Below are 72,089 nucleotides of genomic sequence, written 5' to 3'. Positions count from 1 at the left end.
CACACTCAATTCCCTTATATAACTAAAGCATTTCTAGACTCGACTTCAACCAGTTTGGCTTGGTAATCCTACAGGAAATCAGGCTCTGATACCAAAGCTGTCAGGACCCCGATTCCATGTCACATCGATCTAGCCGGTAACACCTCATATCACTTTGCGGCCTCACGCATGGTATTCCCACGGGTGTCGCCTTACCATGGCCTGGGACCGTTTGCGCCTTTTGGCTCACGTATATGATAGTGTCGCTAGCATCCATATGATAGAGAACCCGGGCCGACATGACTAGTCGTGAACCCAAAGTGGCACTAACTTACGGGGACATGCATACATGAATCAACATCGAGCATGTCGGTCAGCAGCGTGTGAATCCGGACTGTAGCACTAGGCTAATAGGACTCCGGGAACCCGGGCTGTAGTAGGCTAGGCAGGACTCCGGATGTCACCGCGTGACATTTCCTCGAAGGGACAGACATAGGAACGAAGTGAATCACATGCCGGCTAGTCAAGTGTTCCGGAGCAGTAGTGCTGGGCTAGCAGGACACGGGTGAACCGGGCCGTAGCGGACTACTATGGATCATGGAAGCACAAGACTACATTTCCCCATAAGAGAGGCTACCAAGGATAAACAACTAGGTTGTCGGATCCCACACATACCAAGCATTTCAATCATACACACAATATGCTCGATATGTGTAACTACAACATGGCATCACAACAAGACTCTACGACTGAAAGTATTTATTCATTAGGCTCCGAGGAGCGGGATATTACAAACATGGGTCTCATGACCCAACAATCATAGCATACAAATCAAAGCACATGCGGAAGCTTAACATGTCTGAGTACAGACATCTACAAATGAAAAATGCTAAGAAGCCTGACTATCTACCAGATCCTGCCGAGGGCACAAGATCGTAGCTGAGGTATCAAGCTAAAATTCTAAGTCCACATGGAGCTACTAGCGAAACTGAAGTCTTTCTGCAAAATATAAATTTAGCAAAGGTGAGTACAAATGTACTCAGCAAGACATACATCAGAACTAACTACATATGCATCGGTATCAACAAAGGGGTAGTGGAGTTTAACTGCAGCAAGCCAGCTTTGACTCAGTGGCTAACCTGAACTACGACTGCAAGCAACTCTTTGAGGTGGCGCACACGAGTCCAAATATTCACCATATCAATACACCACTATGGATCCGCTCCCGCCTCCCTACGAGAACGCCATCCATAGCACTCACGCTTCTCTTGCCAATTTAAAGTATCCACTTTCACTTGTCTATGAACTATATAGGCAACCAAGCAGTCCTTTACCGCGGACATGGCTATTCTAATAGAGGATGTTAACCCTGCAGGGGTGTACTTCTTCACACACGCTCTCACCACTTACCGTCGTTTACACGACATGTACTCAGCAACCTTCAAGCGGAAGCCCAACGAGGGTGTCGGCCACGGCCTACCTAAACACTCAAGTCTCTAGTCCAGGTTTATCGCCTATCCAGGTTCCATCCGCAGGGAGTCCGGCCGAGGTTTCCACATACGGCCCCGAACGATGTGAACAGGGTTCCCGAGACACCAAACGGGGGACTCTATACACCGTGCCACAGTGTATCTACCGCATCATAGCCCACCCCTAGGGTCAGCACTACGCACGGCCGCCAACACTTAACCTACAAACACCAGAAACTAGTTGCAACTCCTGGACAGAGTACTAGGGTGATTAAGAAGCCGAGAGGGTCCATTGGTTTCAGGCCCAATGTATGGTAGTAACTGATTCTTGAATCACACATACAGATCTCAGTTCTTAAGGACGGCCTCAAAGAAACAACCCACCATTTACTCCTACATGGCCTCTCATCGATAACTTCACCAAATCGTGTTCAACACACTTAGCTCACACATAGAAGGACATGTTCACAACTTTCCAATTCATCCCCGATGAATCAGACCTGACACAACTCTAAGCAATAGCAGGCATGACAAGCAAACATGAATGAGTAGGCACATCAGGGCTCAAACAACTCCTACTCATGCTAGTGGGTTTCATCTATTTACCGTGGCAACGACAGGTCATGCAGAGGAAAGGGGTTAAACTACCGCTGCATGTAACAGTTGAATCATTGTTGTCCTAATGCAGTAAAAGAGAGCAGGAGCGAGAGAGTGGGATTGTATCAGAATGAACAAGGGGGTTTTGCTTGCCTCGCACTTCTGAAGATAGTATAGCTCTTCATCGGTGTCATCGAACTCATCGTCGAAACCACTTCTATCGAGAGGGGACAACTTCCGGCAATAAAGAAGGAAACACAATCAATGTAATGCAACAATATGATGCATGCTCATGACATGGCAATATGCTGTTGATTGAACTAATGCAACTAGCAACCATATTAAATGAAGTTGGTTTGAACCCTAGGTTCAAATTCAAACCCCATATGTTCTTTCTTAAATGCCATTTAATTGAATTGTCCTAAACAGGGGATATAAGTTGCTCTAACATGCATGCAAATGCCATAAACAGATTCTTCGGATTTTTTTGGATCATTTTCCATATATAATTTATTTCATTGTGAGCTACGGTTGATTTTCTATGAATTTTTGAAGTTTTAAACATTTTCTGGAATTTTATGAATTATTTTAAATCCAGAAAATGTTTAACTGCGTCAGTGTTGTGCAAGCATGACGTCAGCGAGTCAACTGATGCTGACCAGGTCAAACCTGACGACCGGGTCCCACATGTCATTGGCTCACTGTTAACTGGGAGTTAATCCCGTGTTGACTGGGATTTGACCCGCTGCAGGGCCCGCCTGTCAGTGTCTCTTAGGGAGGGATCAGTGGTGATTAGCGACTAACTAATCGACCACGTCAGCCCGCCGGAGATCGACCGGTGGCGACCTCAACTACGGCGGAAGCTCGCCGGAAACATGCTAGGGGCTGCGGTTTCTCGCTCGGGAGGCACCGGGCATGAGCTCTTGCTCTCGCGCATCTGATGGACCAGACGAGAGGTCACGGGGCGGCCGGAATCTCGCCGGCGACGAGGTTCAACGGCTACAGAGCCACGGCGTTGTGCGGGACGAGTCTATGGTGCACCATTTTCACCACTAGGCAGTGCTACGGACTCCTGCGAGCTCAACTAGCACGGCTGCAAGCTCAAAAGCGGGCGGAGGCGGCTGTGGCCAGGACAACGAGATGGCAGGGCAGCGGCGAGCTTCGGGCACGGCGGTGCTAGCGCTAGAGGATGTGCGGGGCAACAGGGATAGGGGCGAAATGAAGAGGGGCTCACCCCGCGTAGTTTGGAGACGTCAGCGAGCTCGGGGGAGGCCGGCCGGTGACTAATCGACTTCGGCGATCCAGGGCGGCGGAGGAGGAAGATGGTGATGTTGCCGGCGATGCAGGGCGTCTGGGCTCGCGTGGTTCGGTCGTGAAGATGAGGGGGACGATGGCGGAGCTCTTGAGCCAGTCAGGGAAGCGAGGGGGAGGCGGTGGGCGCGGTGGTGCAGGTCAGCCGCGGGCGCGTTCGGGTGGTGAGAGAGAGAGAGCCAGGGGAGGGGAGAGGTTGCGGGTGAGAGAGAGAGATGTCAGGGGGCCTCTGGGGGGTGTCATGGCGCTCGTAGCAGCATCGGGGAGGCAGCAGGCTGGCAGGAGGTGGCGGTGCGCGTGCGTGCTGAAAGTGCGTTATATCGACTTGAGGGGGGGTGAATAGGCGATTTTTAAGAAAGTCTTCAAAACGTGGAAGTTATGAAGACAAACGATAGAATTAAACCTATTACCCTGCAGCGGAAGGTAGACTACACCAGGCAAGCCATAGTCAAGTATTCAATAGTGAAAGCACAATGACTAATAGAAGCAATATAGTAAGGATCAGGTAGGAAGATATTGTGAAGCCACACAGAACATGCAGTCACTCAGTGAAGACAAAAGATAGTGCGAACATACAATGACTTCACAAGGAGTAACAGTAAGTAAAGGGAAGGGAAGATGGAACCAGTTACTCGCTGAAGACAATGATTTGTTGGACCAGTTCCAGTTGCTATGACAACTGTACGTCTGGTTAGGGGCGGCTAGGTATTTAAACCTTAGGACACACAGTCCCGGACACCCAGTCCTGAACACGCAGCTCAGGACACCCAGTCCTCACCATATTCCCCTTGAGCTAAGGTCACACAGACCTCGCCCAATCACTCTGGTAAGTCTTCAAGGTAGACTCCCAAACCTTCACAGACTTCGTTCACCGGCAATCCACAATGTCTCTTGGATGCTCAGAACGCAACGCCTAACTGGCTGGAGGATGCACAGTCCTCAAGTGTAATAAGTCTTCAGATCACACAGACAAGAAGACTTAAGTGATGCCTAATTCTCTTTGGCTCTAGGTGGTTAGGGATTTATCCTCGCAAGGAATTCTCTCTCAAAGGCTTCGAGGTGGGTTACTCTCAAACGACAAAAGCCGTTTTCTCAATCTGAGCAGCCAACCGTTTATGGTTGTAGGGGGTGGGCTATTTATAGCCACTTGGCAACCCGACCTGATTTGTCCGAAATGACCCTGGGTCACTAAGGAACTGACACGTGTTCCAACGATCAGATTTCAAACTCACACGACAACTTTACTTGGGCTGGAAGCAAAGCTGACTTGTCCGACTCTGGACAAGATTCGCTCTCATAGTCTTCACTCGAAGACATAGGATTTGGTTAGGCATCACTATAGTCATTCTGACTGGTTCTCTTGGACCCCACTTAACAGTACGGTGGTTCCTATGACTCAACACAAAAGAAAGAGAACTACAAAAGATCTAAGTCTTCGAGCTCCATAGGCTTCATGTGGTGTCTTCTCTTGTCATAGTCTTCAATGTGAATATCTTCATATACCACCTTTGACTTCAATGTCTTCATACATTTTTAGGGGTCATCTCTGGTAGGAAAACCGAATCAATGAGGGACTTCTACCTGTGTTATCCTGCAATTCTCACAAACACATTAGTCCCTCAACTAGGTTTGTCGTCAATACTCCAAAACCAACTAGGGGTGGCACTAGATGCACTTACAATCTCCCCCTTTTTGGTGATTGATGACAAACTAGTTGAAGTTTTCAACGGGGAATATAATCTGTGAACTTGTAAAGGATAAGGAATTGTCTTCATAAGTTGCAAGGGCTCCCCCTGAAGATGTGCATATAAGTAATTTGCTTTTGGAATGCAAATGCACATGGCAGGTTGTACTTGTGGAGATCCACTTCAACTTATGATGACAATCCACTATGCATGTGAAGATCATGACCCGCTTGAAGACTATCAACCTCATATCCTTCTCCCCCTTTTGTCAATAAGGACCAAAAAGGTTTGAAGACATAGAGCATCTACTCGTTCCCATGAGGAGTAGGTGAAGCAGCAGGGTCGTTGGTGGTGTTTGGCGGTGCTGAAGAGCTTGGAGCAGAGTCGAAGCATGCTGAAGGAGGTGGCGGTGAAGTAGCATCATCTTCATCCTCAATAACTCTGGCAGTCACAGTTGCAGCAGAGGAAGAGAACTCAGAGTCTTCAGGGGATGGATTTCGTAGCAGCAAAGCCCTACGAGGAGGTGTGGAGTCAAACTTGAAACGCTCAGTGAAGCCATCCTCTTGAAGATGATCTTCAGAACACATCATCGTTAGCCCTTTCCATGTGCGGCGACAGGTATCATGGGCAACGAAAGCATTCTTGGTGGCAAGATTGCGAATGCGATTAACATCCACCAAGAGGCTTTGCATCTGACGCTTCAGCCAGTCATGATGCCTATCATGTTTCTGATGAAGCGCCACAAGAAGCTCTCGATCGTTGAGAACACGAGTGCGCTTCTTGGGTCGTGGAGCAGTTGTACTATCAGTGGCTTCAGTGGAAGCAGGGTGTGCTGCACGTGTAGTGCCAGCCAAAGGATACACACGTGTGACTGCTTCAACTCCTTCAGTGTTCTGAGAGAAACTCTTATGCTCTGCATTCTGAAGACTTAGAGGTTCCTTGGCAGGCTCGGGATAGATGGCTTCAATAGAGATATCCACATCAGGCAGAAAAATCCGATGATTAAGAGCAGATGGCTGATATGAGATAGCGGAGTGAAGTTTGATTAGCCGCATTACCCATGGGGCGTAGAACTTCAAGCCAAACAGATCAGAGCCTGATGCAGCAAGTTGCCGAATGAAGAAGTCCTGTGCATTGAAGCATTTTCCATGAAGAATATAGAAGATCAAAGTCTTCATTGCACCCTCAAGCTTGGCATCTGGAGAGTGCCCTTTGATGGGCCAGAGAGTTCGCCTGATGATGTGATAAATGGTTCTTGGCAGATACTCAAGGTCTTCAACAAAGAACTCCATGGGATAAGCAGCATCTTGGGGCAATGGCTTCATCATGCTGAGCATCTGACTCATATTAGCTTCAGGCTTCTGAAAGATGCTCTCAATAGCTTCACTATGCAGCTGACAACCATGCTCGTAGAGATCGCCAGGAGTGGGTAAACCAGTGAGCTCAATGATGTCAAAGGCTTTGGCTTCGTGATGAACGTTTCCAGTCATCCACTCCAGGACCCAAGTCTTCGGATCTCTGCTATACCCGCGGATGTGAAGTGTGGCATAGAATTGGAGCAGCAACTCTTCATTCCAATGCTCTTGGTCAGTAATGAACGGCAGCAGTCCAACTTCCTTGAAGCAATCCAAAGCTTCTTCCAGACAGGGCAGACCAGCTATAGCTTCAATGTCAAGGCGCTTGTGTGGGAAGATGCGACCTTGGTTGTAAAGAATGCATGAGTAATAGCTTCGCTACGGATAGCCCCAGAACCGATCACATGATATCCTTTCCCTTGAGTAGGGGTTCCTGGAGCTATCGAAGAATGTGTTGTCTGCTCTGAAGCCATTGATGTTGAAGGAGCCAGGTGCTGATGCAGGACCTGGGAACCTTGGCAATCTTGGGATTGGCTTCTGTACCTGAGGCATGTGCTCAACATGATAGTCGAACTGGGGACCGGCAGCAGACTCAGGAACAGAAGTGGCAGGATCAGTGGCTTCGCTGTCTTCTGATGCTTTTGTTGGGGAGGGCTCCACATTAGCTTCATTGGCGGTTGTGGCAGCCGCTAGATTTTCAAGCACGTTCTCCTTGAGAACTGCTTCTTGGTGGGACAGGGGAGTGGCAACTTGGGGGACTTCTTCTTCCGCGGCTGATGCAGCCGGAATGTCTTCAGCAGAGACTTGAGGCCTTGGACCTTTGCGAAGCCTGCGCAACGCAGGCGACGCCTGTGGAGTTGGAGTTGGCTGGGCCTCAAGGTCTTCTTCCTCTTGTGGGCGATCCGGCCATGAAGCATCCTGTGCAATTGGCGTCAGTGGATGACCAATGCTGATGAGTTCGCTGTTCTTGAGCTGAGGAAGGACTGCACCATCTTCTACATGGTCATGTTGACCAATGTCTTCAGCAGCGATGGGATCAGCTGCTAGAAAGTCTTCAGCTTCATGAGCCTCTGTGGAAGCAGGCTCATGGATTGTCAGTTGGCGTTCAGCTTCAGGATAGACCATAGAAATGGGTTCAACTATCAAAGGCTTTGTGGGAGCATCCCGATCTTTCTTGGTCTTCCTCTTCTTCTTGGAGGGGGTAGTAGGAGAGGCTTCAGGATGTTTCCTCTTCCTGGCTTCAGCCTCAGCAGTCCTTGTCTTCTTGAGCTCTGAAGCGGTTGACCGGCTTTTTGGCTTCGAGCCAGTCAGTCTAGTTGGGAAGACAATCGGAACTGCTTCCTGCCTTGGTGCATCGGGTTCAGCCATAGCAGGCTTCTTCTTCTTCTTTGCGGCCATCTTGGGGTTGATGCCAGGACGCCCAAGGGCCTTGCGCTTCTCAGCCTCATTGTAGGCTTGCACACATCTGTCAGCCAGAGCCTTCATGCGCTCACGCGAACCCTGAGGTTCTGCACGTTTCTTCAGAAAGGCTTCTTTAGCTCGTGTATCATGATCTTGAAGTTCTTCACTTCTTGCACGCTGAGCTTGGCCATATGCTTCTTGAACTAAGCCTTTTCATAGTCAATCTTTTGCTTCAGTTCAACAATGCGCTGGGCGACAGCTAGCTCTGAAGCAATGGCGCCTTGGAAGGCGACACTGAGGCCAATGGGTAGCTGCAGATCTTCGAAGCTGATGTTTGGCATGTCAAACCACTCATCAATGAAGTTGTGGATGATGGTTACATCAAAGAGAGGCAGATCATTGAAGATTTCTGCTTCTTCTTTGCTCATGATGAGTTGCTCAAGAGCATCATCTGCAAGATCTTCATCACTTGACAGATCGATGGCGTCATTGTGCAGAATGGCAGCAGCAGTTAGCTCTTGGCCGGTGTGAGGCAGAGGCATTTTGACCTTCTGGGGCTTGGAGATGCGTGATAAGTCTTCGGACTGCACACTGTCTTCAGTAGGTGCAGTTTCCAGTGGCTTCGCCCGTGAGATTTTTGGTGAAGGGGCAGGCTTTGAAACTTTAGGCTTCTTCAGCTTCTTTGTCTTCGGCGCTGCAGGCGCTTCATCTGATTCAGCGTCAGTTGCAGGCTCATTCACTGCAGTCCCTTGAACCAAGATGTGGGTGATGAGGCCTTCAAGGTTGTAGAAAGGACCGATGACATTGGGTTCTGCATCTCGTGTGCCATCAGCCCTTGGAGCTGAGGGACCAGGGTTGAAGTCTAGTCCCAATGTCTTCTTTTTTTGCTTCGCTGAGTTCTGGGCAAACTGGAAGTTGCGCTTGAACAGATTATCGTCACGACACCATAGTAGTGACGATGGGTGTGAATCAGCAGGCTGTGGCCCACGGACCATGCAGGGATAGAGGCCCTGTTCAATGGCTTCATCTCTGGACCTGGGTAGAAGATTCTTGTATAGGATGTCTCCCCACGGTCTCTTGATGGTGTTTTTCTCGGCATATTCCTGGGTTACAAATCGGTATTTGAACCATTGTTCTACCCAATATCTTTGAATCCATTGGATTCGGGTCTTGCGCTGATTGTAGTCCTCTTCAGGATCTGTCTTGTACAGTTCTGAGAGGTCATCTGGCAGATCTCTGGATGTTTCTCCACGACGCTTTCTGCCACCCTTCCTTGTTGTTTTCTCTGAAGCCATATACTTTAAACTGAAAGGCTTCAACACATTCAAAGGCTTCAAAGGTTTTCGCTTGCTGGCCAAAAAGGAACTGGCTTCGGGAGAATTTATGTGATGCTGTAAGAATTCTGCAAATGAATGCAGACTATGAGAACCAAAGTATTCTCCCACAGACATGTACCTGTGACAGCATTAAGGTGCGAGGGAAGGGGAAGAGGTCATATGCATTCTCAGAAGATTTTGAAGGTAAATCAGTTTAGAAGACATTGACCTCATCGTGCGAAGACATTCACTCATAGATAAGGAGTTGGTTCCAGATTTGTACGAATCCACAGATCAGTACAAGTGAGGAATCTAACTACTCTGTGAAGCACAAGTGAATATACTAGGCATGTTATGAGATGCAGTATGAGAGAGATCTAATTTGGGTGAATAGAAACTGCTTGTGGTAGAAAGTGACAAAGCCATAGGATCAACGGTGCTGTAAAAAGGAAGTTTTATTTACCACACTAAGAACTGCTAGACGAAGTGGAAGATGAGGCCGAGCAGTTCGATCTTCCGTGCCCTAACTTGGCGACGGAGGACACCTACGGCGACGGTGGAGAGGACGATGTCCGCGGTCGACGTGAAGACGGCATCGGAGAGGTTGCGACAGCTAAGCGCTTCGTCGCCGGCGTCGTCGAGGGCTAGCGGTGGCGCTAGGGTTCGTGCAAGAGTGGAAGAAGAGATAATGACCGCTGTGAAGTGTGTATTTATTGGCACAGGGGCGGCACTGCGTTGTTACACAGGTGCCCCTGGCGATTCGCATCTGAGGAACACGTGGCCATTATGCGGAATTTTGGGGTTTGTTCCACGTCCCACGCACGCCAAGATTGTCGGGTGGTCGTTCCTACTTCTCCGGGTTTCATGTGGAGGAATGAGCATTGAAAACGGACTTAATGGTTGTCTCTGTATCTTCTGCTGACAAGGACGCAGAGAAGACATTCGACAGTTTCAATAGAATGCATATGATTTGGAGAGACAGAATTGGAGATAGAAAGCATAGAGAGGTTAGGGTCCGATCACATTCACTTAGTTCAAAAGATTCAACAAGAAGACATAGCTATAACTGAATGCTGTAGAGGACGGAACACTAGTAGATATATATATATATATCTATATAATCAACATAGTGAAGATAATCATGAAGATATGTTGAGATTGAAGCCAAGCTAAATGTGAAGACATAGCAAATGTAACGCCATGAGTGAAACACTTCAAAATAGAACATTTGGTGGTGGCGTTAGCCACCGTATAGGAAGTATTAGACCCAGACACGGCGCACAATTATCGTGGCGCTCCGAAGTCAAATTCCACATTAATGTATTCACACTTAGAATGTATGTCTTCATTGATTGAAGATATACTTTACTTCGTGTGTTGCACATCTAAGTCATCAATATGCATAAGGGTTAGGATGTGTGCCTGATCACAGGACATTTGAGGATTCCAGGATATTTAGCTCACACCTTAACTTGCAAAATCTCTTCTCATCCAAGGGCTTGGTGAAGATATCTGCCAATTGCTCTACAGTGTTGACGTGTATGATATCAATATCTTCCTTCACAACATGATCTCTGAGAAAGTGATGACGAATTTCAATGTGCTTTGTCTTCGAGTGCTGAACTGGGTTGTTGGCAATCCTGATGGCGCTTTCATTGTCGCAGTAAAGTGGCACTTGCTTCAGATGAATGCCATAGTCCTTGAGTGTTTGCTTTATCCACAGAAGCTGAGCGCAGCAAGATCCAGCAGCAATGTATTCAGATTCAACAGTGGAGAGAGATACACAGTTCTGCATCTTTGAAGACCAACATACAAGTGATCGTCCCAGAAAGTGACATGTGCCTGATGTAGACTTGCGATCAACTTTGTCACCAGCATAATCAGCATCTGAGAATCCAACCAGATCAAACTCTGAGCCCTTTGGATACCATAATCCTAGAGTTGGGGTGTGAGCCAAATATTGAAGAATTTGCTTCACAGCTAAGTGATGCGACTCCTTTGGTGCCGCTTGAAATCGAGCACACATGCAAACACTAAGCATAATATCTGGCCTAGATGCACATAGATAAAGTAAAGAACCAATCATGGAGCAGTATACCTTTTGATCGAACTCTTTACCATTGTCTCGGGACCCAGATGATGTTTGGCTGGCATTGGTGTCGTGAAGCCTTTGCAGTCTTGCATACCGAACTTCTTCAGGCAATCTTTGAGATACTTCTCTTGAGATATGAAGATGCCGTTGCGTTGTTGTCGTATTTGAAGACCGAGGAAGAACTTCAGCTCTCCCATCATAGACATCTGATATTGCTCTTGCATCATATATCCAAACTCTTCACTATACTTCTGATTGGTGCAGCCGAAGATAATGTCGTCCACATATATTTGGCACACAAATAGTTCACCATCATATGTCTTCGTGAAGAGAGTGGGGTCTAGGGAACCAGGTATGAAGCCTTTGCTCTTCAGGAAGTATTTGAGTGTGTCATACCAGGCCCGAGGGGCTTGTTTGAGGCCATACAGTGCCATGTTGAGCTTGTAAACCATGTCAGGATGTTTTGGATCTTCAAAGCCAGGCGGTTGTGCAACATACACCTCTTCTTCAATCTTGCCATTAAGAAAAGCACTCTTCACATCCATTTGATATAGAAGTATGTTATGATGATTTGCATATGCTAGCAGTATGCGTATGGCTTCAAGTCTAGCCACAGGAGCAAATGTTTCATCGAAGTCAATGCCTTCCACTTGAGTATATCCTTGAGCAACGAGACAAGCTTTGTTTCTGACAACTTGACCATGCTCATCTTGCTTGTTGCGGTATATCCATTTGGTGCCTATTATATTGTGCTTCCGTGGATCAGGACGCTTAACCAGTTCCCATACATTATTCAGCTCAAACTAATGAAGCTCTTCTTGCATAGCTTGAATCCATTTTGGTTCCATGAAGGCTTCTTCAACTTTCTTGGGTTCTGTTATTGAGACGAATGCGAAGTGCCCACAGAAATTTTCTAGCTTAGTTGCCCTTGAACGAGTGAGTGGACCGGGTGCATTGATGCTATCAATTATTCTTTCAATCTGCACTTCATTGGCAACGCGAGGATGTACAGGGCGAAGATTTTGCTCTTGCTGGTCATTGTCATTGTTAGAAGGAATGTCTTCAGGCTGAGCATTGTATTCATGTTGATCAGGTGCTGAGATGATGAGTTCTTCTTCAGGATGAGCTTCAGAAGGTATAATTTCTCCAGTTCCCATTAGCTTGTTGATTCACTGGATGGAACTTCATCTAGCACATTTGGCAGTTGCTCTCTTTGTGAACCATTGGTCTCATCGAACTGCACATCCACTATTTCAACCACTTTGTAATGAAAGAGATTGAAGACTCTGTAGGAGTGCGAATCCTTTCCATATCCAAGAATAAAACCCTCATGTGCTTTTGGTGCAAACTTTGAGGTGTGATGTGGGTCCTTGATCCAGCACCTTGCGCCAAATACTCTGAAGTAACTGACATTTGGCTTCTTGTCAGTGAGGAGCTCATAAGATGTCTTGTTCAGAAGCTTGTGAAGATAAACACGATTGATTGTATGGCATGCAGTATCAATGGCTTCAGGCCATAATTTTCTTGGAGTCTTGTATTAATCTAGCATCGTTCTGGCCATCTCAATGAGTGTTCTGTTCTTGCGTTCGACGACGCCATTCTGCTGTGGCGTGTACGGAGCCGAGAATTCATGTGTGATGCCCAAGGTATCAAGATATGTATCAAGGCCAGTGTTCTTGAATTCAGTGCCATTGTCACTTCTGATGTGCTTTATCTTGGCACCATAATTGTTCATAGCTCGATATGCGAAGCGTCTGAAGACATCTTGCACTTCAGTCTTGTAAAGGATTATGTGCACCCAAGTATATCTAGAATAATCATCAACAATGACAAAGCCATAGAGACAAGCAGTAGTAGTAAGAGTTGAGTAATGAGTGGGACCGAAAAGATCCATGTGAAGCAGTTCGAAGGGTCGAGTAGTGGTCATGATTGTCTTCGAGGGATGTTTGGCCCTCGTCATCTTCCCTACTTCACAGGCACTGCACAAGTGATCTTTCTTGAACTTGACGCCCTCGATGCCTATGATATGCTTCTTCTTTGCAAGGGTGTGGAGGTTCCTCATGCCATCATGCCCTAGCCTCCGATGCCAGAGCCAGCATTCTGAAGCTTTTGCTAGAAGACATACGGCAAGCTGTGGTCCTGCTAAGAAATCTACCACGTACAAATCATCTTTTCGATACCCTTCAAATACTAGAGACTTGTCAGATTCCATTAGTACAAGGCAACGATATTTTCCAAATATTACGATCATGTTCAAATCGCAAAGCATTGAGACAGACATTAAGTTGAAGCCAAGGGATTCAACAAGCATGACTTTATCCATGTGTTGATCCCTTGAGATTGCAACTCTACCTAGACCCAATACCTTACTTTTACCAGTGTCAGCAAATGTGATGTGGCTCTTGTCGGATGGACGTAAGGTTGAGTCCATTAGAAGGCTTCTTTTGCCAGTCATGTGATTTGTACACCCACTATCAATAATCCATTCTGAAGACGCTGGTGTCGTACCCTACAGTGCAGTTAGGGGGATAGGCTTCACCAAGAGCATTGTGAAGCAAAAACATTTGACGAACCAGTGGGTTATGAAAGCTTAGATCCAGATTAGGACTAATAGGGAGAGTAGCAAGCGATTCAGGAACGAAGTACATAGTAAGACCATTCGGGCATTTGATCTTGCGCCCTACAAGATGTTTAAGGTCCCCAGCAATAGCGTCATATGATTTTGGTTTTCTGCTGGAGACCTTTCCTTGCAAAAGAGAGTTAAGCTTTCTTAGCCACCCACATCTTCAAGGGTGGCTTAGAAGCAATAAGTCTAAGTGCAGCATCTGAGAATTTTGGCTTTGGAGCCCTAGCAAACAGTCTTGCAGGCGGACAATAGTACTCATAAGAATAAGCAGAATAGTTCTTGGTCTTATGAACATGACGGTTTGACGAACCGCTCTCATATTCATATGCCTGAGTATGGTTTCCCTTCAAAACATTTGCGTTAGTGCGACTCAGATGAGTCCTCTGTCTGTATGAAGCCTTTGGACCGTATGAAGCCTTTGGTCTGAGGTTTGTCTTCTTCACGTGAGGTGTCATGATGACATTCACAGGAAGATTCTCCAGACACCTCTTCGGAACCCAGATCTTCTTCATAGGCGGTCCATTCCTGCAGTTAGTACCAATGTACCTGGCAAACACTTCACCATTCTGATTCTTAAACAGTATATAGTTTGCATCAAAGGATTCATCAATGATAATGGGGTTAGCACAAGTGAAGCCAGATAGATTGGATGGATCTGCTGAAGGTTCCTTTGCAGCAACCCACATGGTTTTGGGGTACTGCTCAGGTTTCCAGTAAGAGCCATCAGCATTCATTTTCCTTACGAACCCAACACCCTCTTTCCTCGGGTTTCGGTTCAGAATCTGCTTTTTGAGGACATCACATAGTGTCTGATGCCCTTTAAGACTTTTGTACATCCCTGTTTCAAGCAATGTCTTCAACCTAGCATTCTCATCAGCAATAGCGGTGGTATCCTCAGCAGAGGGGTTAGTTACCACATCAACAGTTGAAGATATTGCAACAGCAGTAGCAGTAGAACATTCAGCAACAGAAGTAGCATTATCACGCTCAATGCATTTAAGACATGGTGGTTCAAATCCTTCCTAAGCGGTACTGATCTGTTTGGTGCAAAGTGACTCGCTTTCCTTTTGAAGATCTTCATGAGCCGCTCTCAATTTCTCAAGATCTTGCTTCCTTTGAAGACAATCATAGGAAAGCTTTTCATGAGTTGTTGAGAGAGTTTCATGACGACTTTCAAGTTCCTGATACTTAACGTGAAGATTTTTTATGTCTTCAATTAAGGATTCAGATCGAGTCATTTCAGCACCTAATAGATCATCGCTTCTGTCTAACAGTTTTTGAATATGTTCCATAGCTTTCTGTTGTTCAGTTGCAATTTTAGCAAGTGTTTTGTAGCTGGGTTTTGAACCACAATCAGACTCATTGTCACTAGATGTTTGATAGTGAGTAGTGCGTGTGTGTACCTTGGCATCGCGTGCCATGAAGCAGTAGGTAGAAGCGGAGTAGTCCTTGTCATTTGCATCGGTGTCTGTGATGAAGTCATTGTGTTCAGTGTTGAAGATGGACTTGGCAACGTATGTTGAAGCCAGACTTGCGACGCCTGAATCGGACTCCTCCTCAGACTCCACCTCCGCCTCCTCAGAAGCAGACTCCTCCTCTGAATCCATTTCCTTGCCAACAAACGCACGTGCCTTGCCAGATGAGCTCTTCTTGTGTGATGAAGACTTTGAGGAAGACTTGGAAGAAGACTTTGAGTATTTCTTCTTCTTCTTGTCGTCAAAGTCATATTCCTTGCTCTTCTTCTTCTTTTTGTTCTCATTGTCCCACTGTGGACACTCAAAAATGAAGTGGCCAAGTTTCTTGCACTTGTGACATGTTTTCTTCTTGTAGTCATGAGCAGAAGCTTCATCATTCCTTGATCTTGATCGGGAAGACTTTCTGAAGCCTTTCTTCTTGGTGAATTTTTGGAACTTCTTGACAAGCATAGCAAGTTCCCTTCCAATGTCTTCAGGATCATCAGAACTGCTGTCAGATTCTTCTTCAGATGAGGAGACAGTTTTTGCCTTCAAGGCACGAGTTCGCCCATAGTTTGGACCGTAGATATCTCTTTTCTCAGAAAGCTGAAACTCATGTGTGTTGAGCCTCTCAAGTATGTCAGATGGATCGAGTATCTTGAAATCAGGACGTTCTTGAATCATCGGGGCTAGGGTGTCAAACGAACTATCAAGTGATCTCAGTAGTGTCTTGAAGACTTCATGTTTGGTGATCTCAGTAGCGCCGAGGGCTTGAAGCTCATTCGTGATGTCAGTGAGTCGGTCAAATGTGAGCTGGACATTCTCATTGTCATTTCGCTTGAAGCGGTTGAAGAGGTTGCGAAGGACATTGATTCTCTGATCTATCTGGGTTGAGACGCCTTCATTGACCTTGGAGAGCCAGTCCCAGACCAGCTTAGATGTCTTCAAAGCACTCACACGGCCATACTGTCCTTTGGTCAGATGACCACAGATGATATTTTTGGCAGTAGAGTCCAGTTGAACGAATTTCTTGACATCAGCAGCAGTGACACCTTCTCCAGCCTTGGGAACGCCGTTCTCGACGATATACCTTAGGTCGACGTCAATGGCTTCAAGATGCATGCGCATCTTATTCTTCCAGTAGGGATATTCAGTTCCATCGAAGACGGGGCACGCAGCGGAGACTTTAATTATCCCTGCAGTCGACATAGCTAAAACTCCAGGTGGTTAAACCGAATCACACAGAACAAGGGAGCACCTTGCTCTAATACCAATTGAAAGTGCGTTATATCGACTACAGGGGGGGTGAATAGGTGATTTTTAAGAAAGTCTTCAAAATGTGGAAGTTATGAAGACAAACGATAGAATTAAACCTATTACCCTGCAGCGGAAGGTAGACTACACTAGGCAAGCCATAGGCAAGTATTCAATAGTGAAAGCACAACGACTAATAGCAGCAGTGTAGTAAGGATCAGGTAGGAAGATATTGTGAAGCCACACAAAACATGCAGTCACTCAGTGAAGACAAAAGATAGTGCGAACATAAAATGACTTCACAAGGAGTAACAGTAAGTAAAGGGAAGGGAAGATGGAACCAGTTACTCGCTGAAGACAATGATTTGTTGGACCAGTTCCAGTTGCTATGACAATTGTACGTCTGGTTAGGGGCGGCTAGGTATTTAAACCTTAGGACACACAGTCCCGGACACCCAGTCCTGAACACGCAGCTCAGGACACCCAGTCCTCACCATATTCCCCTTGAGCTAAGGTCACACAGACCTCGCCCAATCACTCTGGTAAGTCTTCAAGGTAGACTCCCAAACCTTCACAGACTTCGTTCACCGGCAATCCACAATGTCTCTTGGATGCTCAGAACGCAACGCCTAACTGGCTGGAGGATGCACAGTCCTCAAGTGTAATAAGTCTTCAGACCACACAGACAGGAAGACTTAAGTGATGCCTAATTCTCTTTGGCTCTGGGTGGTTAGGGATTTATCCTCGCAAGGAATTCTCTCTCAAAGGCTTCGAGGTGGGTTACTCTCAAACGACAAAAGCCGTTTTCTCAATCTGAGCAGCCAACCGTTTATGGTTGTAGGGGGTGGGCTATTTATAGCCACTTGCCAACCCGACCTGATTTGTCCGAAATGACCCTGGGTCACTAAGGAACTGACACGTGTTCCAACGATCAGATTTCAAACTCACACGACAACTTTACTTGGGCTGGAAGCAAAGCTGACTTGTCCGACTCTGGACAAGATTCGCTCTCATAGTCTTCACTCGAAGACATAGGATTTGGTTAGGCATCACTACAGTCATTCTGACTGGTTCTCTTGGACCCCACTTAACAGTACGGTGGTTCCTATGACTCAACACAAAAGAAAGAGAACTACAAAAGATCTAAGTCTTTGAGCTCCATAGGCTTCATGTGGTGTCTTCTCTTGTCATAGTCTTCAATGTGAATATCTTCATATACCACCTTTGACTTCAATGTCTTCATACATTTTTAGGGGTCATCTCTGGTAGGAAAACCGAATCAATGAGGGACTTCTACCTGTGTTATCCTACAATTCTCACAAACACATTAGTCCCTCAACTAGGTTTGTCGTCAATACTCCAAAAGCAACTAGGGGTGGCACTAGATGCACTTACACGTGCGCGCCGCGGGCACGCGCCCCTGTCCTCCTGGCGAGAGGAGAGGGACGACTGGCGTGGCCAGTTAGCTGGGCCGAACTACTGGGCCGGCTGGTAAGTGGCCCAAATAACCCTCTCCCCCCCTTTTATTTCTGTTTTCTATTTTCTGTCTGTTTGTTTTGATTTAGTAGGGGTACTAAACCAATTAATTTGCTTCTGTAAATTATTGTATGGACTAGAGATATTATTCTAGAGCCCCACAATAATTTCAAAAATTATTGGGCATGTATTTCTTTTATAACAGAAATAAAGCCAATTCAAATACATTATGATTTAATTCAAATGCCCAAAATAAATATTTATGTGAATCCAAAAATATTTGTTTGAATTTTACCTCCTACCAATATTTTCTCAGAGTAACAGGAACATTTCCTTGGACTCATTTGATGAGAGTTAAATGTTGATTATTTTTGAATTGGTTTCTGAGGGTTTCAACAAACCTCAATTCAACTTTCAGAAATTTTGGCCATGATGCATGAGTGCAGATGCAACTATTCCACTCAGGTATTCTAGGGCTGTGACAACACATTATCCCAAATTATAATCAATGTTCTATATATTATAAGTAGTACTAGCAAGATTCCCATGCGTTAAAGGGAACATCAACATGATGAAGGGGAGGCCTTATTTGCAAATATGGAGAGGGGTGTGGGTATTTTTTTTCAAAATTGCCATAGTTTCCTTCCGATCCGTTATATATAAATCGGATGGCCTATATTGCAGGATGGCAGGCACACCATCATGAACAACTCTGTTTTTTATAAGAGAAGAGTAAACTATATTATATGTAGTATAACATATTCATAACCACACCATGTGTATCACCGTTATATATATTCACACATGCGTCGGTTTAAAACACTATGATAAATTCTTCAAATATCTGAATTCACTTTTTATAATGAATTATGATCTCTATTCGTCTTTTACACCCACACAATCCTCTTATCTTTGTAGCTAGCGCTAACTTTCTCTCGTGCATGCACACGCCCACATCCCTCTGAACCTCCCTCGGCATTCTCTAGCTCCATTGTGCAAATTCGTCTTTTCACTTTAGGTCATTCACCCACGGTGTGTGTAGGCTCCCCAGCTCCTTCTTTATGCCACACATCGATTGATATGCCTCTCTAGCCAGGTGTGCCTACCACAAACACAAGATTCCCCTCTTCTTTTCTCACCTTCCATGCCTCACTCCCACCACTCTTTTCATCGATCTCGTACTCACACACTCCTTCCCCCTTGATATAGTATGCCTCTCGCACCACCTCCTAGATGTATCACTCTCTCTCTATCCTTCTCCTCGGGCCTTATTTGCTTCTAACACATACATGCATGTATACCGATTGATTTCCCTACATATACCTAGGTCGACTTTAACTATTTCCCCCCCACCCATCGATCGACTTTAACACTGTAGCTACAATAAAACGCTACAGTCAACTAAGGTGCCTGGGCCTTGCCCCAGTTCGCCTGGGGCCTGGCCCATTCCTAGGTCCGCCACTGTCTCCCACCATTTGTTAGAAGCAACTCCACTACCACCCCCTCCAACACTCTAGCTCTGTCTCTCTCCCAACCTTATTCCTCTCCTACACATATGCATGGATTCCAATCGATGTCCCTTAATACATAAGGTAGGCCTCTCTCCTCCTCCACACATATACCAGTCATTGTACCTCTATAATTAATTAGGCCTCCCCCCACCACCACACACCGATAGTCGAGCGTTGTAGGCAGGTGTCCATGCCACAGATACAAACTGCACTTGTCCCCTCTTATGTTCCAGTAGGCCAGCCACTCTATATCTTTGACGTGGGCACACACAAATTCGATGGCACTCTTTATCGATCATGCGCGTGCACACACACACACATCATCATCCCTCTCTTCGATTCTATGGATACCTCAAGCCAATGATACCTCCACTCTCTTCTCGTGGATCGCCCCCTCTATATATATGATATATCTAGGACTCTATTTCACACACATTGCATATGTTACATTTTTTGATTGACCCCCCCCCCCAAAAAAAACACTCACGAACCCACACACTATATCTCTCTACGTTTGTATCTCTCTCACACAACCCCACATAGGTGGTGTATGTACACGAAGAGAATAGGTGTACGTACTCACGCTTCGTGCCCAGCCATACCCGCGCAGGTACACGATGGAGATCATTTCTGTACGAAAATGGCAGCCCACGTGCTAATTTGAACGCGTGTAGCGGTTGTTTACCTACGGAGGTCGTGTACCATGCGTGCACGAAACAAAGTTCTACTTGATGCATTGGCGCATTATTTTTAAATAAAGTTATATCGCTCAGTGGCACGTACACGGAATATAAAATGATTTTTATGGAGAAAAAGGTAGTCCGCTCCACTATATACAATGGAGCCTGCCTGCCTAGGTTCGTCTCTCTTCAGAGTATCTCACACAAGGCGGCGGTGGCCTCTCTCTCTCCCACCATTGGTCACTGATCCGACCGCATCCCGTCCGCCGACGGAAAGTGAGGATGTGCATATTTTCTCCGTTCGACGGCGCCGAGGGAGCACGTCCCGATCTGCGGTACCCGGCGTTCTCTCTGACCAAGCTCTAGCGCGGTAGGGCCTACGCCACCTGCTCGCTGCCGCAGTATGGGCAGACCCCGCCCGCCGTCGCTCACCTAGTTACATCCATATGACCCCCAGGTATCCCCTCTAGCCTTGCTCCACTGGCCATCTTCCCACGTCGCTGCATGTGGATCTTCCATAGTTCTTTGCCCAAAACGTAGCTCGACTGGCGTACCTTCCATATTGCAATCTCCTCCTCACACCGTTTTAGACAAACACAACTGTTGTCGTGGAATAATTACGGCAAATGTCCTAGTGTGAGGACTTAGTCATGAGGCCAACGCATCTACGCGGTAGCTTGAAGGGGTTGGTCAGAATCGAGAGATGCGAGGCGGATCAACACATAAGACGAGGATTTAGACAGCTCCGGGCCCCGGGAAACATCATCCGGTAATAGCCCTACATGCTGTTTGAGGTTAGATCTCATTATGCTTGTGAGGGAGTCGCCGTAAACCGGCGCTCCTAGCTGTATCTAGCCCTAGAGATTATCTTCTTGCTTATTGTCCATCCCTCTTTGGGGAGCCCTGCCCCTCCTTATATAAGTTAGAGGGGCGGGTTACATGTGGATTCCTATTAGGATTAGGACTAGTCTACCTTCTAATACAAACCGGATACAAGTCCGGGTCTTAACTCCTTGTAAGGTAAATATTCCTCACGCCTTTCCTCTTAAACCGGCCCACCATTAACATAAACCGGCTTTATGGGCCTTGGGCCTTGTCATCCTTCTGTCCCGCCCGCCGGGTTACCAGTGAGTCATAATGTTTAAACTGGTTGCTTGTAAACCGTCTGGTCTGTGCGGGTCGCCAGTGAATCGCCAAGTCCGGCCGGGTTATACTTCCAGCCGGGTTACGCCGCAGGGTATATCCCCGACATTAGCCCCCATGTTTAGCTTGGATTTATCCATGGTAAACTTCTACTACAAAATAAACACAAGAACAAATTTGACAGGTTGTACTCCGGGTTAAGAATTCTTGTAAGTCGGCACCTGAACATCCTTAAGTCCTTGTCATTTCCTTCTTCTAGAAAACCCGGGTCAATAAGCTAACTTCATAATCAATTTGCTGACATTGGTTTGTCACAGAGAAATATTATGAAGAATAACTCCTTTGACTCAACTCCCATTGCTTTAACAAAAATATTGGTCCTTGAAATACTCACCTGATCTTCAGCCGGTTTAAGAATGTAGAACTTGTCGGTTTATCATTGCAAAAATTGCCGGTTTATAAATATTGATGGCACCGGGTCATAATTGTAGTTTAACATCAAGCTTGAAAATATACCTCTTATATGCCTGTCACTTGTAGCCCCCAAATCTTAAGAAGGGAACATAGTAATAACTTAAGACTTGCTTCAATATGAATGTCACAAGCTTGAAGTAACCCAATTTGTTCATCTCAATCACCGGTCATAAACTGAGTATTCCATATATGTAGCCCCCAAGTGTCGGGTTGTCATGCTTGCAGCAACCTGGGACTTCTAATTACCTTATGCTTATAAAAACTTCAATCAGTGTAGCCCCCATGGGCCGGCTCAGTAAGATAATATTGAGCTGGGACTTTATATATACTTCATTGAAAATAACATCATTTGATGTAACCCCCATATTGGGGCTTCAACCCACGTCCACAAGGTTAAGAGCTTCGTGCTTTACCAACTGAGCAGTGGATCCTTCAAGGTTTGAACCGCGTGTCATGGCAACAGGTCCTCTTCGGCAACCTTTAACTTTTTGCAAGAGATAAATTCTTCTTGAACCGGTATTTTGAACCAGATATTGAGAGCGTCAGAGCTTTATGGGAGACATATTTCCCTTGAACCGGATTGTAAACCAGAATCTTCATTTTCAGCCAGAAATTTTCTGACGACCTTTTAAACTCGAACTTGCGAGAACTTAATTCTTTTTGAACCGGAAATTCTTAAAACGGATTTGAGAGCTTCAGTGAGACTGACTTCCCTTGAGCCGGATTTTAAACCGGAATCCTTCCTGATGACCCGGAACTTCTTCATTGAGCCGGGCTTTTGTAACTGTCATATACTTTCTAAGCCAGAAATTTTCTGACAGCCTTTAAATTTTCATCAATATAACAGTAGCCTCCGGAACCGGGTTATCTTCCCCTCCATCGTCCTCGGGTTCTTAAATTTGCTGAAACTGGCAACATTTGCTGAGTCATGTCATCGTAGCCCCCGAGTCTCAAGGTGACTCGATGAGTTGGCTTGAGATTCTCCATATTTGTGAAGGAAATATGACCTATAGGCAATAATAAAGCTAACATTTATTTCCTTATATCATGATAAATGTTTATTATTCATGCTAGAATTGTATTAACCGGAAACATAATACATGTGTGAATACATAGACAAACAGAGTGTCACTAGTATGCCTCTACTTGACTAGATCGTTGATCAAAGATGGCTATGTTTCCTAACCATAGACATGAGTTGTCATTTGATTAACGGGATCACATCATTAGGAGAATGATGTGATTGACTTGACCCATTCCGTTAGCATAGCACTTGATCGTCTAGTTTGTTGCTATTGCTTTCTTCATGACTTATACATGTTCCTATGACTATGAGATTATGCAACTCCCGTTTACCGGAGGACCACTTTGTGTGCCACCAAACGTCACAACGTAACTGGGTGATTATAAAGGTGCTCTATAGGTGTCTCCGAAGGTACTTGTTGGGTTGGCGTATTTCGAGATTAGGATTTTTCACTTCGATTGTCGGAGAGGTATCTCTGGGCCCTCTCGGTAATGCACATCACTTAAGCCTTGCAAGCATTGCAGCTAATGAGTTAGTTGCAGGATGATGTATTACGGAACGAGTAAAGAGACTTGCCGGTAACGAGATTGAACTAGGTATTGAGATACCGACGATTGAATCTCGGGCAAGTAACATACCGATGACAAAGGGAACAACGTATGTTGTTATGCGGTCTGACCGATAAAGATCTTCGTAGAATATGTGGGAGCCAATATGAGCATCCAGGTTCCGCTATTGGTTATTGACCGGAGACGTGTCTCAATCATGTCTACATTGTTCTCGAACCCGTAGGGTCCGCACGCTTAAGGTTTCGATGACATATTATGAGTTTATGAGTTTTGATGTACCGAAGGAGTTCGGAGTCCCGGATGAGATCAGGGACATGATGAGGAGTCTCAAAATGGTCGAGACGTAAAGATCGATATATTGGACGACTATATTCGGACATCGGAAAGGTTCTAAGTGATTCGGGTATTTTTCGGAGTACCGGAGAGTTACGGGAATACGTATTGGGCCTTATTGGGCCATACGGGAAAGAAGGAAAAGGGCCTCAAGGGTGGCCGCACCCCTCCCCTTGGTCTGGTCCGAATTGGATTAGGGAAGGGGGGCGCCCCTTCCTTCCTTCTCCTTTTCCCTTCCTCTTTTCCTATTCCATATGGGAGGTGGAATCCTACTAGGACTAGGGAGTCCTAGTAGGACTCCATACTTGGCGTGCCCCCTCCTAGGGCCGGCCTGCTCCTCCCTTGCTCCTTTATATACGGGTGCAGGGGGGCACCCAAAAGACACAACAATTGATCATTGATCTCTTAGCCGTGTGCGGTGCCCCCTTCCACCATAATCCTCGATAATATTGTAGCGGTGCTTAGGCGAAGTCCTGCGACAGTAGAACATCAACATCGTCACCACGCCGTCGTGCTGATGGAACTCTTCCCAGACATTCTGCTGGATCAGAGTCCGGGGATCGTTATCGAGCTGAACATGTGCAGAACTCGGAGGTGCCGTACGTTCGGTACTTGGATCGTTTGGATCGGGAAGACGTACGACTACATCAACCGCGTTGTCATAACGCTTCCGCTTTCGGTCTACGAGGGTACGTGGACAACACTCTCCCCTCTCGTTGCTATACATCACCATGATCTTGCATGTGCGTAGGAAAATTTTGAAATTACTACGTTCCCCAACAATTTGACCGTGATACAAACCGGCATAAGTTGTATATCATTGGTGTTGATAGCATGATGTGAATCCACAGAAGGTTGAGGTGACTGCGGCGGGTTATAAATGATCCCATATGAGCCGTGTCAGCAACTCGGCCAATGGTTCCTTCGAACTGGCTATTTGAAGTTTAACCAAACCGTAGTGGCGGCGACTTGTGCGCCTGCCCATTGAGCCACCCAGTGCCGACGGCGATTGATAGTATATGATAATTTGCCTCCATTTTGTTGAAAGAAAACTGGGCTACCCAAGTTGTAACTTGCTCATACTCAATAAACAACTCATGCAGACAAGTGCGGCCCGGTATGTTGATGTAGACCAGGCCATAAGAGACGAACGACAAGGACGACTGCAACATCACAGGCTGCACAGATAGTTGAGTCGGCCGCGGTGTTATAAGTCGGCGTGGATGGGCGAGTTAGCCACATCATGCTGATATAAACTGATCTGCAGAATGGCGGCTTGTACATATATTCACCGAGCTTGATGGTATGGTCAGATGCTAGCGCATTATAATGGTGGCGCGAGCTATACATCCATGATCCGCCATAGTTTTTGTGGTGAACAACTACTCTTTCATATGTTAGGCCAGAAATTATCCACCGCGGAGTTGATGATCACCATGGGTGAGTCGGACGCGGGTGCAGACGAATGAACCGGCCACGGCATTGTAAACCGGTGCGAACGGGGAGAGTCGGCAGCTGCGTTGTAAGCTGATGCGGATGAGAGAGTCGGCTGTGGGGGCGGACGAGGGACTTACCTGTGGTATTGTAAACCGGCACAGACGGGTGAGACGGCTATACGTTGATGTAGACCTTACTATGGGGGATGGCAGCCTGTGTGCGCTTTATTGGGCAATTCACACGGTCCAGACGAGTTGATGCGGACTGGACGGCGGGAACTGCGGCTTGCATGCATGTCTGTCGAGCAGCCTGGCATAGACGAATGCTAGTGCATGCACTCCGTATCCGCAGTATAATGGCATAAAAAGTTGTCTTGTGTAACAATATTACAGGGCAGAGTAATTGTTCTTTCAAAAAAAACAATAAGTATTAATACGATAAATTTAGATGGATATCACCTGATGTTTGTGAACGACAGATGATCTGTGTGTAAAGTACGATAGTCAAACCAACACGTTGAATAGGCCGGACCGCAGGGTGGACAGTAAAACGACCGCAACATCAGAGGCAGTTCGAAGAGATGAGTCGGTCGCAGCATTGTAAGCTGGTGCGGATAGACGAGTCGGCCGTTAACGCGGACAGTTAAGTCGGCGCGGGTACGGTCGAATGAACCGACGGTGAAAAATGATGATGCCGTGCGCTCCGTATTCCCGGTATAATGCTATTTTTATAGCAGATGAATATTTTACCTGGTACTTTCGTCAGATGAAGATGCACACAACGATGGAGGCGGTAGCTCAGAGGCCGGCTCGTGAGATGTGCGGGAGAGACGATGACTCGCGAGCGGCTCAAGGCCGCGCAATGGCACGGCGGCTTGTCCATGGTGGCAAGTACACGCACGTGGGCTAGCAGCAGAGGCGAGCCGGACGGGTTGTGCATTGGAGATTAAACCATGGGCAGTACTCAATTATTTGATGGATCACTCTATGTGAACAGCAGCAACGGAATAGTATTGCTTTTACAAGTACTTCAGATTTGACTTGGTCCTGACACCAGAAACAATAGCAGCAGAAGCGGGCCACCGCAGAAACGAGCCGGCGGAGGCTGACCGTAGCGGTGATGCCAGCCGGTGGAGGCGGAATCGGAGTCCAATGCATACCCGGGCTCTCTGACTTGTTGTTGGTTTGACTTTTCTTCTTGTGTTGATGGCTCAATGGATGGATCCCACGGGGTCTTGATCCTTGCCTGCACACGCACTTGTTGATTGACCGGATTCGATGGATCACTTTGCGTCGGCGGCGCACAACAGAACTCCAAACCCTAATTTGTTCTGAACTCAAAATTCATGCGGCCCGCTCCAAAGTTGAACATCAAAATTAATTAACCCGGCCACGGCTTTTCCCCATACTATTGCTCCACGCTAGTTCTTCATCCGTAAACCGCGAGCTTCTTGATCCCTGAAGTAGATCCCTCCAAGAACTCAACACCACCGTGTGCAGGCCCCACGGTGGGCGCCAACTGTCGTGGAATAATTACGTCAGATGTCCTAGTGTGAGGACTTAGTCGTGAGGCCAACGTATCTACGCGGTAGCTTGAAGGGGTTGGTCAGAATCGAGATATGCGGGGCGGATCAACACACAAGACGGGGATTTAGACAGCTTCGGGCCCTGGGAAACATCATCCAGTAATAGCCCTACATGCTGTTTGAGGCTAGATCTCATTATGCTCATGAGAGAGTCGCCGTAAACCGGCGCTCCTAGTTGTGTCTAGCCCTAGAGATTATCTTCTTGCTTATTGTTCGTCCCTCTTTGGGGAGCCCTGCCCCTCCTTATATAAGTTAGAGGGGCGGGTACATGTGGAGTCCTATTAGGATTAGGACTAGTCTACCTTCTAATACAAACTGGATACAAGTCCGGGTCTTAACACCTTGTAAGGTAAATATTCCTCACGCCTTTCCTCTTAAACCGACCCACCATTAACATAAACCGGCTTTCTCGGCCTTGAGCCTTGTCATCCGTCTGTCCCGCCCGCCAGGTTACTAGTGCGTCATAATGTTTAAACAGGTTGCTTGTAAACCGTCTGGTCAGTGCGGGTCGCCAGTGAATCGCCAAGTCCGGCCGGGTTATACTTCCAGCCGGGTTACGCCGCGGGGTATATCCCCGACAACTGTGTTGTTATCTTCCCTTCAGACAAGGAATATGCTTCTTTTTTGTTGTTGTATGTGTCATGAACTGTTATTGGCCAGTAATTGTTTCCTTTCTACCTCTTTTTTCAAACAAGGCTATCCATTTCACCTCGTTGCTATTGCGACCTTTTGGTGAACTGCACAAATCACTTTTTTGTTAATAGTGTTTTGTGCAGTTGTACTAAAATGTCACGCGGGCAACATCTCTACATTTCAGTGCGACTGCACAAAGGGAGATTGGCTTTGCTCTATCCTCCTCATCCAACTCCGAGCCTAATCTTCTCCAACTATTTTCTTAATCTTCTCCAACTAGTTAGCCTTAAGAGAGACTGCAAAGGTGATCGGGTTCTATTTGTGTGTTTATTATTTCATCAGCAGTCCTGTATTATCGTAATCACACTTAATATCTTTGGAATAGGGACGCTCAACTCTATTTTAGTGGAACTACACAAAATGATCGGAATGTTGCATGCTCCAGACAGCTACTTTTTTCCCAACATGCCTTGTTCATTTAGACAGAGCTGGGGGACGTTGCTGCCAATGAAAGCATGGATCGCTTTTAATTTAACAACTTCTCACAACTTTGTCTTTAGTTGTGATGTAAATATTAGCTCTGATCTGCTAACCAGTGAGATGAATTAGCAAGGAAGTTAGTTTTTATTGTTTCCAAAAGAGCATCGATGGCAAGACACACGAAACAAAAGCTGAAAGCTCAGAGCATTGTACAATTTCATGTCGCTGGATAATTATTTGTATAGTACGTCAATTATGTAAACAAAATGCTGGAAGCTTGATAGCATTGCTAGAAGCCTCTTCAGCATCCGAGTCCATGTGCCATGCACAAAATTATACTCCTCCATTCCTAAATATTTGTCTTTTTACAAATTTCAAATGGGCATATTTTAGAGTGTAGATTCACTCATTTTGCTTCGTATGTAGTCACTCGTTGAAATCTCTAGAAAGACAAATACTCCGGAGTATATTTAAGAATCGAGGGAGTAGTGCACAACTGCATGAGAGACTCAGCCCGGTCGTTGCGCCGCATTAATAGTGAGTAATGAGTAGTCAAATCATAAGCCCCACCTTTCCCACTTTAAGTTGCTCGGAATACGTAACCATCAATACGCTCTTCTTTGAATCCGCTCATACTACTCCATCCGTCACTGTTTATAGAGCGCGCTTCAAAAAAAATCTCTAGGACCAAGGCGACTAGCGATCGGCCTAAAAAATAGCATTGGTAGTTATAGCACGGCGTCTATTACTAGAGGAAATTATGCGTACACACATGCATGCAGTGCTTCCACCCCGAGAACACACATGCATGCACTTACTCCACTCCTAGTGCATCGAACGAAAATTGTGGACTTGATTGCGGTTACCATGTCCTAATTAATTGAGCATTAAACTAAATATGTCTAAAGTCTCTCTGGTGGTGGAAATGCATTGAGAGAAATGCATCAGAATGAAGCGTGCCCTATAAACTAGGACGGAGGGAGGAGTAGTATGAAGGTGCAAAACCAAGTACGTGTATGGCCAGTCAGTCAACGCACCTCCTCTTGGCATATCACTGACATGTGGGACCGGCGTGTGAGCAAACCGATCTCAATTGATGGCAACCCGCCGTTCCTTGAGAGAGATGAGGAGCGCGAACACACAGACGGGCTCGCATGGAGGCCAAGATATATTCGACCATGGTTGATCGATATCATCATTACATGTTCGATGTTTTTTAATACTATACTATTGGGCTGCCATTTTCCGCCATTCTCCCAAATAAATGTGTACTTTATCAGATATTAAAATAAAATAAGAGTATAGACGCTCTACCATGCAGTTCTAGTAGTAGTACTACTCGTACGACTAAACCTTGCGCTTGCCTCTTCACCTCTTCGTGAAGTAGAACAATGATGGTACTCCGCATGTTGGGTACTATAGTGTATGACTCTGGCAATCTGACATGGAATGAACTGATGCTGGTCCACTGCCTGGGCGAGGGTAGGTTGCATTAGTCAAAAGGCGTCAGCGAGCTTCACCTTGTCCTGCAAGCTTCTCCCCGTTCTGCGAGTTGACGGGACACACCAAAAAGTAGTGCTAGTCCATACTCCCTCCTTTCCGGTTAATATGGCTTAATCTATTTTGTGGGTAAATGAGAGAGCTTTATTCATATATAAGCATTCTTAGGACGATCAGCCAAGAGAATGGTCACTAGGAAGCGAGGTACCCCGCAAAAAATAACAAGAAGGAAACGAGGTGTTTCATCAAGCCAGCTATCGGCCACATTCAAAGTGCAGCAAGCATGGTTCGGACAAAGATGCGCTACAAGGTTTGCTGACCTGTTTACATGTTGAATAACAAAAAAAGAGGAAATATTACCGGACGCTCCTATTTGTAACAGGGTATGAGGCAAAATTAAGCGAGAATTGTGGCGAGTGTTCCATGCAATCAACTTCCATTATCACATGCGAGAACCCTCGAAGAGAACCAAATGTGTTGAAGATTGCTTTATCACATTTTTAAAATATAATAAGGGTGTAGACGCTCCTCCATCCGGTTCCTAGTAGTATAGTACATACCTCTATAGTAGTAGTACTTGTACTCGTAAACTTTGAGCTTGGTTGTTCGCCTCTTCGGGAAGTCGAACAATAATAGTACTAGTATAGTGTATGCTTCTGGCAATCTGACACCTAACTAACTGTTGCACGTCCACCGCCTGAGCGAGGGAGAACTTGCATTAGTCAAAAGTTTCTCCTTGTCCTGTGAGCCACTGCACGCAAGCTTCTCCCGTCCTGCAAGCTTCTCCTCGTTCGGAAAGTTGACGGGACACAACAAAGTAATGCTAGTCCATACTGCCTCCTTTCCGGTTAATATGGCTTAATTTAAAATGAGATAAATACACTGTCTGTCACTGTATATTTGTAAAAATACGGTCAGTGGACTTCATAATGCACTCATTGTGCTCAATATATACATTTTCTGGTGTTTATACGGTCACTAGCTCACCCTGGCTGAGTATGTGTGTGCATGCAGGTGTAGGTTGAGCACTTGAGCGTGACTGTGTGTGTTCCGTCATGTTCTCGGACATGCATCCATTAAGGCGTCGCGTGCGTTTTTGCGTCCATGTGTACGTGTGACTGTTGCATGCATGCACGAGGTTGTAGTCCCTCACATTCACATGTTCATAAGTCAATGCTTTGTCAAAACGTTGCATGCAAGGTTTAATCATTCGTTGTTCATGCATGCATTCCCGATATTAATACGTTGGTAAAGACAACTTGTTGAGGAAAACGAGCCCATGAATTGAGTACAAAGGGGACCAATAAGCTAGGACGAAGGGAGTACTAGTAGTGAACCGGAAGGAGGGGGTAGGTGCTAGTAGTACAGTACTACGTAATAACATCCAGTAACAAAATTCCTCTATGGGCATCATGTCTACGTGTCATGCAAGAAAATAGAGAGAAGTACAAGTGAGACTCAGGAACGGTCATACACGTAGGGGGGTACGTGTAGGGGCCACTAAGGAGTAGTCAAATCACACAGTAAGTTAGTCGGAAGAAGCAACCATCATTTCACTCTTCAATGACATGTATGCAATATAAAATGGTTGATATGGAGAGAAAAGGAAAACCACTATATATACACTAGCAGGAGCCTAAGCTACAAGCCTGCTTGCTTGGGTTGCTCTCTTCACAAGCATAGAACGACGGTGGCCACACCGCTGGCCCCATATCTGGCCTGATCCCGCTGCTGGGGGAAGGGAACAATCTTCCGCGTAGACGTGGTCGACATCGGCGAGGGAGAAAACCCCCAGTCGGTGCGTCCCAATCGGGGGTCCCCGCGGTATGGGCTGATGACGCGTCCCAACCGCCCTTCTAGCTACAGCCCGATGTCCCAGGTAGTACATCGTCCTTTTGGAGCCGGCTTACTCCACTGCCGCAGCTCCCCACATAGCTCCAACACGGTTGCGTTGGAGATGCAGTCATCTTTCACGTTGGTGCAATTTTATCACACAATTGGCTATCAACCAAATGTTCCTCGAAGAAGGATCGAAGTTGGTACTAAGAGCATAAGTTTTGTATTGATTTCTAAGCCTTCTCACAACTTTGTCTTTAGCTCCCCTGATGTGGCATGCCCTACTGCAAACATGACTGGTCCACAAGTCATGGTGAGTACGTCGATCAATGACAAGGGGTTGCAGGCGACTTCGGCAGTCGTCAACAGAGGGGTACAAACGGAGGATATTATAAATGAGGCAGCGACAATGCATGTGGATGAGGCGGATGTCGGAAAGAAAGTTAACCAAGACGAGGATGAACAAATTATGAAGGTGATGACACATCTTAGCAAAGGAAAATATGGAACCTTGCGTATTCTATGTGGTCCAGGATTTATGCCAGTTATACATAAAGAAAGAGTGCATGTTAAATGTGACAGCGTTGCTGGTTTAAAGGAGACCATGCAAGTGCATGCACGCACAAAACTAGAAAAGATTTGTTTGTTTTCTAACCAACCTGCAAAAGAATATCATGGATGCCTTTGGAGAAATAATGGGACGTGGAAACCATGGAGGAAAAATAGGAAGAGGATCAGTATCCACGTACATGCTACAGATACGTTTCCAAGTGAACCAACTGTGTACGTTTCAAAAAGAAAAAGAAAATAGAAGATTAGAACGTACACGCCAAGGAGATCGGCTGCGGTGCAACAAAACACGCGAAGGATGTTAATTCAATTACGTAAGATGGCCTGCATGCCTTTTTTTTGGCCGACCAAGTATGAGTCAGTCTGTATCCTAGGTTATATATGTTATTTACTATTGAGACTTTTTGGGATTAGACTATTTTTAGAGTTTAGACAACGTCGTGTATCGACTATGAAGTGTCCCTCTGGGTGTCGTCTTGTTTATCTTTGTGAAATTTTCTATTATTAAGAAGATTACACTTTCGCGAGAGGATTCTCGTGATCGAAGATTTGCTAGCAATTGGCTTGAGGTCTGTCGGCGACGACGGATTACGTGCCGGTTACTTCTACTCTGACGGGAGGTGCCTTGTCAACCAAGGTATTGCTTGTCAATTGTTGTTACCACAGCTACAGGTTGCGTGTATCGCTCACGTAATTGGGAGCTTTCGTCGGCGGAATTTGCTCGAGGTTGTTGCATCGTGAAAGATCGGGCCAAATCAGCGGCGCGTTTGGGGCCGTGCCCTTATCAGGTGGTATCAGATTACTTGGTTTCTCATGGTGCAATATTTGTTTTCTTGATTGAGGATGTACGGCGACCCTGACTATTATGGCTACAAGTCCCACAATGAAAAGTTGAAGACGCCAAAAATTACAGGGTGGTTGAAAAGTGATGCTACACCAAGAGAGTATCAATCATAGGAAAATATGATGGAACGTGCGTTTGAAAAGCGCGCTTCATAGGATTCTAATTTTGATGAGTTTATTGCTTTGGATCTTGCACTGGAGCGTGTGGATGATGAGTTGTATGAGTTGTGGCGTAAGGAGACACGTGACAAAAAGTTAGATTACTCGACGACTATTTGGAAGGATTTTCGAAACTTTTTAAGGGCAAATTTTTTACCTTCTCGTCATGAAAGTATTGCGGTGCCCCGTGTGGCAACCATGGTGGTAGCTCCAGTGAAGGCATGTACTCAGAAAATCAAAGTCATGGAGCACAATGCTAAAATTAATAAGTTGGTGGTGAAGGGTGTCAACAAGTTAGAGGCCCTCGTGATTACTCCAAATCAGAAGGAAAAAACAGTACCTGGTGTTCACAAGGTTCCATAGGCACATGTGGACATGGCAATAAAAGAGGAAGCATCAGCACCAATGAATGGGTTGAGCATACAACTGAAGAGGGTACACAATGGCAACAATAATAAGGTGGATAAAGGGCAGCGGTGGAGTTTATTTCAGACTCAGTGTGACATCAAGGGAACGACATGTAAATTGATTATTGATGGAGGTAGCTGCACCAATGGGATCAGCAAGACATTGGTGGAGAAACTTGGCTTGTCCACATGGCGATATGATGCACCACATCGTTTGGAGTGGTTGAATAATTGTGGGTAGCTCAAAATTACACATAAGGTGCGTGTGCCATTTAAAGTTGGACAGTATATTGATGAGGTGGAATGTGACGTTTTGCCATTAGAAGTTGCTTGGACGATCATGGCAATACGACCGCAATGCAACACATGCCGGGAGGATGAATACATATACTTTTGTTCATGATGGGAAACAAATGACACTAAAACCAATGGAAGAGACGTCGATTTGCTCAGATGTCGTGCTGACAGTACGGAAAGAGAGAGTTTTGTATGACAGCTCGAAACCGAGGACGGTTTCCTTTCAAGAGAGGGAGGATGATGTGGCATGCCCTACTGCAAACATGACTAGTACACAAGTCATGGTGAGTATGTCGGTCAATGACAAGGGGTTGCAGGCGACTTCGGCAGTCGTCGACAGAGGGGTGCAAACGGAGGATATTATGAATGAGGCAGCGACAATGCATGTACATGAGGCGGATGTCAGAAAGAAAGTTAACCGAGACGAGGATGAACAAATTATGAAGGTGATGACACATCTTAGCAAAGGAAAAGATGGAACCTTGCATATTCTATGTGGTCCAGGATTTATGCAAGTTATACATAAAGAAAGGGTGCATGTTAAATGTGAGAGTGTTGTTGGTTTAAAGGAGACCATGCAAGTGCATGCACGCACAAAACTAGGAAAGATTTGTTTGTTTTCTAACCAACGTGCAAAAGAATATCATGGATGCCTTTGGAGAAATAATGGGACGTGGAAACCATGGAGGAAAAATAGGAAGAGGAGCAGTATCCACGTACATGCTACAGATACGTTTCCAAGTCAACCAACTGTGTATGTTTGGAAAAGAAAAAGAAAAATAGAAGATCAGAACGTACACGCAAAGGAGATCGGCTGCGGTGCAACAAAACACGCGAAGGATGTTAATTCAATTAGGGCATGTACAATGGTGCTATCTTACCAGTGCCACGTAGGATAAGTGATGAGGTGGAGGAGAGAGAACTCATAAGAAAAAGCTTGTCCTTTCTTATTTAAGAGAACACAAGAGATGATCTCTTAGCATAATATGTCTCGCTACATTTTTAGGAATGACTAGTTATTGAAGATGAGGCTAAGAGATGACCCATTGTAGATAAAATGTTTTGTCATCTCTAAATTACATGCAAGACTTAAGATAAGACTACCTTATCAACCATTGTACATGCCCTTACGTAAGATGGCCTGTGTGCCTTTTGTTTTTCTTGGCCGACCAAGTATCAGTCGGTTTGTATCCTAGGTTATATATGTTATTTACTATTGAGACTTTTAGGGATAAGACTATTTTTAGAGTTTAGACAACGTCGTGTATCGACTATGAAGCGGCCCTCTGGGTGTTTGTCTTGTTTATCTTTGTGAAATTTTCTGTTATTAAGAAGATTACACTTTGGCAAGAGGATTCTCGTGATCGAGGATTTGCTAGATATTGGCTTGAGGTACGTCGGCGACGACGGATTATGTGCCGGTTACTTCTACTCCGACGGGAGGTGCCTTGTCAACCGAGGTATTGCTTGTTAGTTGTTGTTACCACAGGTTCAGGTTGCGTGTATCGCTCGCATAATTGGGAGCTTTCGTCGTTGGAATTTGCTCGAGGTTGTTGCATCGTGAAAGATCGGGCTAAATCAGCGGCGCGTTCGGGTTCGTGCCCTTATCACCCCCTGTAATTTTATTTGTCCAGCTATTAACTTTGATTAAACCCGGATGGGCATAGTAGCACTCCATTTTTATTTACTCTGCATATTAGATTTCACTGAAGTCAAACTATGGAAAGTTTGGCCAAGTTTAGGCCGAACACAACGAACCATAATTATTGAGAGAGGGCAAACTATACATACTCACAAACCTTTCCAATAATTGGAATTAAAATTCTTTAGTTGTACACACTCTCACATGTTTCCAATAATTTGGCGCATGTGTGGTTGTAGTGTACCGCACGTGAAGGACAGGAAGTGCAACCAGGATGCGTGGATCGTTAGTTCATCGAAAGTAGTAGTTTTCTTCACTAGTACGTTAAATAAAGAGTTTTGTTTCGTACTTACACAATTTAAAACGATTATTATGGAGATAATAAGAAAACCGCTCCGCTATATATTAGTAGTATACACGAGTACTATATGGACACAGCTTCATTGACTTAATGCACCTGACTTTGGGTGTATGACAGGTGGGCCCAAAATGTGGCTGGCCCACCTGACATACAGCCAAAGGCAGGTGCAGTTAAGGCACCGGAGCTCAGTCCGTAATACAGTATATATGTAGTACACTATATAAGCTGGAGCCTCAACTCTTAGTCGCTAGGGTTTGCTCTCTCCACACTCTCGCTGCACTACATATATATACACGCTAGAGGCTCAGCGTTCCTTTGCTAGGGTTTGCTATATTCACAGTCTCTCACCCTCTTCACCAGATCTAAACAAGACTGTGTTGTTGCCCCTGTCTCTCTCCTCCCTCCTCATAGCTGGTGAAGGAGGTGTCCGGATCTCACCGCACCAGGAAGGGGGGAGATGCACGTTCACTCTATCACCTTCGGCAAGGGAGGCAATCCACTGCCGGTTGCGCTGTTCTCTTTCACCTAGCGCCTATGCGGGAGGGCCACCGACCCCTTCTTCCTCGCCATCGTATGTAGTGTGGGCAGATTCGGCCTCCCGCCGCACGCCTTGCCACATCCCGACGACCCTAAGGTATAAGTTTCTTTGAAACCGTCATTGCTCTAGCTGCATGTAGATCTTTTTCGATTCTGTAGTCGAATCTAGGTCTTGGTTCAAAGAGGAAAGAAGGGTGCGGTGGGGGGGGCATGAATCTAGGACGTGGTTCAATGAGGAAAGGAGGGAGGGAAAGTAGTAGATTGGCTATCCAGCCGCTTTGTTTGTCGAAAAGGGAAAAATGGGGTAACCCAGTACACACATCTGTAAGGAACCAATCTCTTTGTTGAAAATGGAAAGAAACTGGGGGGTTGGGTAGTTTGTGGAGGACTAGATTTGCTGCCCAGACATGATGTAGCGACCCGACCTCAGACAGTCAAGTCTCTGTGCTTAAGTGTCATCCCTGGATCAGTATGCTGACACACATAGTACTCGAGGATTTATAACAGAGGTAAATCAGATGTATAAAGTAACGTAAATACTATTACCTCAATCCAAATAGCGGTAGTAAAACAACAAGGTTGTGGATTCCCATCAACACCAACGACAAAGTTGAGTGTAGAAATCGTAACCCTAACGTATCACTTACTCGTTGTAAGGTTCCTGCAAACATGAGACGTTGCATACATGTAGGTCGGTACATTGAATGTACTGGCAATTTAACACTGTAGAGCAATGCTTAATAATGGCTATCACTACATGCATATTTGGCTGGTGGAGGCTCTAAGATTAATTTTGCATAAAGCTAATTTTTCCCTACAACAAACGAATAAATTTTATCTAACTACAAAGTTTGTTGAAAACATTGAGAAGGTTCCTCCAACTCAATCCCAAAATAATAATTATAACCCAAAAAATTAATTAAGTAAAGTGATGAGATCAAATCAATAATTCAAGTACCAGATACTCAAGATGTCCATAATCGAGGACATGGCTAATCATGATTAGTTTGTACTCTCTGCAGAGGTTTGTGCACTTTTCCCCACAAAACTCGATCTCCTCCGATGAATTTATCGCACTACATGTTGTTTGAGAAATGGATGATCGAGACACAGTCTTTCCGAAGCATTAACTCTTTACTCTGGGTAGACAATACCAACTACATTCCCCCTACATCTGCTAGTCTACCACTGAAAGAGGTCACACAACATACTCAACTATGCCAGAGCCCATAATGGCTTGTGGCTGCACATGGAAGTTTCTAGCATGAATAATCTTATGATCCCTTTGAGCCTGGGTGGCATTCCATAGGGTAATCACACGGGTACTCCGGGATCCCCTTGGGCAAGCACTGGGTTCTCTGGGTGGCCGGGCAAACCACTAGGTGCTCCAGGGTGCCCCAACCAATCCACCCAGATGTGTATTAAAGTAGCCACCTTAAGTTAACCCTTAGATATAAATAACTCTCACATCTTTCATGAATCTCATGAACCAAACCACGTCTACGAGCATAGCATAGCAGTATAAGCATAACGTAGTAACACCCAGGGTTTGAATATAAGACAATAGGTTCCTACCTCATCAACTACTTCCCAAATACCCACAAGTTAACACATCCTACTCATGAAATGTTTGAGGGTGAAACTAATGCATTAAAACTGGGTATGAAAAATATGATCAAAGTGTGAACTTGCCTTGTACTGTTGATGAAGATGATTCACACTCATAACTCTTGATAGTTCTACTCGTCACACTTCAGTCAATCTATAGTGAGCAAGCAATTGCATACATAAGCACTCATGCAAAAGAATCGAAGAAAAGATCTCGGAAAACTTTGAAAACGGGCAAATAGCTCTTGCAACATAAAAGAATTTCTAAAAGTACCAAAATTGGGTGAATTTGGCCTTATCAGAAATTTTAGGTCAAGAGCTTCAATTAGCAAACAGAATCAATTAAATCGGAGTTATAAAACTCGAGTTATGAACAAAAGAAGTTTGAATTCAAATCTATTTGAAACCAAATTTTAAACTTTCAAAAATATGTTTAATTTGTTTTACAGGATAGAGGGGATCATAATGAAGAAGTGGGCATTGGTTTCGTTGGATTTGGAAAAATGGTGTAAAAGTTGTGATCGTTTGAAGATCAGGGGCTAAACTGTAAATAAACTAATTGCATCTAAGTCCCTGGCTGAAAATAAAAAGAAAAAGGAATAAATCTACCAATTGAACGTTCGCTACAGAGACCTAAGCGATGAAAGTGTTCGCTGCAATGACCTAACCAGCGAACGTTCACTAACTAATAGAAAACGTTTTGAAAAGAAAAAACAAAACCTAGATCTAATCTGAGCCGTTGGTCTTTGATCTAACGGACGAGGGGAGCCCGGGGCTTACCGTGGTGGCGCGGTCGTTTGCGTTGGAGAAGACAGCGGCGGGCGGCTTGGGTGCGAGCGGGGCGGCTGCCCCGGTGGTCGGCGGCGTTGGGAGGAGGCACGGGGAGGCGTGGCGCGATGCGGCGGTGACGGCGGTGGTGATGGCAGCGGTCGAGGGCGACGGAGTGGAGCGGGTGGCGGTGGTGGATCTCGTTGCAGCGGCGGCTTTCGGCGAGCGCGGCGAGTTGGGAGGAGAGAAGAGGGGACCGGGGCCGGCCTTATAAAGGAGGGGCGGCCTCGGGTGCGTGGAGGAGGCAAGCGAGGAGGCGGCGCAGGGAGTCCGGAGGTGGCACGGACGCCGAGGTGCTGACGGCGTGCGGCGACAGGTCTCCTCATCGGGGAGAGAGACGACGCGCGGGACTGGGCCATGACCTGGCCCGGTTGGCTGGGCCGACCCAGTTCGTTAGAGAAGTTTTAAAAAAAACACAAACGAACGAAAATAATAAAAACAAAATAAACAAAAATATTATATAGGCATATAATATATCAAAATTTTCAGAAAAAGATTTTCTATAAAATGAACATTTCTCTAGCATCAAATAAAATAATCCAACAGTGCTACTGCTACAATAAAACCTCATAAAAATCATTTTAAAAATACCAAAATGATTTCAAATTTATTTCTCTCCAATTTTCTACTATAGGGAATCATTTTACCCTAATTTCCATATATTTTTTTTGGAGAAAAATAATTTGAATAAAATCCAAATAACACCGAAATGAAAATAATAATTTTAAAGGGACTTTTACATTTGATTCTTTGAAACTTCCAACTCATATTTCATATGTTTGAAGAAGTCATTTTAACTTCTCTCATGAAAATCATTGAGTTGCTTAAAGTTTCTGAATTTGAAATATTTTCAAATGGAATTCAAATCTTTTCAAAACCCTTTTTAATTTATTTAAATGGAAGAAGTCATATCATCTTATCTCTAGGGATTTGTAATGAAATAAATTTGAATTCATGAAGATCAAAATGCAAAGTGAAAGTTTGGGAAGTCCTTTTATTCGCTATCATTTAACTTACACAACTTTCAAATTTCACTCAATTGCACTCAAGCAACCACACCACAAATCAAACAATTAATCGAAACTATTTATTTAATATAACATTCCAAAATTTAGAATTTTGGGATGTTACACATGATACTTGTTGCTTTGTTACAACAAACTCTGCATCACCCCCTTTATAAGTAGATGGAAGCACATGGTGTTGTTGCGCCCACTCTCCCCTGGAATTGTTTATGCTTTTTCTTAATCTAATGCCGCTGGTAAAATTAAGCAATGCCGCTCTCAGAATTAACTACTGAACTGTTTTAAGAGAATTTCTCTGTTAACATGAATCAATGCAACCGTTTTAGAAATGCTACTATCCTATACTTCGTTTTCCATCAAGATAAGGTAGATGCTTCTTTTTGTGGCCGCATGTTTCATCCTCCTTTATTGGCCAGTAATTTTTTCCTTTTTTGCCTCTTTTAAAATAGGGATATTTATTCAACTTGTTGCTATAGAAAACTTAAATTTCACACTGGCAACTTTGCTTGATTTCAGTGCAACTACACAAAACGAGATTGCATTTCCTATTCATGTTTGTAGATTCGTATCTTATCTTGGTCATCTCATGAAAGGTCAGTACAGGCCTTCATCCACATGATTCAGTGTGCTTTGAGATGTTGTGCTACTTGTATTGGTAATGTTTTAAATAAATGATGAATTGAAGCTATTGTATTGCTGTCTCTTCCCATTAAGTAGTGAACAAAAATGGGACCAACCCAAACATGATGATTGTTGCTTTGTTACAACAAACTCTGTGTCGCCCCCTTTATAAGTAGATGGAAGCACATGTTGTTGCTGTTCCCACTCACCCCTGGAACTGTTTATGCTTTTTGTTAATCTGATGTTGCTAGTAAAATAAAGCAATGCCACTCTCAGAATTAACTAATTAATCTTAGTTCAAAACTGCAACACTTGTTAGGTATTGGTGGGATTACCATTTTTGTGGCCGCTTGTTTCATCCTCCTTTATTGGCTAGTAACTGATTCCTTTTTTGGCTCTATTAAAACATGGATATCTATTGAATCTGTTGATATTGCGACATTTTACTTCGCTTAATTTTGGTAGAAATGTGCAAAATGAGACCGGATTTCCGTATTTGTGTTGAGATATCTTTTAGGTCTTCCTCACGAGTTGTTTCAAATCTTGGTCTTGAAAGGTCAGTACCGACTTTCCCCAGAATTAACTACTGAATCTTAGTTCAAAACTGCAACACTTGTTAGGGATCGGCGAGAGTACCATTTCTCTTAGGGATCGGCCGGAGTACATGTTTAAGAAATGTATTGTTCAGATAATGTCTCTATTATTATATATCAGGTACAATGTTTTAAAAATGGTACTATCCGGCTTTGTAGTTCTTTCAACCTGTTTAACCAAGGTATTGTTAACATAATGTCTCTGTTAAAATGAACCAGTCGCATTGTTTTAGGAATGGTACTTTTCTGCTTTGTCCTTCTTTATACATGTTGAAACAAGGCATTGTGAAGATAATGTCTCAGTTAATACGAATGAATCACATTGATTGAGAAATGCTACTCTCCTGCTTTGTTAAGATAAGGTAGATCAGTAGATGTTTTTCTTCTGGGAGTACAAGTCATCAACCATTATTTCTCAGTAATTGTTTCCCTTATACCTATTGTTGCTTATAGGGATATCAAAATTAAAGCTCGGTTTTATTCCGACTTTGATTTTAGTTGAACTGCACAAAAGGAGCCAATGTGTCTAAGGCAAACTGCTACATTAGTGGGTCCAGTTGGTCTTACCACTTTGCAGAAAGAAGCAATCACTGTTTGCACTACATTACACAAGGAATGATCGAGAAGCTTTATAGAGTATTAGTAGACGCTGGTGACATGACTAGTCTGCAGAGAGCATAGGAAACTCTACAACACGTGGAGTGCACTGAGCAAAAAGTGCCCAAACAAGTACAAGAAGCCAGGACAGGACTCCAAATCTGTCAATGTCATTCTAAGCAACAATGATGGGGCATCTAGGTATGGTAATCTGTTTACCGTACTTTCGATTTGTTAGTCCACCGATTGGTGGGTTGACACTAGGACAATATTCATGTGTGTGCTGATGTCTCTTTGTTTTCTTGCAGCATATAAATACAAAATCCACAGGTTTGCTCAGCTTGATTTTATTAGAACTGCACAAAATGTTCACATGGTTTGTGTCCTCGATAATACTTCATCACGCACAATACATCAAATGGTTCTCTAATCATTCGTCGTTACCTTGAGCCACTAGACTATATGTTTGAATGGAGATGCCAGCGTCGGCCATTAAGAAGGGTAAGAAGAAAGACAAAAGAGAGATGGCTACTTTACTTGTGGTTCGGAGGAACACTGGGCAAAGAAGTTCCCAAACAAGTACCAAGAAGCCAGGAAAGGACTCCAAGTCTGTCAATGTCACTCTAAGCAACAATGATGGGGCATCTGGGTATGGTAATCTATTTACTGTACTTTCAGTTTGTTAATGCACCGATTGGTGGGTTGACACTGGGGCCAATATTCATGTGTGTGTTGATGTGTCTTTGTTTTCTGGCAGCATATAAATACAAAATCCACATGGATGCTCAGCTTGATTTAGTGGAACTGCACAAAACATTCAGATGGTTCATGTCCTCCATAATACTTCATCATGCACAATACACCGAATGGTTCTCTAATCATTCCTTGTCACCTTGAGCCACCAGACTATCAGATGACAAACTGATGACAAACCCTGCCTGTTCCACAATCATAGGCATTACGTATTTTGAATGGGAAAAGCTTGTCAAAGTTTAATCATTGATGTTAGCAAGATGACATTAGTTTAATATATTGGAATTGGAAAACCTTGTCAATTTTTGCTCATTGATGTTAGCCAGAAGACATGCATTTGATATTTTTGAGTGGGACGCCCTTTGTTGTGAACAATGAGGGAGTCTTGGACTAAGGGGTCCTCGGGCGTCCGGCCTGTTAGCCATGGGCCGAACTGATGGGCTATGAAGATACGACAACCGAAGACTGCACCCGTGTTCGGACGAGACTCTATTTGGCGTGGAAGGCAAGCTTAGCGATCGCATAATTAGATTCCTTTCTTTGTAACCGACCTTGTGTAACCCAAGATCCTCTCGGTGTCTATATAAACCGGAGGACTTAGTCCGGATGGGGGGCAATCATTACCATAGTCATATAGGCTAGGCTTAGGGTTTAGCCATCTTGATCTCGTGGTAGATCAACGCTTGTAATACTCATATTCATCAAGATCAATCAAGCAGGAAGTAGGGTATTACCTCCAAAGAGAGGGCCCGAACCTGGGTAAACATCGTGTCCCCTGTCTCATGTTACCATCAATCTTAGACGCACGGTTCAGGACCCCCTACCCGAGATCCACCGGTTTTGACACCGACATTTGTGCTTTCATTGAGAGTTCCACTGTGCCGTCCTCAAAAGGTTTGATGGCTCCTTCTATCATCTACAACGATGCTGTCCAAGGGGAGGTCTTCCTCCCCGGATAGATCTTCGTGTTCGGCGGCTTCGCACTGTGGGCCAACTCGCTTGGCCATCTGGAGGAGATCGACATCTACGCCCCTGGCCGTCAGGTCAGATTCGGGAGCTTGAACTATGTCGCGGATATCCGCGGAGACTTTATCTTCGGTGGATTCGATACCATGGCAATCGCTCCCCATCACCTCGATGAACATGACTTAGATCTTTCATCGGGCCATACCCAGGAAATTGCACCTATAACCGCTCTAGCCTTAGATCCGGAGCAGGTCACGCCATTCGAGGACAGGAAGCTTAACCCTGCCACGGAAGCCACAGACTCCACAGTGTTGGAGACGCACACAGACCTAACCACTGGTAATGCCTGTGCCACTGGAACCACGGGCTCGTTTCCAGTTATCAGTTCCGAACTATGTGCGTCCGCGCATGTCGAGCATGATCGGTCATCTATCGCTGAATTCAGCGCCACAGACATCTTCCCGCACTCACCTTTGGGCAATGTGCTGAAGTCATTAAAAAATCTATCCTTAGCGGGGGATTCACAGCCGAACTATATCCAGTTCGAACTAGAAGCTGAGGACAGGGAATTTTGCTTCCCACCCACCACCCACTTCATAGCCACTATCGAAGACTTAACCGACATGCTCGATTACGGCTCCGAAGACATCGACGGTATGGACGACGATGCAGATGAGGTGCATGGCCAAAACCCGCCATCTATTGGACACTGGACGGCCACTTCTTCGTACGATGTGTAGATGGTGGACACACCCAAAACAACCAACGACGATGACAAATAAAATCCAGTCGAGAATAAACCTCCCAAGACACTGCAAAAACGCCGGCGTCCTCGGCGCTGCTCTAAGTCACGTCGTTCAAAAGATAGCAATGCTGGCACCGAAGAAAATAATACTCCGGACGACGCCGAAAACAATGAAGACATTGCTGAGGTAACATCCGAACAAGAGGAGCAAGAAAACGGGCAAGCTAGCCCCGACGGACAGGCCTTGCCCAATGACTCAGAGGATGGTAGTTATCGTCGGCTCTCCGAGGATGAGGAAAGCCTCGGCAACGAAGATTTCATCGTTCCTGAGGAACCTCTCGAGCAGGAGCGCTTCAAGAGCCAGCTAATAGCCGCCGCAAGGAGCCTAAAAAAGAAGCAGCAGCAGCTTCAAGCTAACCAAGATCTACTCATCGACGGGTGCACTGATGTTCTGGCAGCCGAAGAATACGGCCTTAGATGCCCAGCCAAGAGTTACCCGAAGCGAAGGTTTCTACCTCAATTCGATGAAGAGGCGCCAGAGCCCAAACCTCCCTCACGTAATGCAGCCGACCGACCACTATGCGGTCGAGACAGTGCGGCGGACCGACCACCTCGTGGTCGGGATAGAGCAGCAACTCAGGCCGAACAGCAGCCTGCCCCACCGCCACGTAAAAATAGAGACAAAACAGTTCGGGGTCATACATACGACCTCCGACAGACCCTGGATAGTAGAGCAGGGTATACACGATCGATTTATGGATCGCGAGGACGTTCCTCGACACATGATGATGGCTACTTATTCCTACGTGACAAACCTTGTCATGCCCGAGCCAACAACTACAGACGGATTCCATCAGAGCTACGTCGCGATGCGGCCAGGTATAGAGGCGCCGCACACCCTCTTTGCTTCACTGATGAAGTAATGGGTCACGAATTCCCTGAAGGGTTCAAACCCGTGAATATTGAATCATACGACGGGACAACTGATCCCGCGGTATGGATCGAGGACTTTATCCTCCACATCCACATGGCACGCGGAGATGACCTCCATGCTATCAAATACCTCCCACTTAAGCTTAAAGGACCAGCTCGGCACTGGTTAAACAGCCGGCCTGAAAATTCTATCGTCACCTGGGAGGACTTGGAAGAAGCCTTCCTTGAAAACTTCCAAGGTACATATGTCCGGCCACCAGACGCCGATGACTTAAGCCACATAGTTTAACAACCCGGAGAGTTAGCCAGGAAATTCTGGACTAGGTTCCTAACCAAAAAGAACCAGATCGTCGATTGTACAGATGCCGAAGCCCTAGCGGCATTTAAACATAGCATCCGCGAGGAATGGCTCGCCCGCCACCTCGGCCAAGAAAAGCCAAAATCTATGGCAGCCCTTACGGCACTCATGACCCGCTTTTGCGCGGGTGAGGATAGTTGGCTGGCTCGTAGCAAAAACATAGCCAGCGAGGCAGGCCCTTCCGAGGTCAAAAGCAGCAATGGCAAGCTCCGATGTAACAGACACAAACGCTGAAGCAATGGTGATAATTCCGACGACACTACAGTCAACGCCGGATTCAGCGGCTCCAAGTCTAGCTAGCGGAATAAACCATACAAAAGAAACAATCAGGGACCATCCAGCCTGGACCGCATACTCGATCGCCCGTGCCAGATACATGGCACCCTAGACAAACCAACCAATCATACCAACAGAGATTGTTGGGTTTTCAAACAGGCCGGCAAATTAAACGCCGAGAACAAGGAAAAGGGATCACAAAGCGAGGACGACGACAAGGAGTCCCAGCAACCGAACACAGGGGGATAAAAGAAGTTCCCCCCTCAAGTCAAAACAGTGAACATGATATATGCTACACACATCCCCAAAAGGGAGTGCAAGCGCGCACTAAGGGACGTCTATGCGACAGAGCCAGTCGCCCCAAAATTCAACCCATGATCGTCATTCCCGATCACCTTTGATCGTCGGGGTCATCCGACTAGTATCCATCATGGCGGCTCAGCCGCGCTAGTCCTCGACCCTATCATTGACGGATTTCACCTGATGCGCGTCCTTATGGACGGGGGTAGTAGCCTCAATCTGCTCTATCAGGACACGGTATGCAAAATGGGCATTAATCCATCACGGATCAAACCCACAAAGACTACCTTCAAAGGAGTCATACCAGGTGTAGAGGCCCGCTGTACGGGCTAAATCACGCTCGAGGTTGTCTTCGGATATCCAAACAATTTCCGAAGCAAGGAGTTAATCTTCGACGTAGTCCCCTTTCGCAGCAGCTATCACGCAATGCTCGGACGGACTGCATTCTCCCGATTCAACGCAATGCCACACTATCTCTACTCCTATAAAAAGCTGAATTGGTGATGATGGTGTGCCTGCCATCCTTCAATTACAGTCATCGGATCTGCATCTAACGCACGTGAAGCACTCTGTGAAAATTTTGCAAAAAGACCCCCACTGCTCCGTCACCCATTTGCAGCTAACCCCAACTCTCCAGAACAATCCAGTCTATTCCACAACTCACCTAAGACCTGACCATCCAAGGAAATAGTTGCCGTAAGAACCATCGACCGACAAGATTGGGGATCTGTCATGGTGGCCGATGCCGGCGCCATCCACCCTAGCACCTCTCGTCCCACCGCCCACCACCACCACGAGCACCTCCTGCTCGCCGTCTCCTCCTCCCCTTACCCGTCTGCTCCGAGGCCGACCTCGGCAAGCACGCCGTTGTTGCTATCCACCGACGACTCTCCTGCCTCCTCTGCGGCTGCCGGCCGAAGTCCCTCCGCCTACTATCACCATCACCCCGTCCTCCTCGCCATCCCCTTCACACCCCAACTCCCGCGATGGCACCCCTCGCATGTATGCCGTCGGTTGCGTCCATGGCTCCAACACCCCTCGTTCCTCCTCCCTTTCTTGCTACAGCAGGCTCACCACCACACCCCACACCTCTCCCTCATCTCCTCCACCCTCTCCCTCATCTCCTCCGACGCTAACCTCCACAGTTACGGTGGATGCGCCTTGCTCATCCTCGGCGACTGTGCTGCCACCGTCTGCTGATTTCCCCTCCCCACAGATGCGCTCCATGGCATATTCTATTGTGATGGTTGACATGCAGGTGCTCTGCTTGGCTACTGCCTACCCTTCCCACAGCTCATTGTGCCCACCCATGGTGCCTCTCAAATTAGATGGGACTTACTCTGCTCGAATTACATCCCAAGAAGTGTGTCACATGCTCTCACATCTTTAGAGCCGCTTTGCCTTCTGATCTACTTAATCAAGGACCAAGGTATTAGGTATGGTGTGTTGATGGAAGAGTAAAAGCTCGTCTATCTCTCGTCAAGTCATGTTCATCTGGTTAGGCAATCCTTACTTGTGCAATTGCAGAGATGTGGAATGTTTGGTTTCAAAATTACTTATCCACATTCTTATTCTAAAATGAATGAAACTTAATTATTACTTTATTAATGAGGAATTACAAGCGGTGAATGAAACTATGAATAAGAATGCAGTAGAGGAATTGATTTTGATATCACATAGGCCCTAATTTTGTGTTAAACAAGTCGACGACAAAACTGGAAGATGCATGTCATTGCATTAGATGTTGATGGACTACCTTAATTTTTTAATTCTATAGGTTGCTGGGCACTCCAAATGTGGATGTTTGGACAAGAATAGGCAAGTTTCCGATCTCGCGAGTACCCTCAATGCAAGGTCTCAAAGTTGTCTACTGTAATTCCCAGTGGTGATAAACTGACAATGTCTACAATTAAATATTAGGCCATAAGTTTTAGTAATTCCATAAGATGCAATGCTAACTAGATGCTTCAGCCTTGCTACTTCTACTTAACAGAATTTTTGAGGGAATCAATAATTAAATCCAATAAGTTTACCCATATACTTCTATTTGGCTTTTCAAAATCCAGGAAATCTGGACCATTTGCATACCTATGTTTGCTACGTTGTTTGTTACGTCCTATTCAATTTTTTTCTTGAGGCATACTTCGGTTATAATTATAAGATAAGCTATTCTAATTGTGAAGTGTTCCTCCATTTCTTTTGCGAAAGAAAGCGTTCCCCATTTTGAGCAAGTCCAAACTCTGAATCATTGCCTTTGACCTTGTTGCAGAAATCAGGAACTTCTAATGTCCGGAACATTTCTCTACTACACTGCTACTTCAAAAAGATTAATAGCCTAAAGATTTGTTTCGGTGTCAGTTGCTGCTTTCATGGCCCTCGAAGAAGAACAAGTCCTAACCTTGTTAGTTGCCACCTACTATTGTTTCCCCTTTCGTGCCGGCGCGCTCACGGCCAGTTATGGTGCTGTGCCCGGCTACCGCTTGTCCTTTCAAAACCTCACTGTGCCCACCCTTGTTGCCTACCAAATTCAATTTTTCTATGATCCAAATCCGCGCGCCTATGTCGAACTGTCTAGAAACCACTCTTGCAGCCCATTATAAATCAAGTGAGCAGGCAAATGGGACTCATGCTGCTCAAACCACATCCAAAGAAGCAACACGCTCAACACGCTCTGGTCACGCTCTTCGCCTTTTGATCTGGTTCGCCAAGGACCAAGGTATGCTGTGTTTTAGGCAATCCTTATTTGTGCAATTGCAGACATGTGTTTGTAGGGAAACTCTCTTGTCTCCTATGTTCAATAAATATATTCCAAGGTGTATTGTTTTTCTTTTTCTTTTCAACATTAGCTATTGGTTCCACAGCAGTCAGCCGGTCACCACTGTAGCAATATTTGGTTCAATTCCATTTTTGGATTCTTCTTCTGGAATGGCTATGAACAAGAAGACATGCCATAGTTACTGTTAGAGGAATTAACTTCAATATCATGTTGGCCATAATTTTCTGTTAATGAAGATTTTTAGTGCCCAAAAATTTACTAATGGTCACAATAGATGAGTATCGACATATACTACTATTAGACGATGATGACACTTTTTTGGTGAAGTTGAACATCATCACGGGGAGTTGTAGTGGTTCTGTAACATGTAATTTTGTCATTTTATTATTAATGCATATTGATTGTTGGGTATTTCGAACTCTAGGTTGGTCTGTTTGCTATTAAAAGATCTGCATCTTAGTTCTAGGTGGATCAGCTTGTTTTAATGGAGTTATTCAGACAGAAATTCCCAAGCTAGATTTGTTATATTTCCCTTTATATAAAATCACGTTACTTTGTCACGCATATGCACATATATACTCAGTATCACCTCCAACTACACTTGTATTTTTGTTCTCACCAAATCACTAAAATTTCTAGAAAAAAATGATTTACATGGCAGGTCCAAAAGATATTTGATAAGCTTAGGAGTTTCCTGGAGAAACCCTTGGATTTAGGAGTGATGCTGAAGAACTGTAGGGTCAAGAAAGCAGTGGGTCTATGCCCCAAATGTTACAGCCCTCGTGCCAACAAAGTGCTAAAGGAAAACAAAAAGTTTGTATCATGTACCTTACTGCTTGGTAAAAACATCTACTTGCATATCCTGTTGGATTTCAAACTGACCAAATGGAGCATATTAGTGTTGTTGGATTTCAAACATCTGCTTGCATATCCTGTAAACATTCCAGCACCTTGCATCATACAGAACTAGCATAAAGTGATATGCTTGATCTTCTATGCCTATTAGTGTTGTAAAGAAGGTGTTTATCACCAAGGAAGTTAATTATAATAAGCATCAGTATAGAAACAAATTTATGATGACTGAAATATTATGCTAAAAATAGCCAGAAGATCTAGATCAAGCACAGAGTTCCTGGCTGGAAAATATATACTATTTTTTATGTTTTCCTCAAGTACCAGGCAGTGGCTTTGGTTTTCATCTTGATACAGTCAAATCTTGCTTTATATAGTGTAAGAGGGTGAAAGTTTTGTTCAAATAATTAGTATATATACTCACACAATGAATGCCCTCCAGCAGCATTGTCTCTAGTGCCTTGCTATACGTTGAGCATTTTTTTGTAATACCTAACATAATCCAAGACACATATCAAATAAAGGGGGAAATCATGCCTATATTTTTGTTGTATATACCAATATATATGTGACTATGTTTGAGACTTTAAAACATGGTTATTGATAATTTTGTTATTAAGCAGTGCTTGCAAGAGGTGAAAAATCAAAGAGATCACACCCCATTGGCAGAGGTGAGTGGACTGGAGGTGTGCGGTGCACTGAGAGGGCGTAAAGCGAGACTGATTTTCTATGCTTCAAAAGCTGTTATGTAGCTAAGTTAAATACTTTGCTTTTTATAGTGGAGATACTCTGTTTTGTGGTAGGGGGGATATCTTGTTACTTCTGTCCTGTTCTTGTACATTTAAGCTTAATAACAATTGATTAAGTACAGTGTTGATTTTCCATGACGTGAAGTTCTTGATGGCGTGTTTCACGTGTGGAGGCTTATATGCTTCATGAGATGATTGGTTTTAAGAATATTTCATCGAAAAAATGATATCTCGAGAAAGATGAGAGATAAGGTGAGGAGGCGAGAGAGGTGCGGGTATCCTTTTGTAAAATTGTCATAGTTTACTTTACACCATCATCACCAACTTGGTTTTTTTATAAGAGAAGAGTAGAGATAGAGAAAGTAACGTTCATATGCTAACATTCATTGTAATACAGTGAACAATAAAGACTGTTATGTATGAAGTAGTGATTGTTTGATGTATACAATATTTACTCTCCCTATCAATGGAATCAACAGCTTTTCCTTTGCGTTTAAGCAAAATTTGTTTTGGAGCTCAGGTCTTGCATGTTTTAGATATTTACATTCTATGAATAAACTTCCGACGAGAAGCGTTCATGATGCTTTCTATATTGTAGTGCCAATTATTCATGTACATGCAACACTATGAATTTTATATACTCTCTTATGTATGCAAGTTATAAATAAAGTGTTTATATTTGTGTTCTCTTCTTTCATGTGAGTTCTCTTGTATTTAGAGATAAAGGTGGTCATTATTGCCGCAATTACTAAATGTGTGTGGTCGGATTTTCTATTTAAAGTGAGTAATGAGAAAGCCGGGTAGGAAGAACAAAAAACCTTCCTACAGGTGAAGATGGGGAAGAAAATGGTTGGCTTGGACGAAGCCGAAGGGGTCTGAAATCACATGTTTAATTGTGCTTGATGTGCGCCTATGAACAATATAACATTGTTTGATCACTGTCTAGGAACAATTTTTATTGTTCCGTAGGAATGTTTAAGCAAACAATGTTTCACTTATCAATTGTGACCCCGTAGCATAGAACGGGCATCTTACTAGTGCTTATCTCAAGCTCAAGATGCCCGGTCCACGTGGCATCATAATAGTCAATAAAAATACGGAACGCTCCCTCCATACAAAGGAGCACACAGCTGCCTTAGCAGCAGAAGTACAGAGCGGCTTTCTCAAGAAGAACCTTAATTCGACTGTCGAGCCCATGGACACCGTCAAGAGGGTCCGAACTACCCTCCAGTAGGACAGCTCAGCTCGTCAAGATCTAGACTAGCAATTCGGCCTCCGTCTCAGTCCTAGCCAAGTAATGGCATTCGCACCACGCGTACATAACTACGCACTCAAAATTCCATGGGCATCGACGGAGGCATAGCTAGTTTGTGATGCACAGTACGGCTCAATCGACACCGGATGCACACATACTTTCACTATTATTCGTTCCCTTTTCAGGTTTCAATCCCACAGGCCCCATCTGATGGCCTGATCACCAGTTCTCTTGAAGGATAAACACACCAAGACGGCGAGGAACGCAGACGTATGGGGGATTTTCAAGGTGGTTTCGTTAACAATCACTCTACCTGTTTTTCAGGACCCACATGCAGCTCTCCCTTGGTTTTTAGCATGTTAAATAGCCTGTTGCTTATCGCACTACTTGTATCAATGCGTTTCGACGTATTAATCAAATTACAATGAAAACAGTTCACGGCTAGAGCTTTAGGGCCCCAGCTTATCACCTTTGCACCCTTTCTGTTTTCTTTCTTTTTTTTCTTTCTTTTTCTCTTCTTCTCCCCTGTCGGTAACCCTATCAGGTAGCACCCGTACACTTCGGTACATTTGATGTTTGATAGGGGCTTCATAGCACCCCACACTACGGCAACAAAAAGTCCGAACATTTTTATGGTATAGTTCGGCACCCCGAATTTAGCACTATATGCATTGGCTCCGAATCATGTCTTTGGTCAATAGTTGGGTTGCCCGGCTCCTGTGTGCTTGCTACCTTACGTTCCGCTATATTGGCTAAGGTAGTAAAGGGAGAACTACTGCGATTGTGCCTTGGTTTATCCAAAGGAGCACCTCAGTAGAGAAAGCCGAAAACTGACTATCATGATGCGGCGAGAGCCGGTCAGCTCTTCGGAGGTTGCAAAATCGTTGGAGATTTCTTCCGCATTACGCGAAGGATCGGTACTTCCCGATGAGGGAGTCCTGGACTAAGGGGTCCTCGGGCGTCCGGCCTGTTATCCATGGGCCGGACTGATGGGCTGTGAAGACATGAAGGCTGAAGACTGTAAATGTGTCCGGATTGGACTCTCCTTGGCATGGAAGGCAAGCTTGGCGACCGACTATGAAGATTCCTTCTTATGTAGCCGACTCTATGTAAACCCTAGACCCCCCGGTGTCTATATAAACTTGAGGGGTTAGTCCGCAAAGGACACGTTCGTTACCATAGTCATACATGTTAGACTTCTAGGGTTTAGCCATTACGATCTCGTGGTAGATCAACTCTTGTAACACCCATATTCATCAAGATCAATCAAGCAGGACGTAGGGTATTACCTCCATAGAGAGGGCCCGAACCTGGGTAAACATCGTGTCCCCTGTCTCCTGTAACCATCGATCCTAGACGCATAGTTTTGACACCGACATTGGTGCTTTCATTGAGAGTTCCACTATGCCATCAATGAAAGGTTCGATGGCCCCTTCAATTGTCTATAGTGACACTGTCCAAGGAGAAACCTTCCTCCCCGGACAGATTTTCGTGTTCGGCGGCTTCGTACTGCGGGCCAATTCGCTTGGCCATCTGGAGCAGATCGATAGTTACGCCTCTGGCCACCAGGTCAGATTTGGAAGCTTGAACTACATTGCGGATATCCGTGGAGACTTGATCTTCAATGGATTTGAAACCGCAGCGATCGCTCCCCCTCACCCCGATGAACATGGCTTAAATCTGTCATCGGATCACATCCAGGAGATGGCCCCTGTTGCTGCAACGGCCTTAGGACCAGAGTAGATCATGCCATCCGAGGCCTTAGAGTCCGCGACATTGGAGCCGCACACGGTCCCGGCACCCCGCAATATTTGCGTCAATGGAACTCCGGACTCGTCTCCGGCTAGAAGTCCCGGACCAGGTATGCCTGCGGACACCGAGCTGGATCAGTTATCAATTCTCAAATTTAGCGCTGCAGACATCTTCCAGCACTCACCTTTGGATGATATGCTAAACTCTTTAGAAAACTTGTCCTTGGAGAAGGACTCACAGTCGAACTATGTTCAGTTCGAGCCAGAGGCTGATGATGGGAAATTTCGCTTCCCACCCGCCACCCACTTCATAGCCACTGTCGATGACTTAACCGACGTGCTTGATTACGGCTCCAAAGACACCGACGGTATGGACGAGATGCCAACATGGAGCAAGGCCAAGACCCGCAGTTTACTGGATGTTGGACGGCCACCTCTTCGTACGATGTGTACATGGTCGAGACACCTAAAAACGCTAGCAATGATGACAAAGGAGATCCAGTTGCGAATAAACCTTCTGAGACACAGTCCAAGCGTCGGCACCCTAAACACCGCTCTAAGCCTCATCGCACAAATGATGGAAACACTGGCACCGGAGAAAACAATGAAGACCCTGTCGGGGCTGCATCCGAACAGGAGGAACAAGACAACAGGCAAGATAACCCTGATAAACAGGCCATGCCTAATGACCCAGACAATGATAGTTATCGTCTAGTTTCCGAGGATGATGAGAGCCTCGGCAATGAGGACTTCATCGTGCCTGAGGCACCCCTTGAACAGGAGCGCTTCAAGCGCCAGCTAATAGCCAATGCAAGAAGCCTGAAGAAGAAGCAGCAGCAGCTCCAAGCTGATCAAGACCTGCTCATTGACAGGTGGACTGATGTCCTGGCAGCCGAGGAATACGGCCTTGAGCGCCCAGCCAAAAGTTACCCAAAGTGCAGACTGCTACCTCAGTTCGACGAGGAGGCACCATATCCCATACTTCCCTCACGCAATGCGGACCGACCACCACGTGGTTGGGATAGTGCGGCGGACCGGCCACCCCGCGGTCGGGATAAAATGGAAACTCAAGTCGAACAACAACCCGCCCCACCACCTTGCAAAAACAGGGACAGAACAGCTCGGGACCATACATACGACCTTCAGTAGGAGCTGGACAGTAGAGCAGGACACACCAGATCAATCTACAGATCGTGAGGACGCTTCCCGACTTGGGATGATGGCTACCTATTCGGACGTGACAAACCTAGTCACAACCGAGCCAATAACCGCAGACGGACTTCATCGGAGGTGCGCCGCGACACGCCCCGAAATAGAGGCGCCGCACACCCTCTCTGCTTCACAGATGAGGTGCTGGATCACAAATTCCTCGAGGGGTTCAAGCCCGTCAATATTGAATCATACGACGGAACAACCGATCCCGCAGTATGGATTGAGGACTTTATTCTCCACATCCACATGGCCCGTGGAGACGACCTCCATGCCATCAAATACCTCCCACTAAAGGTCAAAGGGCCAGCTCGACACCATCAAACCCTTTCTAAGCAGGCCTTTGTGGGCCTATTGCAAGTCTTCTGCCATGTGGGGTCTACTGGGCCGTACGGGCCTGCATCCTGGCCCAACTAGAGGTTGGGTTTCTAGTCGTATGCAGGCCGTGCCGGCCTAGTAGGCGGGCTGTTTTTGCTTTATTTAAAAAAAAATAAAAAATCACCAACCGGGACTAAAGTTCCCCAAGACCACGGCGCACCTCGTGCCACGTGGTGGGCCTTTGGTCCCGGTTCGTGCTGAACCGGGACTAAAGGGGGGGGACCTTTAGTGCCCACCCTTTAGTACCGGTTCCAGAACCGGTACTAAAGGTCCTTATGAACCGGTACTAAACGTCGTTTTTCTACTAGTGATTGTATAGTGTATGGTTTTTAGAGGTGATAGTATAGAGTAGGATAATTCTTTGAATATGCTATATCGTTTAAACGGGGGCCAACTCGCCCAAATGTTGTAGTGACCATGGCCCTCCACAGGCCGTACGTTCCATGGGCCATCTACGAGACGGACGATCTCTGGCCATCTACGGTCGTCAGATTCGTGGGCCTTCTATGGGCTGTCGGATCCATGGGCCTTCTATCGGCTGTCGGATCCATGGGCCTTCCATGGGCCAGTAGATACATGGGCCTTCTGTGGGCCGTCGGATTAATGGGCCTTCTGTGGGCCGTCGGGTCAATGGGCCTTCTATGGGTCGTCTCATCTATGGGCCTTGTACGGGCCATATAGGGGGCCGTAAACGGTCTAGAGTGGAAATCGTATGTTTTATGGGCTGACTATAACGAGTCGTTAATCGGTCGTATTTGATGATGCTATTAAAATGGCCCAACAGATTAATGGGCCACAAACGGGCCGACTGTATCCACAGGCTGAATTTGACCCACAAGCAGAAAACGCCTGTAACGGGCCGTAAGTAAACGAATGCTGGAAATGAGCCCAAGAATAAATGGGCCCTAAGAAGGCCGAAAGATAACATGGGCTGGAAACGGCCCAACGGTATAATGGGCCATTAATGGGTATAAAGTGATACACTGTTCATTACGGGCCAGTTTTACCACGGGCCGTTAATGGGCCGAGGGTTACTAAGGGCCTCATATGGGCCGAAAGACGTCATGGGCCATATATGGGTTGGAAGTTAAAACAGGCTGGAATTATATTAGACGGCCCAGATGATGCTACTAGGCCTAATTTGGATAGGTCATAAACGGGCACTAGGTTAGCAGGCTGTAAATGGGCTATATGCGAACAGGCCGTTAACAGGCTTGCCGTGGGCCAGCCCGCCACCTTTTGATCAAGTCAAACGGGCCAGCCTTTTCACAGGAATGGGCCTCTATTGGGTCGTGCCACGTGTCGACATATCATAGGCGCTTTGGGTCCAATGAGTGGATGACATCTGTCCCAATGGCGAGCCGACACGTGTTCCCTCCAACCAATGATAATTTTACATGTGGAAAATCCCCATTGGTCGGGGCTGTTAACGGGTTATCGGATCCGAAACCGGACCTGATAGCTTAACGGCGTTCTGTTACGGTGGATGCCACGTGTCGGTCAGCCTTGACGAAAACACTTCTGTGACGCCCGATTTATCGACATGGAAGTGGACACTTCCGTGATGATAATTTTGGTAATGTCATGGAACACTTCTACGACAGCACAGGTATGGCTATCTTGATTCTGTCATAAATTGGTCATGGATGTACATGCATGACAGAAAACGTGACCTACTGTGACAAACACGTATCATCATGGAAGTGTATTTTTTTGTAGTGATGGATCATTAAGAATGGTTGTTGATTATCGTGCATTGAATAAAGTGACGATCAAGAACAAGTACTCACTGCCGATGATCAATGATCTGTTTGACCAGCTGCGAGGAGCTAAGGTATCCTCCAAGATCGATCTGCATTCAGGATACCACCAGTTGAAGATCCGAGAACAGGATATACCTAAGACCGCCTTCACCACAAGGTACAGGCTATATGAGTATACGGTTATGTTATTTGGATTGACTAGCGCCCCTGTCTATTTTATGAGCATGATGAACAAGGTATTCATGGAGTTCTTGGATAAGTTTATTGTGGTGTTCATTGATGATATTTTGGTATACTCGAAGAATTAAGAGGAACACAAGAGGCATTTGCGTTTAGTTCTCGAGAAGCTCAGGGAACATTAGTTATATGCCAAGTTCAGCAAGTGTGAGTTTTGGTTGAAGGAAGTTGGATTTCTCTTGGACATGTTATATCAGGAGAAGGTATAGCAGTGGATCCCACCAAGGTCCAGTCAGTCACTGAGTGGTTGGCACCCACCTCAGTTGGAGAGATCAGCAGTTTTCTTGGACTAGCGGGATACTATCGGATATTTATTGAGAATTTTTCCAAGATTGCAAAGCCTATGACGGTGTTGTTGAATAAAGATACTAAGTTCAAATGGACAGAAGAATGTGAAGCAAGTTTCCAAGAGTAGAAGAAACGTTTGGTTACAACCTTAGTGCTGATTTTGCCAGATATACGCAAGGATTTCCATATGTATTGCGATGCATCTCGCTTAGGACTTGGAGGAGTACTTATGCAAGACAGAAGAGTTGTTTCATATGCCTCACGACAACTTCGACCACATGAGTTGAATTATGCCACACATGATTTGGAGTTAGCAGCCGTAGTGCATGCGCTCAAGACCTGGAAAAATTTTCTTACTGGAAACCGTTGTGATGTGTACACGGATCATAAGAGTTTGAAGTACATTTTCTCGCAGAAGGAGCTAAACCTCGGGCAAAGCAGATGGTTGGAGCTCATAAAGTATTATGATATGAAGTTGCAATATTATCCAGGTAAGGCCAATGTCGTAGCAGACGCCTTGAGCCGGAAGAGTTACGCCAATACCCTCGTAAGCGGAGGATAGCCAAAGGAGTTAGCCGAGGATCTCAGGGAGCTTCATTTTGAGATTGCCCCTAGAGGTTTTGTTGCAGTAATGGAGGTTCAGTCAACATTATTGGGAAAGATTCGAGAAGCTCAGAAGGATGACAAGGAAATTGCCGAGATAAAGGAGAGAATGAGCAAAGGGAAAGCCAAAGGTTTTCGGGAGGATGAACACGACACCTTGTGGTTTGAGGACCGTGTTTATGTGCCCAATAATGCAGATATCAGGAAGCTGATACTTCAGGATGCTCATGACTCGCCCTACTTAATACACCCCGGAAACACCAAGATGTATTTGGATTTGAAGGAGCATTTCTGGTGGACTAGAATGAATAAAGATATTGCCGAGTATGTGGCCGTATGTGATGTATGTCAGAAAGTGAAGGCAGAACATTAGAAGCCAGCAGGATTACTGCATCCTATGCCGATACCTGAATGGAAGTGGGACAATCTTGGCATGGATTTCATCACCAGATTGCCCAGGACCCGATCAGGATATGATTCTATTTTGGTAGTAGTGGAACGTTCGACCAAAGTTACTCACTTTATCCCAGTGAAGACGACCTATACAAGTGCAAAGTTGGCCAAGATATATATGACCAGGATCGTATGTCTGCACGGAGTTCCGAGGACCATCGTATCAGATAGAGGAGCGCAGTTTACTTCAAAATTTTGGCACCAGCTGCACTAGACTTTGGGTACCAGGCTAGAGTTAATTACAACTTTTCACCCATAGACAGATGGACAGACCGAGAGAGTCAAACGGATTCTGGAGGAAATGTTGAGAGCTTGTGCACTAGATTATGGATCTAGTTGGGACAACAATTTACCCTGCGCGGAGTTCTCATACAACAATAGATACCAAGCCAGTTTGAAGATGGCACCTTTTGAAGCTTTGTATGGAAGGAGGTGCAGGACACCGTTGATGTGGGATGAAGTTGGAGACCATCAGTTGTTTGGACCGAATTTGATTAAAGAGTCAGAAGAGAAGGTTAAGCTGATTCGAGATAGACTGAAGGTAGCTTAGTCCAGGCAGAAGAGTTATGTAGACTCAAAAAGCAAGGAGGTAGTCTATGAAATCGGAGACAGAGCATATCTTCGTGTGTCACCCTTGCGAGGAGTTAAACGCTTTGGAGTAAAGGGAAAGTTAGCCCTGAGGAGGTCGATGCGTTGGGCGGCGGCGTGGAGGTCCTCCTCGAGCGTGAAGACACGGTCCTGGAGGCAGCCGCGTAGGTCCTAGGAGACGGCGAGGTTGAGGCAGAGCGAGCGGTCGGGCACGGGGAGGCAGGGGGCAGACTTTGTCTGGCGAAGCACCCCACCCACGCCGTCGGCGAGCCACTGGTCCAGCTGGTGATGGTGCTGCATGATGGCTGCGCCCTGGACCGGATCCGGTGCTGCACCTCCAGCCCGCAGATCCAGAGCTCGGTCGCCATGGTTGTGCCGCGGGCTAGGGTTTCAGGTGCTTGGGAAACAAGGAAAAGGTGGGGGCGCCGGCGGTAGTGGGGTAGAGGAGAGGGTGGGGGTCTCCGGCGGTCTTGGATGAGGTGAGCGGCGCGCGTGAGCGGCAGAGGGGTGGGTGGTGCAGGGGAGGGGAGAAAGGAAGGAGAATAGAGTGAGGGGAGAAAGAAAGGAGGCGGGGGGGGGGTGGATGGAAAATGTGAAACACGAGATCTAGGGTTTCGGCTTAGGTGGGCTTCGGGTGAGGAGAGCCGTTGGATCCGGGAGCATCCGTCGGTGATCCATCCACCATCCGCGTGAAACACCCATGGACCAATCAAAATGCAATACACGCGCACCATGTCATGACCATCTAAATTGGTCGCAGTTAACTAAAAAATTGGTCGTAGTTGACTAAAAATTCATTTTCTATTTTTCAAGTGCCCAAAATGAGTTTTTTTTGTGAAGGACCTACCATATTTATGTTGCAATATTGGACCGAATAATTTTAATAAAATATTAGGCCATGTATAATGCACAATTTACAAAATGGTTGGGTGTCAAAATTTTCGATCCACCTCTCGTGAAAAAGACAAATTTCCACCGATTCAGCAGGAAGCGGGTCAAATTTGAACTGCACGTGCCTCATAGTTTGCTATTTATTTTTTCCAAAAATCATTTCTAGGTACATAAGTATCTATTTAATCAGAGAAACACAAAAGGTTTTTCCAAGATTCAACCACTAGCTATGAATGGTCATGCATGCCGTTTTGACCGCATTTTCAAAACGGGCATAAAAAATTGGAAAACCTTCGCATTGTGTCATCATATGTGACCAAGTTACCAGGAAAAACAATAAACTTGTAATACGACAATTATTTTAAAAAAAGTGTTCTCAGAAATGAGCTAGCATGCGTGAATATTCATGGCTTTTAAGCCAAATGATCAATCTTATGGCCACATTCATGGCATAGTTTGTTCAAATGATCTCATATTTTACACAAGGATGCATATTGGAATGGCAAACAATGTTGCCTAAGGGAGTTTTCATTTTCTTTGGACGAAAACACCATTTTCCATTTTTCGAGTGCCCGAAATGAGGTTTTTTTGTGAAGGAACTACCTAATAATTGTTGCAAAAACAGACCAAATCATTTTTCTAAAATACTAGGCCAAATTTAATGCACAATTGACCAAATGGTTGGGCGTAAAAAGTTTTGATCCACCTCTCGTGAAAAAGAAAAATTTCCGCCGATTCAGCTAGAAGCGGGTCAAATTTGAACTATAGCTGCCTTGTAGTTTGCTTTTTATTTTTTCCAAAACTCATTTCTAGGTACATAAGTATCTATTTAATCATAGAAATACCAAAAAAAATCCAAGATTCAACCACTAGCTAGGAACGGCCATTCCCGCCGTTTAGACCGCATTTTGAAACAGGCATAAAAAGTTCAAAAAAAAATCAAAAAATCGGGAAACCTTCGCATTGTGTCATTATGTGGCCAAGTTCCCACGAAAAATAACAAACTTCTAATACGACAATTATTTTAAAAAAACATTCTCAGAAACGAGCTATCACGTGCGGAGATCAATGGCTTTCAAGCCAAATGATCAATCTTATGGCCACATTCATGGCATAGTTTGTTCAAATGATCTCATATTGTGCACAAGGGTGCATATTGGAATGGCAAACAATGTTGCCTAATGAAGTTTTCATTTTCTTTGAACGAAAAAATCATTTCCCATTTTTTAAGTGCCCGAAAGGAGTTTTTTTGTGAAGGACCTCCCAAATAATTGTCGTAAAATTGGACCAAATCAATTTTCTAAAATACTAGGACATATTTAATGCACAATTGACAAAATGGTTGGGTGTAAATTTTTTTGATCCACCTCTCGTGAAAAAGACAAATTTCCACCGATTCAGCTGGAAGCGGGTCAAATTTGAACTGTAGCTGCCTCATAGTTTGCTATTTATTTTTTTTACAAAAATCATTTCTAGGTATATAAGTACCTATTTAATCAGAGAAACACCAAAAAAAATTCCAAGATTCAACCACTAGCTAGGAACGGTCATTCCCGCCGTTTTGACCGCATTTTGAAACACGCATAAAAATTTGAAAAAAAAATCAAAAAATTGGGAAACCTTCGCATTGTGTCATTATATGTGGCCAAGTTCCCAGGAAAAATAACAAAATTGTAATACGGCAATTATTTTTAAAAAGTGTTCTCAGAAACGAGCTATCACGTGTGGAGATCAATGGCTTTCAAGCCAAATGATCAATCTTATGGCCACATTCATGGCATAGTTTGTTCAAATGATCTCATATTGTGCACAAGGGTGCATATAGGAATGGCAAACAATGTTGCCTAAGGAAGTTTTCATTTTCTTTGGACGAAAAAACCATTTTCCATTTTTTGAGTGCCCAAAAGGAGGTTTTTTTGTGAAGGACCTCCCAAATAATTGTTGCAAAATTGTACCAAATCAATTTTATAAAATACTAGGACATATTTAATGCACAATTGACAAAATGGTTGGGTGTAAAAAGTTTTGATCCACTTCTCATGAAAAAGACAAATTTCCGCCGATTCAGTTAGAAGCGGGTCAAATTTGAACTGCAGTTGCCTCATAGTTTGCTATTTATTTTTTCCAAAAATCATTACTAGTTACATAAGTACCTATTTAATCATAAATACATGGTTTCGTGGCGATACGTCGAGGTTTGGGCGGTGGCCGAGGGCCCAAACTCTAGAGCGCGTAAACTCGCATGCCCGCCGCGTGGTCACCGCATGACCGTGGCGTTGCCATGTGTTCTGGGCGGCCTAGGCATGTCTAGTGGGTTTGGCACTCCCCAGGTAGGTGCTAGGAAGAAAATTACAACATAAGATTCTCATGAGGAGACCGATCGATGCTCAAACATGAATTCGCAGCCAAGTGTTTGATTAGCGGTACGGGAAATGTACATGGCTAATGGGCGTGAGTTTTGGCTGAGGATGATCAGTTACTCAAAAGGCCGTCTTCACAAATTTTCAGCTCAAAAGGAGGAGCCTAGGTGGTACTTGCTTTGCAAAGTACCACACTGGACATAAATACGAATGTTGAAGATGGGCTCAAAATAATGAATGGATTGAGCTGGCATTTGGTGGAGGATGGTTATTTGAGCATAGGAAAGCACTGTAGAAAATGGATACTATTTGGACCTGCCAAAGTGGTACTTCCTTCACAAAGTGTTGCTCTGAACAGAATAGTAAAATGAATATTGTTGAATTATTTTTGAACTAGGCAAGGAAGGTTTTTGACATATTTGATGAAGATATAATCCAAACCATTTATGAGAATTTTTTGGGAATTTTTGGAATAACAGAAATATAGGTTGCTTCACAACCTAGGGCAAAAATTGACACATGGACATGACACATAGGCAAAACAGATGAGATGGGCTCAAATATTGGTCGTTAACAACTAGAAATAAGGTAGGAGACTAGCGTTGTTTGCTTTATGACCATTTCGTGTAAGGAAATTACGACCTTTCTGACTAAAATGGTCGCAATGGTTTAGGGTTTGGAGCCCCCCGAGCAGCTTTTGACCAATTGGTCTCAAATGGTCATAGATCTATGACCAATTCTTCCAGGGTCACTGCCAGAAGGTCACTAGTTGACATATTTCTTGTAGTGTTTTAAGATAAACATTGTCGCCCGGCAACAGGCCTTGCCCTCTCCCCACTTCAGTCGACCATTCTCGCGCTCTTGGCGGAGGCAGGGGCGAAGTAGAGTTCCCTCATTCATCTCCTCGCCACGGCGACTACTACCAAATTCCGACCCAGGAGGTAGCTCTTCTGTACAGGAAAGGGGGAGCATGGTGGTTTTAAGAACATAAACGAGGTTTCACATGTCCCAGTTCTATAAGGAAACACATAATAGGGGGATGAAAGACTTATCTGAATCCGCAGCCCCCGGCAACCTTGGCTTGCCGTGGTTGGATCCTTGTATCTTCAGCCCCCGACAGTCTTGGCCTGCCAGAGCCGGAGCGCCGGTTCGTTCTCTTTTTCCCAAGCGGCTCAGAAGAAGTGTCCGCGTGCCCTGCGAACCAAAGAGAACAGAAAGATGCACACTCGACCTCTGGGCTAGGGGTTAGTCGCCGCTAAGCATTATCAACCCTAACAGAGACTTAACCTAGCATGCATGCTATAACTTAGGGCGCCATCGCTACGTTTATTTATGCTCAGGGTCTGCGCCTGGCTTTGTACAGAGGGTTACATGCTTTACCGGCAAGGCTTGTACAAAAGGTGGTTTGCCGGGAGGCCCGGCAACCGTGCCTTATGGGTAAAACTTGCGAAGATGTTCGATGTTCCAGGAATTGCTCGCTTGGAAAGCATCTTCGGTCTCCCAGAGGACTGTGCCGGGCCTGGTGACTCGTATTTCCCGATAAGGGCCTTCCCACTTTGAGGTCAACTTGTTGGAATTCTTGGCCGACTGAATGCGCCGAAGAACAAGGTCGCCTTCCGCAAAGCTTCGGGCATGAACCTTGTGGCTATGGTAGTGGTGCAAGGCTTGCTAGTAGCGTGTTGCTCTCACAGCCGCCCGAAGACAATCTTCCTCAAGGAGCGTTGCATCATCTTGCCGCAATCGCTCTTGCTTAAGCTCGTCATAAGAGAGCACTCGAGGTGACCCGTATATGAGTTCTGCGGGGAGAACTGCTTCTGCCCTGTATACCAGGGCAAAGGGTGTCTAGGCCGGTGGCTTGATTTGGCATCATTCTGATCGACCAAAGAACCACCGACAACTCATCAATCCAGCGCCTTCCGCTTTTGTGCAGCTTGTCAAAAGTCTTTGTTCTCAGGCCTCGCAGTACTTCAACATTTCCCTCTCCGCTTGGCCGTTGCTCCGTGGGTGTGCCACGAAAGCGAAACAGGCCTTGCTGCCGAGGTCTTGGGTGTACTGCATGAAGGTGTGGCTTGTGAACTACGTGCCATTGTCGGTGATGACTCTGTTTGGCACACCAAAACGGCAGACTAGTCCCTTGAAGAACTTGACAGCTGATTGTGTTGTCACCTTCCTCACTGCCTCCACCTCCGGCCACTTTGTGAACTTGTCGATTGCAACATACAAGTACTCAAAGCCCGCGACATCGCGAGGGAAAGGGCCCAGTATGTCGAGCCCCCAGACCAAAAACGGCCAGGAGAGAGGGATTATTTGAAGAGCTTGAGCTGGTTGATGAAGCTTCTTCGAATGGAACTCGCATGCTTCACACCTGGCTACTAGTGCTGTCGCATCCTGGAGGGCGGTGGGCTAGAAGAAGCCTTGCCGGAATGCCTTGCCGACAAGGGCCCTCGACCCTATGTGGGAGCCACATATGCCTCCATGTATCTCCGCCAACAACTCCAGTCCTTCCTCCCGGGGGATGCACTTGAATTTCACACCGTTCGGTCTTTTTCTGTACAGGACGTCATCGACGAACTGGTACAAAGCAGACCGACGAGCTACTTTTTCCGCTTCTTCCTGCTCCTCAGGAAGTTCTTGTGTCTGGAGGAAATGGACAGTATGCTATGCCCATGCTGGAGCCTAGGGCTCGATGGCAGCCGTCTCTACGGCTAGGGCTTGGCGCCCTGCCGGAGCCAGCTGCCCCTTGGCAGGCTCGGAATCCGTGGCAACACCCTTGTCGGCGGGCCCTGGAGGCTCGACGGGAAAGTACTTGCTTGGGCCCGATTTCCTCCGCTTGTTCCGCTCAGTTGATGGTTCGACGGATGGTTGAGTTAACCGAAGCAAAAACGTACCTGGTTCCACAGGTTGCTTAAATGCAGCGCGCTTTGACAGGTAGTCAGTGATGTCGTTCTCCGATCAGGGAACGTGCTCCGCTTGTATACCGTCGAAGCGCACCTCCAGCTTCCTCACCTAATCTACGTAGGCCTCCATCAATGGACTCTGGTAATCTTTGTTGACCTGTCTGACGACAAGATGCAAATCACCCCTGACGATGAGCTTCTTCACCCCGAGGTCTTCCACGATCCTGAGACCAGCAAGCGGCCCCTCGTACTCAGCAGTGTTGTTTGTGGACATCTCCCTAGGAAAGTGCATCTAGATCACATACTTGAGGTGCTCTCCGGTGGGTGTGACAAGCAGCACATCGGCACCGACACCTTGCAGGGAGAAAGCCTCGTTAAAGTATATGATCCAGTCGCGACTTGCTTCCTTGCCGGGGAGAGTGGTCTCCAAGATTTATTTGTCGGGCGTTGAGGTCCATTATGCAATGAACTCTGACAAGACTCTGCTCTGGATTGTCGAAGTACTTTCAAACTTCAACCCAGAGCTTGACAACTCCAAGGCCCACTCCACAATCCTTCCGGTTGCATCTGGGTTGTGCAGTATCCGTTGCAACGGGAGGCGGGTGACGACAGTGATCTCGTGGGCTTGGAAGTAATGACGTAGCTTCCTCGAGGCCATAAGGAGGCTGAAGAGCAATTTCTGCACACCGAAGTACCATGACCTGGCCCCTGCAAGAGGGAGCTGACAAAGTAAACCGGGTGCTGCATCATCTTCTTCTTCTGCACCACTTCACTTGGCTGCGCGGGCCCTGCCCCGATGGCGTCGGACTCTGCCGGGGGCCTTGCCTTGCCGGCACCAGGCCCTGCTGGGGGAATCTCTGACTTGCCATCCACCGGTCCTGCCGTTGCCACTGCCTCTTCCTCGACCTCCCTCTGTTCCACTAGTGCGGCGCTGACCACTTGATTCGTTGCCGCCAGATACAGCAGCAACGGCTCTTGTGGTTTAGGAGCAACCAGTATTGGCGTAGAGGAAAGGTATTTCTTCAGATCCTGCAATGCCGCCTCGGCCTTTGGGGTCCACTCCTTTCGGCTTGCCTTATTCAAGATTTTGAAAAAGGGAAGGGCACACTCAGCGGAGTTGGAGATGAATCTGCTCATGGCGGCAGCACAGCTAGTGAGCCGGCGCACATCCTTGATCCGCTTGGGTGCCTCAATCTGCTCAATAGCCTTGATCTTGTCTAGGTTTTCCTCGATCCCACGCTGTGACACAAAGAACCTGAGAAGTTTTCCTGATGGGATGCCAAAGACACACTTCTCAGGGTTTAGCTTGAGGTTGATCTTGCGTACGTTGGCAAACGTCTCTTCTATGTCTTGTACAAGGGTCGCCTTGTCCTTGGTTTTGACCACTATGTCATCCATACAAGCTTCCATATTTCTATGTAGTTGGGGCTCAAAACTAATCTGGACCGCCCTTGCGAATGTCGAGCCAGCACTCTTCAACCCGGAAGGCATCCGTAAAAAGCAATACGTACCACATGGGGTGATAAATGCTGTCTTCTCTTCATCTTCTCTTGTCATGAAGATCTAGTGGTAGCCCAAGTAGGTGTCGAGGAATGACAACAGATCACACCCGGCCGTGGAGTCAAAAATCTGGTCGATGTGCGGCAACGGGAAGGTGTCCTTAGGACAAGCCTTATTGACATCTGTGTAGTCAATACACAGTCTCCACTTCCCATTTGCCTTGCGCACCACCACCGGATTGGCCAACCACGTCGGATGGAGCACTCCTCTCACCAAACCTGCCACTTCCAATTTCCTGATCTCCTCTGTGATGAACTCCTGTCATTCCAAAGCTTGCTTCTCGACCTTCTGCTTGACAGGTCACACATGGGGACAGACAACAAGGTGGTTCTCAATTACTTCCCTGGGAACACCGGGGATGTTGGATGCTTGCCACGCAAACACATCGACATTCGCCCGCAGGAAAGTGACGAGTGCACTTTCCTATTTGCTATCGAGGGTGGAGCTTATGGTGAAAGCCCCTCCCGTGCCATCCTCCTTGACGGACACCCTCTTGGTCTCTGGTGGTGCAGCTCTGGATTTCTTGGTCTTGCCGGTAGAGCTCTCGAGCACGTCCTCGACGGTAGCACAACAGCCAGAAGAGGTGCGCTTGCCGGAGTGGGTGCGAGAGGTCTTGTCGGTCTTCTTCTTCCCTCCCTGAGCTTCAACGGCAGGAGCAAGTGCCTTGGCGGAAGCTGCTGCAACTGCTTCTTGATAGAGTTGGTCAGCACGGATCAGCGCATCCTTCTTATCGGAGGGGATGGTGATGATGGTCATCGGCCAAGCATCTACAGCGTGTTGTAGGTGTAGTGCGCCGCCGCCATGAACTTGGCTAGTGCCGGGCAGCCAAGGATCCCGTTGTAAGGCAAGGGGATCTCGGTCACATCGAAAACGATCCTCTCCGTCCTGTAGTTCAACAAACCTCCAAACGTCATGGGCAATGTGACCTTCCCCTTCGGCTGGCTCCTTCCCAGACTGACCCCTTGAAGCGTGTCCGTTTCCTCGAGGTTTCCATCAGGAATTTTCAGCCTTTTGATCACGACGGGCGAGATCAAGTTCAGGCCGGCCCCGCCGTCAACCATTATCTTGTTCACCTTGAGGTTGCACATCGTTGACGAGACCAACAACGGCAAACACCCGACCGCAATTGTGCGGTCAGGGTGGTCCTCGGCGTCAAAGATGAGGGGCGTGATGGACCACTTCAGTGGCTTCTGAGCGTCGAACAATGGCTCTTCTGCTGTAATCTCACACGCCCACTACTTGAGCTGGCGGTGAGAAGTGTGCAGCGAGGCGCCACCATCGATGCACATGGCCTCTGTAGCCTTCTGAAACTCTAGCTCGCCGGACTCGTCCTCCTCGTCGTGATCATCGTCTTCCTTCTTCTTGTCGCGGCCCCGAGCAGGCCCCTCTCGCTGGTTATCCTTGCCGCGGGGGCCTCCTTGCCCGCCACGCTTCTTGCCGGATCCGTCGGCACCATCCTGACCCTTCTCCTTGTCCCGCCTCTCATACTCGGCCTCTTTCTTTTCGGCAAGCAGCTTGACCTGTCGGAGAGTTCTCGAGGTCGTGGCCCTTGGTGCAGTGGATCTTGCAATACTGCTTGTCGGAGCCTCCTGGCTTGTCGGCGGCCGCCAAGGCCCGGCAGGCGGCGCACCCAGCAATCTCCTTGTCGGGGTTGTCTGCCTTGGCCTTCTTGGCGGCGCCAGTGTCGTCGGATCCCTCGAGGGCAAGCACGGCCTTGCCTTTGTGTTTCCTGTTGCGATGCCGGCCCTTCTTCATCGGGGCGGCAGTGTCTTCATCAGTAGAGTCGGTTTCCACGCCGGAGTCCTCTCCGGGGTACTTCCTTCCCTCTTCAGCCGGGCGTACCTATCGGCTAGAACATAAAGTTCGGCCACATCCTTAACCTTGTTCATTGGCAGCTCTTCATGCATCTTGCGTAGGGTTTCCCCTTCCTTCTAGGGAATGATATGCAAATCACTGGCCTGGCCATGAGCTTCGTGGCTTCCGATGAAGGCACCAATGAACTCAAGGCACATATCTGACCAAGAAGAAATGGGATCCGCCGGCAAGTGCATTAACCAAGACATGACGTTGGGCTTTAGTGCCAACGGGAAGTAATTGGCAAGCACCTTGTCGTCGCGAGCTCTGGCAGCCTGCATCGCAATGGTGTAGATGCTGAGGAACTCTGACGGATGGGTCTTGCCGTTGAACTTCTCATTGACGTCGGGCTTGAACATGCGGTGGGACGGCCACTAGAACTGCCGCAGCTCACGGGTAAAGGCTGGGCAACCCACCTCGTAAGGTAGGCCGCCGGAGCCCGCCGGTGCTGGGTGGTCCATAGCGGGTCCTGCCTGCTTATCCGACTGGTGGCGTATATCGCGCCGACGCTCGATAGTTGTTCGAGCGTCTTTGTGGGCTTGCTCCCAAAGAACTTGGCATTGCGGTGGGTCCGAGGTTGGACGACGCTATTGAAATGTTATCACCAGCGTCGTCACGACGGATCAGCACCGGCGGTAGCTGGCCCGGGGGAGGAGAGTGCACTGTGGCTGCAGCTCCCCCGTTCCTTCCACCGCTGGTGTATGGTGGCTCGACGGAGTACCGGCCCGAGGGCCCTGCCGGCCATGGCTCGTCTTTGTTGGCGGTGGCGACGAGGCTTCGGATGGTGGCTCTCCACTCGTGCGCGCCAAAGCTTCTGCTGGCGTGGGTGGTGGCGAAAGCTACGTGGACCGTGGCGCGCTTAGACTTCCAACCACGTTAGAAGGACCTCTATCACGGCCCAGCGGCTACGTGCCATTTTTGCCAGCACTTCGGCGGGCAGACTGGCCTCCTTCGTCCCGCAGATGATGCACAGGGCTCTTCCCACGGCGATGTCCAGGGTTGCCGGCGTGGTGACGCTGCTTGTCGCGCACACCATCGGAAGAGCACGCTGTGGGTGCCCGGGCGGGCGTCAGGGAGGTCGTGACGCCGCCCGTGGGTGGCACGGCGGCAACCCCAGAGGGCCCCGTGCCTCCTGCAGGGGGCCCAAATCCGTCTCTGGATTTTGTGGCGTGCGGCCCACCATCTGGCGCACGAACGACGCCGCTCGCCGGGGTCTGACTACCAGAGCGATGTTGGTGCTCGTGGGCCGTGCCTCGGGTCCTGTCCGCGACCAGGCCGCTACTCTCCCCCAATGGTATGGGCCGTCTGGCCCCCGACGAACCGACTGTCATGGCCGCCATCTTCTTTGGAGCCATGGCGACGAAGAACCGCTAGGCTAACTACTAGACCAGATTCTCACAACTGCGCCCCCTACCTGGCGTGCCAAAGATGTCGGTGGGAACGACACCTATGGAATCACTGGGATCCCTTCTATGGTCGGCGGGCGAGGGGACGTGAGAAGAGCAGGTTTAGGAGCAAGCACACGGATCGTTTACCCAGGTTCGGGCCGCGAGGATGCGTAAAACCCTAGTCCTGCTTTGGTGGATGTATTAAGTGTTCTTGAGCTTTTTGAACTAGCTACGGTGGCTGCGCCGTTCCAAAAAGCCGAATCCCTCTCCTGGTCGCCTCGGGCCTCCTTTTATAGGAAAAAGGGATTGCCACACTAGCACACAGGAGGTGGAAAGGTCTACAGTCAATGAGCCTATCCTCTGGGACCGTCGGACAAATGCACTTAATGTGCTGCCGACGTGCCCCACTTGCTTTATCGGGGACGCCAGGGAAGCACGTCCCAGCTGTCGCTGCCTCGCCTGGCCTTGACACGCGTCCGAGCTGACGGGGCGTCATGGCGCCACATTGGCTGGCTGCTGGGCTGGCGCGGTGGTGGAGCCTTCAGGAAGACTTGCATGCCACCATGCATGAGCTTGCGGGGTTGGTGTAGAGGCCGCACGTTGCCACACCAGCACCTGCTCAACTGGTTGAGCTGGCAGCTACATGGGGATGGCGGTGGATTCTTGACTGGCGCAGGCCTGGCAGTGGCCCTGCTGATGCCCTCAGCAAGGGTCTTGCCAGGGGCCCGGCAAGGGTCTTGCCGTGGCGTTGCTGTCATCCCCGGCAAGAGTCTTGCCGAGGGTCTTGTGGATTTCCTCGGCTAGGATCCTGCCGAGGGTCGCCGTCTTTCGGTCCTCATCTGAACTCATATGTTTATGATCTTGACGAAGATTTGCATGCCACCACAGAGGCGCATCCCGAGCCCTGGCTCCAATGTAGTTGATTGGGTCAGGGCCTGTGGGCTCAAGGGTGGCTCGCTCTGCTGGTGTTGGGCAAGTTGCCCCGGCAAGGCTCTAGCCGGGGCTGCGGGGGGCTGCCTCGGCAAGGATCTTGCCGAGGGAGTCCACCTCGCCCTCTTGCCCTCCTGCGCTTCTGGTCTTGGCGTTGCCTTGATTGCCTCGTGTTTTGGCTTCTCACCGGCTTCCCGCCTATGCCTTGCTAAGTGTGGCCGTGGCGCACGGTTCTGACTGCCCGTGCACAAGTGAAGGGGTCAAAAGGAGAGCCCCTACTTTTGTACACCGACACAACGAATGTTCGTTCGTTAGCCTGTTCGTCTTGTTTTATTTTCCAGGGTTTTTCTGCGATTATTTCAATCGTGATTTCTGCCCTGGTCTTCATTTTGGTTTATCTTTTCGCTCGTTTATCCAAATCAGGTGAAACAAGTGCCTAGATCTTCGTCTTGAAGCCCTCTTTCTGTTTAACCAACTTGAACAAGATTTTGGTACTGTAAAATTTGACTTTAGTCCAGATTAGTAAATGGATCTTGTTTCTTTCACAGTTTGAGTTTCGTTGCTCCGTTTGATTTGATTCTTTTTGCAAATCGGAGTTCTTTAGTTGAATTTTATGGTTATGTATTCTTATTTGAGTTTTACCCATGCATCTTTGCTTGAGTGCTTATGTATGCTATTCTTTGTTTGTGATAGAATTCCCGGAGTGCGAAGCGTGCTACGACGAGTCACTAGGTTTTGTGGATCGTCGGCAAGTCAAGTAACACATTGATCATACTCTTTTCATACCCAGTTTTATGCATTAGTTACAATCCTCAAACTTGTGGGTATTGGGAAGTAGATAATGAGGTAGAACCTATTACCTGTTTTATTATCAAACCCTTGGGAGTTACGTCTACGTTATGCTCATATTGCTATGTTATGCTCGTAGACGTGGATTGGGTTTGAGTGTATCCATGACAGATGTGAGATTGTTTATTTAATGGTTTAACTTAAGGTGGAAAATTTAATACACATCTAGGTGGATTGTTGGTTTAGGGCACCTGGGGTTATGGCATTGTTGTCCTAGGAGATCCCGGGGTTATACTGTGTGATCCTCCTATGGCCCGCCACCCAGGCTCAAAGAGATCATAAGATTATTCATGCTAGAAACTTCTGTGTGCAGCCACAAGCTATTATGGGCTCTAGCATAGTTTAGTATGTTGCATGACCTCTTCTAGTGGTAGGCTAACAGATGTAGGGGATGTAGGTTGGTACTATCTACCCAGGGTTAGAGTTAATGCTTCTGAAAGACTGTGTCTCGGTCATCCGTCTCTCAAACACAATGTAGTGCGAGAAATCCAACGGAGGAGATCGAGTCTTGTGGGGAAAAGTGTGCAAACCTCGGCAGAGTGTACAAACTAATCATGGTTAGCTGTATCCCCGGCTATGGACAGCTTGAGTATCTGGTACTTGAATTATTGGTTTGATCTCATCACTCTAAATTAATTTGTTGAGTTGCTAATGTTCACTTTTTAATTGGGATTGAGATGGGGGTACAATGATAGTTAAATAAAATATATTCCTTTGTTGTAGGGAAAAATTGGCTTTTCGCAAAAAAATTATAACCATAGAGCCACCACCAGCCATGTATGCATATAGTTATAGCATTTATCTGTTCATTGCTCTATT

Source organism: Triticum urartu, chromosome 5A, assembly GCF_056163025.1.
Source record: "Triticum urartu cultivar PI428250 chromosome 5A, HENAU_Tu73, whole genome shotgun sequence".
Classification (NCBI taxonomy): domain Eukaryota; kingdom Viridiplantae; phylum Streptophyta; class Magnoliopsida; order Poales; family Poaceae; genus Triticum; species Triticum urartu.
Note: the sequence above shows the minus strand (reverse complement) of the source record.